Source organism: Toxotes jaculatrix, chromosome 13 (assembly GCF_017976425.1).
Source record: "Toxotes jaculatrix isolate fToxJac2 chromosome 13, fToxJac2.pri, whole genome shotgun sequence".
Taxonomy (NCBI): Eukaryota; Metazoa; Chordata; class Actinopteri; family Toxotidae; genus Toxotes; species Toxotes jaculatrix.
Genome location: NC_054406.1, coordinates 16,062,147 through 16,131,778, shown reverse-complemented (window position 1 = coordinate 16,131,778; position 69,632 = coordinate 16,062,147). Strand labels below are relative to the sequence as shown.

General features: G+C 42.1%; 1 protein-coding gene across 5 annotated transcripts; it reads left to right on the top strand.

Annotated features, from left to right (window-relative positions):
- The first annotated feature begins 19,228 nt into the window (after nt 1-19,228).
- On the top strand, nt 19,229-69,431 carry fhod3a (formin homology 2 domain containing 3a). Of its 5 annotated transcripts, none has more exons than XM_041052991.1 (28): nt 19,229-19,776; nt 24,763-24,872; nt 27,967-28,034; nt 43,267-43,334; nt 44,328-44,433; nt 50,434-50,528; nt 51,316-51,427; nt 51,603-51,697; nt 51,792-51,935; nt 52,172-52,407; nt 54,257-54,676; nt 55,646-55,705; nt 56,223-56,357; nt 56,859-56,909; nt 59,478-59,695; nt 61,061-61,378; nt 61,651-62,354; nt 62,829-62,969; nt 65,121-65,279; nt 65,404-65,586; nt 66,438-66,557; nt 66,755-66,916; nt 67,221-67,411; nt 67,530-67,734; nt 67,896-67,919; nt 68,190-68,397; nt 68,495-68,659; nt 69,022-69,431. In XM_041052991.1, the coding sequence occupies exons 1-28, from the start codon at nt 19,612-19,614 to the stop codon at nt 69,102-69,104; spliced, it is 4,746 nt and encodes a 1,581-aa protein (XP_040908925.1). In that variant the 5' UTR covers nt 19,229-19,611; the 3' UTR covers nt 69,105-69,431. The 5 variants fall into 5 exon arrangements, with proteins under 5 accessions (XP_040908925.1, XP_040908924.1, XP_040908928.1 ...); XM_041052990.1 differs by having other exon boundaries at nt 68,187-68,397; XM_041052994.1 differs by lacking the exon at nt 54,257-54,676 and having other exon boundaries at nt 68,187-68,397.
- The last annotated feature ends 201 nt before the right edge of the window (nt 69,432-69,632 follow it).

Below are 69,632 nucleotides of genomic sequence, written 5' to 3'. Positions count from 1 at the left end.
GTGGAGTAGGCTCAGGGCTGAAAGTTCACTGTACTGTCAGGACTTTTTTAGATAGCAGAGGTCTCAAATCAGCTGATATGGAAAAAGATGAGTCACATCAAATTCTGATTCTCATAAATTAAAAAGTGGGTAGAGGCATGCTGTGGCCTGTACTGAGAGGTGGCTATCAAATTCAACTTCCAGTTGCTCATGTCACTGAACCTTTCAGTAGTAATATAAGCTAAATGTTAACCACTTGAGATTATATAGAGACACTTCTGAACAGCAGCGCATGCTTTACCTTGACACCTATGCCACAGAGGTTGTCAGGAAATCAGATTTCCACTTATGAGATGTTTTCAACTGAAGTAGTTACAGGAGGCTACATAATTTCTAGGTCTTCTGTTGGGAGGAAACTTGGGAGAAAACAGCTTTTTAGTACCTTACCCATTAATATATGTTCAATTATGAAATGAAATGAATGTTTTTTCCTCAACTCAAGCAGAGCGAAACTTAACTTCCCAGTAATCACTCATCAAACAGCTGGTCCTCTGGGTCATTGTGACATCTGTCTCTGTGGATTTTCTGGTAGGTGAGTTTTTAGTTTCGGTCAGAGGTGCTCTTTTATCTTCCTGCTTGGCAAGGTTGGGTAATGCTACTCATGCGAAGAACCTGGTTCCATATCTATATATTCCAAATAAATCAGAGTAGTAAAGATTATTAAATCTTGAACCCACAAGGGATGTTCTCTGGGAAATGGGGATTGGGTAACGCTTCAGATTACAGCCTCTCTACTAATAGAGAATAATCAAATACTCTTTGACTGTAGTCTTGTTTTAATTAGCTGATATACAGAAATTTGGCTTTCTGAAAATGTTGCATATTATTTATTCTAAGTGCCAACATAATAAAATATAACTGTTTCATTTAATGTACTGTCATCTGAGGATATAAATGCTAAGTACTTGAAGTGCCTGTTTGTCTGATAAGTGATGGTGATGTATGAGCACCTCTCAGGCAACGCCTGAGCATAAGGCCATGTTTATATTTACATGTGATGGAGCCCATCACAGTCAAGAGGTAAAGTTCAAGGAATCAGTGGAACCACTCCTTATACAGTTCATAAACCCAGTATTTATCATTTCTTCACTCGCGTTACATCAATCTCTGAGATCATCCTGTCACCAATCAGTTCAAATTAAACAAGTGCGGCAGCCAAATACAATATGAAACAAGACAAAACTTCCTAGCTCAAAAATTGTGTGTACTGTGGTTTAATGCATCAGTGGTGTTTTGCTGTCAAGTGGATATTTAAGCTTATGCAGCAATGTACATTCACCTGTAAGAGTTAATATTTAACTTAAACCTCTTTAGGTGCAGACATTAAGGTCAAATGATGCATCATGGTTTTATGGTATCATCAAGTGTGTTTGCTTAATACATATATTTTTAGAGTTTTATACTGAAGCGCATGTCTTCATGTACGTCCACCCCAAAAAGTTGTGATAAATTAGGTAAAAGCAAGGCAAAAGTAATGCTAACAAAGTTTCTTGCACTGTTTACATTTGAGGGTTAATTAGCTAGATATGACACTGCCATACTAACCCTTACAGCTGGTCTAGTCACCACACAAAATGTAAAAGAATCATTTATCATGAATGATACTGAGCAATTGTATTTTTAAAATTTTAATGTATTAACAGGCACTTGCATTTTAATTGAGGTCATGTTTTAGATAATGACAGCAGTGGTTTACTTCCAAACACAATACATCGCTTTCCTTAAGGTGCAATTTTCAATATTTCCCAAGAGTCCATATTCAAAGTTCTTAATTCCTTTCAGTTTTCCTTTTTCCACAATGGGGACTCGCTCATGTCACATTTTGGTCACAGAAAAGAAAAGCTTACCTCCTCCATGACATCAAGTGCAGGGGTCAGGAAAAATCTATCTCATGGTGTCTGTGGGCTTAATGCAGTCTACAGATCCCAAATATCAGGTAGGCGTCTTCAGGTTGAGGCTGGGAGATTGTCAGTGCTGCTGGCTACAGCACAAGCACGAGCGCTGATGGAGCGTGTGTTAGTGTGTTTTGCACATTTCACTTTAGAGATTATCTGTCCATCTCATCTACCCCCCTGGAGACACAAAGCAGACAGGGATATCACCATCATAAAATATCCCTGCCAAGAGGAGAATTTGATGAGGCATAAATAAAAGTGCAATGTGCACCTATTCACACACATGGGCTTGTTTCATATCATTTATTAACCATGTGCCAATCTGCTTTCATATGTAGGCAAAGTACCTCTAAAACCCTGCTGTAGAATACACAAAGTCTTAGTTATAGATATTAAATGAAAAGTCACCAGTTCAGACGTCAATCATTCTATCCTTTTTTCATGTGTCCAAAAGTTATTGTTAATTTATCCAAACTTCAGAATCAATGTACAAACTGTTAATTCGAAAACTACAGATACGTTTTAAGACCCTTCAATAAATGTGTAACAGACAGGGGAATAGTAGAATAATTTACTCTGCAAACTATAAACTTTATTCAAAACTAAAATGTCCCGTCATAATAAGGGCTAAGGCAGCCAAAGTGACCAGAAATTTGATCTGGTGCTTTCCATCATCACAAAAGTGATTACAGACCAAGTACAGTAAAAACAGAAAGACACCATTTCACACACACAATAGCAACAGTAAAAACATAGTGTTTCAGAGAAATGATCAACAGAGCTCACTGACAGGAAAAGATTGAAAGTCTACAATGTCCCTCTCAGATAAGGGGGAATAACACAGGGTAAGGTTCCCTGGAAGGTCATTTGAGGTGTCTAAAGGTTGCTATAGAAGCTGCGGACTAAAATGAATCTGTACATCCTGGCTGCACTGCGGGGGCAGCTGGTTACTGCAACATCCTCAGGATGCAGTATGTTTGCAGTGAAGCCACTGCGACTTTGCAAAAGGAGCAGATAACCAACGCACCTTACTCTTTGTCCTCACCCCTCCTGTTGTCTGTTTGATATCACTGAAAGCCAGTCATAATGAAACAGATCATACATAGTTTGAAGAGCTGAGTTTTTCTTTTATTTTTGTGATTTTAGAGTTGGTAAATTGTCCTGTTGGGTTTCTTGAATATCCCCTCACACTTTGTGTACATGACACCACTTCCTGTTTATCTTGTTGATATACTGATATGATGTTTTGATTTAATGTACCTGTATATCAGTGTTTGAACATGTCTCTATACAACAACCAGCCACAACATTAAAACCAGCTACCAGCTTTAATGTTGTAGCTGATCAGTGTATGTGTATATACATGTGTGTATTCACACGTGTGCATGTGTACATACTGTATGAATTCATGTGTATGAATATGTATGTAAAGTACACAACTACCTTATTTAATATCTGGAATGTGTAGCTAGTGTATATTGCACATGTACCTTTTTTGCCATTGCTTTTTTACATTTACTCATTATTTTGTTGTTTAAACAGTTTAGACACTTAGTCTGTTTTTTTTTTTGGTAACTTAAATAACTGATTTAAACTTCAGGGAAACACATTTGGATCAGGATCAGCTCATTGTCTGGTAACCTTTAGGTAATAATAACATGCTCAAGAAATTCATTGTCAGCCATCACAGCTACAAGTTTCAGTTACGGTTATGGTTTAAGTTCTGATCGCAAACAATGGTAAATACCAACTCTGCCATTTCATAGACATCCTGCAGCTGATGTACTAAAATATACAGCAAATGAATATATTCAAGATGATGACTTCCAGCAGCGTACTAAGGTATGACTGAGGATTATCAGCCTGAGTTTAGACAAACACAGGCTGATCATCTATAACCGTGCTGGAGAGCGAGATAAGAGAACATGCAGTGAGTGGTTGTCAGGGTGTGTGAGGAAATCTTTGCACTTTAAGCCTTAAGTCAACAACCAGCTACTGACTTAAGATGCATGTTGTACTGTGCATTGGTTTATTAGTGGTAACACTTAGTGGCTTTCTGCCCTCCAGTGGTAACAAAGAGGTGCTCTCCACAGACTTCATTTGATGTTACACAGTAGGTTTTGCTCATATATACAGATGAGGTTTGGGGGCAGGCACACGTCTGGCCCAAGTGACATGGTGAAAAGTTAACAGGCTGCATTTATATGGCGCTTTTATCTAAAGTGCTTGACAATTTGCCTTTCATTTACCCGTTCACACACACACACACACTCACACACTGATGGCAGCAAGCCACGTGGCAAGGCACTGGCCTAACCCTTAGGGGCTGTAGGGGTTCAGTGTCTCACGTAATCATGTAACTTTGTTGTTGTCTGAACATGAAATGACCTTTTGACCCAAATATGATAACCTTTGCTTATTCATAATCACTATATAATTTCACAATTTCCTTGTAGCTGCCTCAGACTACAGTGTGATAATCATTGAACTAGACAATTCCCCGTGCGGTGTGCTATGCTATGCTGTCCCATCTTGGGAGATCTTAAGAGGAGTTAGGGAGGATAAAGGATGGAAGAATGTCAATAGTAGTGTGTGTGTCTGTATGTCTTTTAAATAAAATTCAATAAAATATGAACAAATTACTTAGGGTCTGTAATTACTACACATTCAGTTATATCATGAACATAGTTCAACAGTTCAACACAAACTGACCAGAGACTGGAAATGACACAGAGCATCAGCTAACAATCAGGACAGAGCACAATAAACAGCTAATACCAAACTCACAGTACAAACTGAGAATGGTAACCTTAGAAACAGCAGAATATCCCATATCATAAGAACCTAAAGTTAAAACAATAATTTGCTATAGTTTCTTCTGTTAAACATACACATAATTCAGATGCCAATACAGATTTGAAATTCATTCATAAAATCACTCACTTGGTAAAAATACAGCTTTAAGACAGAGTCAGCAACAGTCTAAATGAACAACCACACAACAGCACTATGTCAGATGAATCGACTCAGTTTGACGTCATTCACTATATAAAGGAGAAGTTCTGGCTAATTGAATCCTGTTAATGACACCAAATTATTGCCAAAATGTGAGCACTAAATAAAAATGGTATCTTTTTTAAGGATACCATTTCTTTAAAAAAAAAAACACAGATACCAACAAGTGTTCAGATAGTTTCTCCAGGGTTTGGATTCAGATGTTCAACTTCAAGTATATCAATAGTACATAACTCAGAAGAAGCAAATTAATCATTACTGTTAGGTTTTCACAGTGGTCACTGCGTTCATCATCATCACTAGATGGAAAATGAAGCAAATATACCCAAAACTGGGTGTATCTTTACAGTCGTCTGAGCTATCTGGGTCGTCTCTCTGCCAGGCTTCCTTCCCTTACCCTGTCCACCACGCAATAAGAAAAAAGAGGTACAAACCCACCTAGACTTAAACCTGACCCAAATAACCCCACATCGTTTGATACTGCAGTGAATCTTGTCCACGATTGACCGTACGTATCGCTTTACAGGGGCGGGAAAAATTCCCCTGTCGGGAGGCCTCCCTATGTGCCGACGCCAAAAAACGTAAGAATCGCAAAACTTTTCCTCACTGCATCTACATCAACCCAGACAGGTCCTACTCCTGTCTCCCCTTGGAACGAAACTTGGCAGAGTGAGACGAGCCAGTGTTTGACATCAAAGTCCAACTCACCCTCCCTGTATAATAAAGCTTCTATCAAAATTTGGGTGGTGATGATGGACAGCAGTGCAACTATGCTCAGGACACAGGCTGACCAATCGATCTACACCAGACCTGCCTGTGTAACTAAACCATTTAATGATGAAAAACTTAACTTACTGAGCTAATAATGATTTTACTCAATATCAAAAAATGTTATCACAAATGTATCTCAGATGCCAATACAGATTTTAAATGCATTCAGAAAACATCATCCATGGGCTGATTAACTGCTTGAGAAAGCCAACATCACAGATCCAGCTGTGTTTTGTTAGCACTTTCCTGAGACCGTGTCCTCTTGAGGAATCACAAGTGAAGAGCTGGTAAAACTTCAGTTCCAACAACAGAGTTGATAAATGGTCACAGTCTGTGCTTAATCAGCACTTGAGCTTCAGTAGACAGAAAATCAGTCCATCCACCTCCTAGATGCAGCAGACTCACTTCCTGGTCATGTCCTGTAGTTTGAAGAGCAGCTTGCAGACTTGTGCGATGTGACTGCAAGAGTCTTTCAGAGATGAGGTCGGGAGATCTAGGCGATGTCCTTCCAGCCTTCCTTAAGGTTGGACATATGAGTCAAACAGAGAAAAACAATCATTAGTAATAAGTAAAAAGCAAACAGACTAAACTAAACCTTCAACATGACCTCAGATCTCACCTTTGGTTGCTGCTCTCTCACTTCTCCTGACTCTGGTGTCTGCTGCTTTCACAGACTGTTGTGGAACAGTCCAGTGTATCCATCCCTGCAGTTTGGAAAGTCTGCTGGCAGTCTCCAAACTCATCCATCCATCAGTCCATTAACTTGAAATTTCATCAAATTCCAGTTCTGTATTGCCTGTGGAACTCCTCTTCAGCATGTTCTGCCGTGGTCGTGTGATCTTTGCAAACCCTTCCTCAGAGGCTCAGCAGTAATTAGCAAGTCCAATGTCCTGATGTACATGGAGACAGTCTGAACAGACGCTATTGTCTCCTACTGCACTTAACATGTTTTGCAGACTAACATTAACAGGTTGACAGCTCCATGTCTTGGGCTCAGAGACAGAAAAGCCCAAATGTAAAGTAAGAAATTTAAAAAAGACAAAACAAACAAAAAAAAAAAACAACAACAACACACAAATGATCAAGCACTACAGAGTACAAGGTTTTTTTTCATCCAAATGACAAAGAAATTTAAGAAAAAGGATAACTATGAAAACAAAATAATAAAAATAAAAAAAATCACATAAATATGTAAAGTCAAACCAAAGTAAATAACATGATAAGTTTATGAAAAAGGTGCTAAAAGACAGACAACTGACAAGGGAGCAATGTGTGCAACAGACCATGTAAAAGTAAACAGCATGGATAAAGAGAGTAATGCCATCACTGGAGGTTCAGCCACAGAATAAAGCCTCAGTTCACTCATAATCAAGCTACAGCAGCTACAGAATCATTTAAGCAGAACTTATGCTCTGTCCAAACTTCAACATGTCTTTCTCACTCTGTTCCTTCAAGCACTGGAACGAGTCCTTAACTGTGTCTTCCCCTCTAGTGTCTTTGACATGGTTTTTAAAACATAGTGAAAGGTTTCTCTACCATCTGTAAACATCTTTTCAGGTTTGCCTTCTGAAATGGCTGTCACTCTGTTCATATTTGTTTATAAAGATTAGCAGTTCTACTTCAAGGCAAAGCCTGTTATCCTTTAGACCTTCTCTTCAATTCAGCCCATGACAATGTCTCATTTCAAGTATGTCAACAGCACGTAGCTCAGTCGGAGCAAAATTTCATTATTGTTCAACCTGGTAGACTTGACACATTTATTAGGTTTTCACAGTGATCACTGCGTTCATCATCATCACTAGATGGAAAATGAAGCAAATATACCCAAACTGGGTGCATCTTTACAGTCGTCTGAGCTATCTGAGTCGTCTCTCTGCCAGGCTTCCTTCCCTTACCCTGTCCACCACGCAATAAGAAAAAAAAGGTACAAACCCACCTAGACTTAAACCTGACCCAAATAACCCCACATCGTTTGATACTGCAGTGAATCTTGTCCACGATTGACCGTATGTAGCGCTTTACAGGGGCGGGAAAAATTCCCCTGTCGGGAGGCCTCCCTATGTGCCGACGCCAAAAAACGTAAGAATCGCAAAACTTTTCCTCACTGCATCTACATCAACCCAGACAGGTCCTACTCCTGTCTCCCCTTGGAACGAAACTTGGCAGAGTGAGACGAGCCAGTGTTTGACATCAAAGTCCAACTCACCCTCCCTGTACAATAAAGCTTCTATCAAAATTTGGGTGGTGATGATGGACAGCAGTGCAACTATGCTCAGGACACAGGCTGACCAATCGATCTACACCAGACCTGCCTGTGTAACTAAACCATTTAATGATGAAAAACTTAACTTACTGAGCTAACAATGATTTTACTCAATATCAAAAAATGTTATCACAAATGTATCTCAGATGCCAATACAGATTTTAAATGCATTCAGAAAACATCATCCATGGGCTGAATAACTGCTTGAGAAAGCCAACATCACAGATCCAGCTGTGTTTTGTTAGCACTTTCCTGAGACCGTGTCCTCTTGAGGAATCACAAGTGAAGAGCTGGTAAAACTTCAGTTCCAACAACAGAGTTGATAAATGGTCACAGTCTGTGCTTAATCAGCACTTGAGCTTCAGTAGACAGAAAATCAGTCCATCCACCTCCTAGATGCAGCAGACTCACTTCCTGGTCGTGTCCTGTACTTTGAAGAGCAGCTTGCAGACTTGTGCGATGTGACTGCAAGAGTCCTTCAGAGGTGAGGTCCGGATATCTAGGCTGTGTCCTTCCAGCCTTCCTTAAGGTTGGACATATGAGTCAAACAGAGAAAAGCAATCATTAGTAATAAGTAAAAAGCAAACAGACTAAACTAAACCTTCAACATGACCTCAGATCTCACCTTTGGTTGCTGCTCTCTCACTTCTCCTGACTCTGGTGTCTGCTGCTTTCACAGACTGTTGTGGAACAGTCCAGTGCATCCATCCCTGCAGTTTGGAAAGTCTGCTGGGAGTCTCCAAACTCATCCATTCATCAGTCCATTAACTTGAAACTTCAATACATTCCAGTTCTGTATTGCCTGTGGAACTCCTCTTCAGCATGTTCTGCCGTGGTCTTATGATCTTTGCAAACCCTTCCACAGAGGCTCAGCAGTAATTAGCAAGTCCAATGTCCTGACGTACATGGAGACAGTCTGAACAGACGCTATTGTCTCCTACTGCACTTTACATGTTTTGCAGACTAACATTAACAGGTTGACAGCTCCATGTCTTGGGCTCAGAGACAGAAAAGTCCAAATGTAAAGTAAGAAATTTAAAAAAGACAAAAAAAAAAACACACAAATGATCAAGCACTACAGAGTACAAGGTTTTTTTCATCCAAATGACAAAGAAATTTAAGAAAAAGGATAACTATGAAAACAAAATAATAAAAAAAAATCACATAAATATGTAAAGTCAAACCAAAATAAATAACATGATAAGTTTATGAAAAAGGTACTAAAAGACAGACAACTGACAACAAGGGAGCAATGTGTGCAACAGACCGTGTAAAAGTAAACAGCATGGATAAAGAGAGTAATGCCATCACTGGAGGTTCAGCCACAGAATAAAGTCTCAGTTCACTCATAATCAAGCTACAGAATCATTTAAGCAGAACTCATGCTCTGTCCAAACTTCAACATGTCTTTCTCACTCTGTTCCTTCAAGCACTGGAACTGTGTCTTCCCCTCTAGTGTCTTTGACATGGTTTTTAAAACATAGTGAAAGGTTTCTCTACCATCTGTAAACATCTTTTCAGGTTTGCCTTCTGAAATGGCTGTCACTCTGTGCATATTTGTTTATAAAGATTAGCAGTTCTACTTCAAGACAAAGCCTGTTATCCTTTAGACCTCTTCAATTCAGCCCATGACAATGTCTCATTTCAAGTATGTCAACAGCACGTAGCTCAGTCGGAGCAAAATTTCATTATTGTTCAACCTGGTAGACTTGACACATTTATTAGGTTTTCACAGTGATCACTGCATTCATCATCATCACTAGATGGAAAATGAAGCAAATATACCCAAACTGGGTGCATCTTTACAGTCGTCTGAGCTATCTGAGTCGTCTCTCTGCCAGGCTTCCTTCCCTTACCCTGTCCACCACGCAATAAGAAAAAAAAGGTACAAACCCACCTAGACTTAAACCTGACCCAAATAACCCCACATCGTTTGATACTGCAGTGAATCTTGTCCACGATTGACCGTATGTAGCGCTTTACAGGGGCGGGAAAAATTCCCCTGTCGGGAGGCCTCCCTATGTGCCGACGCCAAAAAAACGTAAGAATCGCAAAACTTTTCCTCACTGCATCTACATCAACCCAGACAGGTCCTACTCCTGTCTCCCCTTGGAACGAAACTTGGCAGAGTGAGACGAGCCAGTGTTTGACATCAAAGTCCAACTCACCCTCCCTGTACAATAAAGCTTCTATCAAAATTTGGGTGGTGATGATGGACAGCAATGCAACTATGCTCAGGACACAGGCTGAATCCTATTAAAAAACAACTCTTATTTTGGAGGATCCCCAATCGATCTGCATCAGACCTGCCTGTGTACCTAAACAATTTAATGATCAATGATTTTACTCAATATCAAAAATATGATCAAAAATGTATCGCAGATGCCAATAGATTTTAAATGCATTCAGAAAACATCATCCATGGGCTGAATAACTGTTTGAGAAAGCCAACATCAGAAACACATTTACAACAAATTCATCAGATCAGAACAGCAATGTTGTATCAATAATTCCATTTAAACCAGTCGGTCTCCTTGCTCACACTCTGCCTTTTTACCTCAACAGTAATCACTTCTATAAACAGTAGACCTATGATGTACATATGTAAACATAAATATGAAGACGTGTTTATTTTTTCTGATACTGGGGTATATGTATATTCTAAGGGGTGGGTATTGTAGTTTTTTTTTTTCTATTTGTTATTTATAATTTAAATTTATCTAAAAAAATGTTCATATCTTCTGCCTGTCGACTCTTCTGCAAACTACGTTGCCTTTTCTTCATGTTCTATTGGGAGTTTGATTGTAACTGAATATTTCCCTCCCGGGATTAATAAGGTTTCTCTGATTCTGACAGACATACAAAGAAAATTGTGTTTGTTTCTGAATATAACAAAAAACACAGCTGGAAAATTCATTCATAACATGTGATCTATGAGCTTCAGGCATCACAAGAGCTGGTAAAACTTGAGTTCCAACAACAGAGATAATAAATGGTCACAGTCTGTGCTTAATCAGCACTTGAGCTTCACTACACAGAAAATCAGCCCATCCACCTCCTAGATGCAGCAGACTCACTTCCTGGCCGTGTCCTGTACTTTGAAGAGCAGCTTGCTGACTTGTGTGATGTGGCTGCAACAGTCCTTCAGAGGTGAGGTCCGGAGATCTAGGTGGTGTCCAGGGCTTGGTGGATCAGGTCAGGCCACAACATTCCCCTTCCAGCCTTCCTTAAGGTTGGAAATATGAGTCAAACAGAGAAAAACAATCATTAGTAAGTAAAAAGCAAACAGACTAAAGTAAACCTTCAACGTGACCTCAGATCTCACCTTTGGTTGCTGCTCTCTCACTTCCTCTGACTAATTTCCCCTGACTCTGGTGTCTGCTGCTTTCACAGATTGTGGTGGAACAGTCCAGTGCATCCATCCCTACAGGGTGGAAAGTCTGCTGGGAGTCTCCAAAGTCATCCATCAGTCGATTAACTCAAAACTTAAAGATCGAGGCGGCGTCCAGGGCTTGGTGGAGGAGGTCAGGCCACAACATTCCCCTTCCAGCCTTCCTTGAGGTTGGATATATGATTTGAACAAAGAAAAAAAAATCATTAGCCATCAGGGCAAGGTTTTCTTCAGCTGGGAAAAGTTTGGTTCCAACAACAGAGATAATAAATGGTCACAGTCTGTGCTTAATCAGCACTTGAGCTTCACTACACAGAAAATCAGCCCATCCACCTCCTAGATGCAGCAGACTCACTTCCTGGCCGTGTCCTGTACTTTGAAGAGCAGCTTGCTGACTTGTGTGATGTGGCTGCAACAGTCCTTCAGAGGTGAGGTCCGGAGATCTAGGTGGTGTCCAGGGCTTGGTGGATCAGGTCAGGCCACAACATTCCCCTTCCAGCCTTCCTTAAGGTTGGAAATATGAGTCAAACAGAGAAAAACAATCATTAGTAAGTAAAAAGCAAACAGACTAAAGTAAACCTTCAACGTGACCTCAGATCTCACCTTTGGTTGCTGCTCTCTCACTTCCTCTGACTAATTTCCCCTGACTCTGGTGTCTGCTGCTTTCACAGATTGTGGTGGAACAGTCCAGTGCATCCATCCCTACAGGGTGGAAAGTCTGCTGGGAGTCTCCAAAGTCATCCATCAGTCGATTAACTCAAAACTTAAAGATCGAGGCGGTGTCCAGGGCTTGGTGGAGGAGGTCAGGCCACAACATTCCCCTTCCAGCCTTCCTTGAGGTTGGATATATGATTTGAACAAAGAAAAAAAAATCATTAGCCATCAGGGCAAGGTTTTCTTCAGCTGGGAAAAGTTTGGTTCCAACAACAGAGATAATAAATGGTCACAGTCTGTGCTTAATCAGCACTTGAGCTTCACTACACAGAAAATCAATCCATCCACCTCCTAGATGCAGCAGACTCACTTCCCGGTCGTGTCCTGTACTTTGAAGAGCAGCTTGCAGACTTGTGCGATGTGGGGTCCAACAGTACTTCAGAGATGAGGTCCGGAGATCTAGGCGGTGTCCAGGGCTTGGTGGATCAGGTCAGGCCACAGCATTCCCCTTCCAGCCTTCCTTAAGGTTGGACATATAACTCAGAGGAAAAAAAAAAAACAATCATTAGCAATAAGTAAAAAGCAAACAGACTAAACTAAACCTTCAACATGACCTCAGATCTCACCTTTGGTTGCTGCTCTCTCACTTCTCCTGACTCTGGTGTCTGCTGCTTTCACAGACTGTTGTGGAACAGTCCAGTGCATCCATCCCTGGAGTTTGGAAAGTCTGCTGGGAGTCTCCAAACTCATCCATCCATCAGTCCATTAACTTGAAACTTCAATACATTCCAGTTCTGTATTGCCTGTGGAACTCCTCTTCAGCATGTTCTGCCGTGGTCTTATGATCTTTGCAAACCCTTCCACAGAGGCTCAGCAGTAATTAGCAAGTCCAATGTCCTGACGTACATGGAGACAGTCTGAACAGACGCTATTGTCTCCTACTGCACTTTACATGTTTTGCAGACTAACATTAACAGGTTGACAGCTCCATGTCTTGGGCTCAGAGACAGAAAAGTCCAAATGTAAAGTATTTAAAAAAAAAAAACAAACAACCAACAAGACAAAAAAAAAAAAAAACAACCAACAAGACAAAAAAAAAAAAAAAAAACAACCAACAAGACAAAAAAAAAACAACCAACCAACAAGACAAAAAAAAAAAAAAAAACAACCAACAAGACAAAAAAAAAACAACCAAGACAAAACAAATGATCAATCACTACAGAGTACAAGGTTTTTTCATCCAAGTGACAAAGAATTTTAAGAAAAAGGATAACTATGAAAACAAAATAATAAAAAAAACCCATACACATAAATATGTAAAGTCAAACTAAAATAAAAAACATAAGTATATGAAAAAAGTGCTAAAAGACAGACAACTGACAACAAGGGAGCAATGTGTGCAACAGACCATGTAAAAGTAAATAGCATGGATAAAGAGAGTAATGCCATCACTGGAGGTTCAGCCACAGAATAAAGCCTCAGTTCACTCATAATCAAGCTACAGCAGCTACAGAATCATTTAAGCAGAACTTATGCTCTGTCCAAACTTCAACATGTCTTTCTCACTCTGTTCCTTCAAGCATTGGAACAAGGCCTTAACTGTGTCTTCCCCTCTAGTGTCTTTGACATGGTTTTTAAAACATAGTGAAAGGTTTCTCTACCATCTGTAAGCATCTTTTCAGGTCTGCCTTCTGAAATGGCTGTCACTCTGTTCACATTTGTTTATAAAGATTAGCAATTCCACAACAAGACAAAGCCTGTTATTCTTTAGACCTTCTCTTCAATTCAGCCCATGACAATGTCTCATTTCAAGTATGTCAACAGCACGTAGCTCAGTCAGAGCAAAATTTCATTATTGTTCAACCTGGTAGACTTGACACATCTGGTTTTCACAGTGATCACTGCGTTCATCATCACCACTAGATGGAAAATGAAGCAAATATACCCAAACTGGGTGCATCTTTACAGTTGTCTGAGCTATCTGAGTCGTCTCTCTGCCAGGCTTCCTTCCCTTACCCTGTCCACCACGCAATAAGAAAAAAAAAAGGTACGAACCCTCAACACTTAAGCCTGACTCAAATAACCCCACACCACTTGATATTGCAGTGAATCTTGTCTGCGAATTACCGTGCATCGAGCTTTACAGGGGCTGGAAAAATTCCCCTGTCGGGAGGCCTCCCTATGTGCCGACGCCAAAAAAACCTGCACCTACATCAACCCAGACAGGTCCTACTCCTGTCTCCCCTTGGAACGAAACTTAGCAGAGTGAGACGAGCCAGTGTTTGACATCAAAGTCCAACTCACCCTCCCTGTACAATAAAGCTTCTATCAAAATTTGGGTGGTTATGATGGACAGCAGTGCAACTATGCTCAGGACACAGGCTGAATACTAAAAAAACAAGTCTTACTTTGGAGGATCCCCAATCGATCAACACCAGACCTGCCTGTGTAACTAAATCATTTAATGATGGAAAACTTAACAACTTACTGACCTAACAATGATTTTACTCAATATCAAAAAATGTGATCACAAATGTATCTCAGATGCCAATAGATTTTAAAAGCATTCACAAAACATCAATCATGGGCTGAAAAACTGCTTGAGAAAGCCAAAAACAAAAACACATTTACAACCCGATCAGAACAGCAATGTTTTATCAATAATTCCATTTAGACCAGTCAAGATACAGGCAAATCATTATCAAAATCTTGGTCCTAATGACTTATGATGATCTTAGAGACGTTATCACTAGTAAATAACAAGGTTAATCGCCAGATTAAAAGAATTTACAGGGAAGCACATGGGGAGACAGTGTAAAAAAAAAAAAAAAAGGTAAATAAATAAATAAAAAATTAAAATTAAAAAGTTAATTCATTCAGATTGTCTTATTTCAAGCATTTTGTCATGTGACATAACTGCTGAAATAAATCACTGTATATTCTGCCAATCATATATCTGCTTTGGAAATTTGTTGTTTAGGTTGATCTGATCTGCCAGTAAAGCTAATGGGGGTTGGAAGGCAGGCCAAAATTAGACCCAACACAGGGTCCCCAAATCTGCCCACATAAAGCTAATGGGGAGGGGCGAGGCCAAAATCGACCATATTAGAGCGAGACAGGCCCTAAACAGCCCCAATGGTGGGCCCCCAGATCAACCCCTAGCAGGCTGATTAGAGGAAGGGAGAGAGACAGAGGTGTGAGTGTGAGTCTTTGTGTACATGTGTGTGAGAAAGAGAGAGACAGAGACTGACACAGCAGCCGAGACAATGTAAAGTGATGGCACGGTGGCCGAGCAAACACCTAATACCTCATACCTCTTGAAGACTGGACAGACGATGGACGGACAGCAGCCAGGTTGGAAGGATGGACAGGAACAAATTCTCTAGGAGGAAAAGTTATGGCACGGCGGCCAGACATCCCAGCAGCAAGAAATGGAACTTATACCTCGTATAGCCTCTTCATCCCACGTGGTCAAAATCGACGAGCAAAGAATAATCAAACAAACAAACAATAATCAAACAAACAACCGCCCGACCAACAAACCGATAGGGAGACAACCGATGGCAGTCATCTTGGATGGACAGGAACAAATTCTCTAGGAGGAAAAGTTATGGCACGGCGGCCAGACATCCCAGCATCAAAGGAATGGAACTTATACCTCGTATAGCCTCTTCATCCAACGTAGTCAAAATCGACGCTACAATGCTGCAAAAGGGTTAGGGTTAGAGTGCAAGTGAGTGTGCAAGGGAGAGAGAGTGACACACGGGCAAATGGTCGGGCGGACAAATAATTATGCATGGTGGCAGTGTGTGAGACAGAACGAAAAAGAGGGTGAGACAGATTGGCACAATGGCCATGTGTGTGTGTGTGTGTGTGTGTGTGTCTGTCTGTCTGTCTGTCTGTCTGTCTGTCTGTGTGTGTGTGTGTGTGAGTGTGAGTGTGTGCGTGTGAAAGAGACACACACACAAACACACCCCAGTAGCAGAATAAAAACTTCGCTTACAATTAGTTGATTTCTTCTCATGCTGATCTGCTTGTGGACCTGAAAGAAGAAGAAGAAACAGCTCAGTCTGAGTCTGCAGAGTCCATATTGGAGACTGATGTGTGAGTGAGGATGACTGCGGTGAAGCTGAAAGATGAAGATTTTCAGGCTGACTGCAGGTGGTTTAGAGATCGGCAGTATGTTCTCTTCACTGAGCAGCGTTTCCCAATCTTTAAATCTTGTTTATTGATTAAATTCTACTCGAGTAAAACGGAAATTCAAAATTCAAATCAAATTGATGACGGTATTTTACCGTCCGAGCTTCACTCAGAGCAAACAACCGCCCTCAGGTCACCTTCACCCAGGCTGCTGCTGCACCTGTGAGCCAAAGCAGCAGGTGTGCCCCAGACAGCCACAGTCCACGCACTGACCTGCAGAGCTGGACTCTAATATAACTAATAAATGTTTATGTGGGTAAAAACTCTGAGGACTTACAGGCCTGTCTCCACATACCCCTGATAACCTGAGCATGTGGGAGGTGAACTGAGAGTTTACGTGAAGTGAGGAGGCCGCTGAGGCCTAATTATCTCTGTGCGGCTGCGCTGTCCCGCGTGTCATATTCAGCCTTTATCTTTACCACATGAACCACATCATGGTCCAGAATTTAAATATGTCAAACCACCAAGCCTTAAGAAATATTTACTACAGACCCAGGTGAGCTCCACCTTAAAACATAACCCCAAGTAAGACCAGCGCAACATGGCACCGTAAACTGTGACTGTTTAAGGAACCATGTCGCCGCTTGTTGGAGCTCGTCTGAAATCGTGGATTGAAATGTTGTGTGTACTCACTTTTCGTAGAAAGTCCAGAAAGCCGTTTCCAAACCGCCTGTCCAAGGTGAGCGGTGCGATGGAAACGCGCACTGAGGCTGTGTGCGCGAGCGTGTGCGCAGGCATGAGCACAAAGTGGCGTCTGTGGCTCACGAGGTGGAAAGGCCTCTGTTGCAGCATCTGAAGAACAGAGATTCACAGGTTGATACACTTGGTCTGTTTCCCTCAGTGCGCTCACATTGTCTCCATACTCACTCGGAAACTCGGTGGAAGTTTGCGTTCCGCGCACACGCGCTCTCCTCTCCTCCAAACCGGCGCAGTAATGGCTGACTCAGTGGACCGTGTGGTGGTCTCAGTGGTACCGTGGTTTAGCTGAACTACGAGCTGAAACCAGCTCCAACACACGGCTCGGCGTCCGGTTTTATCAGGTTATGCTTTGACTCAAAGTCCCGGGTCTTGATAAGGTCCTGATGAACAACAGTATCTCACAGATTTGAATGAACTCACAACCAGCGTCTCCGCGTCCACTTCTATAAGGCATTCTCGCGGCCTGTACCTGTCCCTTTTAAGTCCCACCCTCTAACAACCAGGTGGGTCGTCATCTCTGATTGGCTAATGATTGGCCAGTGACAATTGAGCCAGACCATAATATCACAGGTCATGTGTTACGAAACAAAACATAGAAACCAATAGGGATGTGCGATGCTGCAAAACTTGGTATGATCCAATACCAAGTAAATAAAGGGCCAGTACTGCTGATACGCATACCAATATCAATACTTTTATACTCAGAAAAGCAGCTTATCTACTTTTGTGTAGTTCGGAGCATAGCGTCATAATTTATGAAGTGAATGCAATATGCAATTGAATTTTCATTTTCATTGAATGGTTTGATTTTGTGATTTTTACATTTTCAAGTAGTTGATCATGATTATATCATAATAAAACACAGGATAAAGATTTTAGGCAAATAAAAATACTTTTTAAATCAAAATTAAAATTTTACCTTTTCATTTAAGATTTTTGTTCAGTTTTTTGTTCAGAAACAATATATAAATACAATATAACAAAATAATATCAACACTATAAAAAAATAAAAAATTGCTTGCATTACACACAGTTGTTTGTGAAAAATAAAATCAATAGTGCAAATAAGGAAAGTGCAAATAACTAAACAAAAGCAAAAGCTACTATTGGCTGTCATTCACAACCTTTGACTAAGGTTCCTGTCCCCATGTTTAGAGCCACAGATTTATAGGTTTTTGTTCAGAAACAATAACATGTTTACATTTTTCCCTTTTATTGCACTTGCTGCAATTGCAATTGCTGACCACTAAATCTGTTACTGTTACTATTTTTATCTATTTTATATTTGACTTTTACTGCAGTTATTATGACTGCTGTTATCACTGCTAATCACAGTAATAATCTGTCTGATCCTATGAATGGATCTAATGTGCCTGCACCATGTCAGGACACTGGAATCCTCACAGGACTTTGTTTTCTCTTGCTTTTCTCCAAAAATCCCCTTCTCGATTTACATTGGAGTAAATGGAGCAGTTGAGAGCGACTCATGTCTGTAAAAGGCAGACTATACAAAAACCGTAAATCCTACAGATAAAGTAAACACATTGTGAGAAAGAAGACAAGTGTGTCTACTAAGTTGGAGAATATCACTGTTGTTGGTCACAACCTTAACATGCTGCAGCTGCAGTCAGCTAACTGTATCTCACTAAATATTTCAGTATTTCTTTATAGGAAGTGACAGTGCATCTGTAGTAATAAACAAACTGTTTAATATATTGTGGAAAAGGACCCAAGTTTTTCCAGGTTTGTTTGGTGGAACTAAGATGAACATTGTACTTGCATTTATAGGTTTTGGCCACAAGAGGGCGGCATTGGTTAAGCTTGCGCTTTAACTTGCTGTAAAACTCTTGCTAAGAAAAACTACTCCCTGTGTTACTCTTGTGAGTAAATAAGACCAGAAGTGTGTTTGTTGTAGTGGATAGTGAACATATCATTTTATAGCATATTTCACCTCATTATTTTAGAATAATTATCTCAGTGGTAATTCAGTGGTAATTCAGCCTGATGAATATAGTTTAATTACCATATTCATTACCTTAAGGCAAATTGAGCTTATGATTTAGCCCAATATTTCATATTTGAGCGCAACTTTAGCTCTTTTCTCAAATGTATATATTTATATCTAAATAAATTTGTCATGGGATTAGTGCAGTTCATTTTCATATGGGAAGCCATTGCTAAGCTGCTGCCGGCGATCTGAGGGGGGGTGGGGGGTGAGGCAGAAGGGAAAATAGATATGGGAGGGGGGTGAGTATGGGGGGGGGTGGATTTACTGGGACTCAGACAGACAGCAGACCGGCTGTCCCAAGCTGCGCTGATCCTTCACTCTCCGGCACCGAGCTGCAGTCCGCCTGCTGCCTACCCTTTATCATCGCCCACCTGCCTCTCCGAGAATAACAGCGGCACCAAAAAAAAAAAAAAAAAAGCTCAGGGCGAGCACAACGAAAGTAAGGAGGCGAGACAAGATACTGATCGGGGGCTTCCCATCCCGTTCTTTTCGGCATCCAAACCCCCCTCCACCACTGTCCTGCGGGAGGACAGGCTGCGCGCAGGGCGCACTTGGCGACCCAGGGTTTGTTGTCGTTACCAGGAGCTAGGAGCGCTCGGCGAGTGGAGCCACAGCTGGTACAGCTCTCTGTGAACCGGGCTGCCCCCCTCGGAGGAGCCACTTGCATGGATGCACCATGGCCACGTTTGTCTGCAGGGTTCAGTTTTTAGATGACACCGATCCGTTCAACAGCACTAATTTCCCGGAGCCGACAAGACCACCGCTGTACACCTTCAGGGAGGACATTCCGCTCATCAACCAGTTAGCAGGCGTCCACCGGCTCCTTAAAGCTCCACACAAGGTATGGTAAACAACCGATCTCAGAATTACTTACGTAGCTTTATTAAAATAGGTGATATAGATTCATTAGAGGAATTTTAAAGTAACATATCCCACCATAAAGCCATATAAGATCATTAGAGACTCAAGGACAAATACCAAGTTTAACAGAAATAAGTTAGGCTTAATCTTTAGATTCAAACGCACATTCTTGTGAATACATAGGTTTAAATCCAGGCAGCATGGTGTCGTTTTGCGACCTTTATGACTGCTGTTTTTCACTTCAAGCCTAGTGCAAATAAACTTCCATACCCACCATTCACAGGCTATTTTGAGAACACATGCAAGCACAAGTGACTGGCTCTCCAGACCCAGGACTGAAACAAGGTTGCAAATGTTTGCCTCAAAGCCCACAGCAACATCAGACACACTTGTTTTTGACTAAACACCCATGCTTGGCATACACTGGCTGTGCTGAAGTGCCATTGAGCAAGATGCTGGATCTGGAGGACACGCTAGAAATATTTGGGGATCTCCAAAGTGCTACATTTCCTTGCAATTAAAGTGAATAAACCTGCCTCGTCACTTTGCATCTAACAGTGACAGGTGGTTGCAAAGGCATTACTGCAGCTAGTTATATTCTCAGCTGCCTCAGTCATACACAGTACTACACAATAATAAAGCTCGGGAACCCGGCAAAGCTGAGAAACAGATGATCAGATTTGGTGGGAAGTGTCAGATTAGGATGGGTGTGTGAATGAGAAAAAAAGTGTGCGATGGAGAGGAACAGATTCCATTTTCAGTGATTTTCAGTGTTTACAGCAATCCAGAAAAAAAGCAGCCACACATTCCTCACTGACAAGATTGACTCAGACACACACAGACACATGAACACACCCACAGAGGCCTTGTGAGTAGAATAGATACTAAAAATGACCTTATTATTTTGTGAGTAGATTCTGTACAATTCAAGCAGCTGGAGATGTAGATTTGAGAGTTGAAAAATAAAAGTGAGACAGAAGGAAAGACAGAGAGAGCGAGAGAGAGAGAGAGTTCAGCTGCTGGCTCACATCTCTGACAGCAAACCAGCGTTCAACAGCAGAGTGGTTTTCCAGACCGAGTAGATCTTTTGCTGCCCCATCTTTAAAAGCCACAAAACAAATGAAAAATGGCCCACAGCACAGGAAAGCTTATGATTACAACCTATACAAGGACAGATGGCACAGCTTGCGTTTGTGTTTGCAATTTTGTTCACATCAGGAGGAGGACTGCGCTCAATGGCGACTAGATATTGCGCTTAGATTATAGGGATGAAGCTCAACTGTAGCAAATTTGCCCAGCAGACTGCCCAGATCTAAAAGGTGGTGTCTAAAAGGCTCGAGTGTTATTATATTATTGGAAAATGTCGAAACGGCTCAGTTTTGGACCATTCTCTGATTATTTTCAGCTGCTTCTTGGTCTTTCTTTGTTAAAAACACTCTCTCTCCCTTTTTGTCTTAACCTTCTGTGCTCTTCTCTCAGAAAAGCCTACTGTATTATTATGTTGTGATGGTAGAGCTCTGTGTATGGCTGGCTGGGCTGCATGTAAAGTATAGGTCACTTGTCCCAGAATTCCTGTGGCCGGGGCCTGGATCCCTGCGACACTTTGTTCTCCTCACTTTGGGTGCTGTGGTTTTCCTGACCTCTTCCTCCACCTCCTCTTCCACCTCTCTGACCATGCACCAGTTTGTACACTCAAACACATTCACTCATAAACACACACACACACACACACACACACACACACACACGGTTAGAATGGTTTGCCAAGGCTAAATCGGTGTACATGGGATGTGTCATTTTGTCCAAAATGCTTAACAAAGAAGTTTCCTTTAGATTCTCACAGACGAGATAACATCTTTCCTCCTCAGTCTTTCAAGAAATTAACATAAAATGATAAAAGAAGGAGTTTAACATCTACCCTAAAATGTAGAGACTGGGGAGTTTAATTAAGCGCTTAGACAAGTTACACTCTCAAAATGATTTATCTCCTGTTCAGCTCAGTGCAGAAGCTTCATCATCAGTCAAACAGCTATAGTTTTGCAAAGAAAAACTCCCAATCCCCCTTGAAAAACAACAAAACCCAGACTCCACAGCTTAACTTTTATTTCATTACCAAAGGGTTCCCATTAAAGCAACACTGGGAGATTTAATAGCTGTGTAGAACACGCCTTCCCCCACGCTCTTCAAAGAGCCTGATCCTCTGCAGCTCTGATTCTGACACAAAAAAGTTCTTAAAAACTCATTGTCTAAGTTACGTAAGGGTGTCGTTAACTGTCGACCCACCGTGATCGCCAGCAGGCTCGGTGTTGTTTTAACGTGTATGTAATTACTCCCCCTACACCCCCACCTTTTTTTTCCCCTTTCCCTTGCTCTTCTGGGAGAATTTGATTAAATATGTGTAAAGTATACAAGCCACTAAGTGTTTCCCTGGCCCGTCCTGGAGCCTTGAGTGTGAAGAGTCTGCGGTTCCTTCTGGAGGCACCTCTGTCCCGGCTTCGTCCAGTATGATGTGTTTTGTTATGTTGTTATTCCTATTACCCAAAGGCAAGTGTTTAAGGAAACAGACACCCTTTGGAGGGTGAGCTGTTAACATATTGGGTTTCAAATTGGTCCGGGGGATCACTTCTCGCTGTCCAAGCAGTAATTAAATGATTGAGTAATGTGCGAAGATAAAATGGAGCAACATAAGAAAGCAAGAAGCTGAAAGTGAAGTTGGCAGTGAGGCTCTGTCTTGGGAAATGTGTGTGAGAATGGGGGATTTTCAAAGAGATAAGAACAGCTCCACTGTCAAAGGGTAAAACACGCTGTTACAGACGGGTGGAACACAAATGAGAATGCTGAATAATGCTGAAATGTTTTTGTCTTATTCCTGCATAGGATTCAGGGCAGTGGGACAAGGCATGATTAACTCCACCCACTGTTTCCACCCCCCTCCTCTACTTGGTCATTTGGATTTACCAAATCTCACAGGCTGTATTGGCACGAGAAGCGTAAATAACAATGGCATTGTACTGGGGTTCAGTAGCTGATGAAAGCCATGCTGCTGTCTACTGTCATTTCCATGAGCTCAGCTGTACTTTATATTTAGTGCTGATTAGGTACACAGTATATTATAGTTGGTCTACATGGGAAAAGATGGCTATGACAGCATTTTATTTGGCCTGACTGACTAAAATTTCAAGTATGTGTAAGCTAAGTGTGTGTTTTGGTTTGCGGATTAGCAGTTTGGCGCAGGTGGATTAATGTTGCTGTGCAGGGGTGACGGGAAACTGGAGCAGAACCCAAAGTCACCTTAACGTAGTGCTGCAAAACTCATTTGCAGTACAGAGCTTTGATTCTCCTTTGTAACACTTTGACCTGTTCACTGCCCCCCCCCATAAACTCCAAGCCCCCTGCGGACACACCCACGTTTGAGCTCCCATGTGCATGCTGCCTCAGAGCAGGGTAAATATAGCCAGGTTATATTTATGCTGTGAGTCCACCCGACAGTCCGTCTCTCTGTTTCCGAGTGAAAGGGAGGGACAGACAGAGTGCAGCAGCATGTCTTGTGATCTGAGGGCTCCGTTGGTCAGTGTGTGTCGTCATGCAACTAGACTTGGCAGTTGGGGGGGGGGGGGGGGCCTTTGGCAATACACCAGAGGCCAGGCTAGGTTAAACCCACGGGTACCATCGAGGTGCTAAATGAGTGAGTCCACCCGACAGTCCGTCTCTCTGTTTCCGAGTGAAAGGGAGGGACAGACAGAGTGCAGCAGCATGTCTTGTGATCTGAGGGCTCCGTTGGTCAGTGTGTGTCGTCATGCAACTAGACTTGGCAGTTGGGGGGGGGGGGGGGGGGGGGGGGGGCGTTTGGCAATACACCAGAGGCCAGGCTAGGTTAAACCCACGGGTACCATCGAGGTGCTAAATGCTAATTCAACTCATGACTCTGATCTCATTCACCTATTCATACAACAGCAGCTTTAACGCTAAGTTGCCAAGCTCATAGCTGGTTGTTGCAACATAATGATGTATGTTACTTTTTATGAGATGTCTCTGGGATGGCAACTTGCACCTGCTATCAACTTGTGACTGTACCCATAAACATCATTGCCAGTGGAGTGCAGATATATTACTGTGCACCTGGTCTTAAGCTCAGCAGGGTTTCTCATTACACAGCACAGTGGGTCAATTCTGACATACGCCACTCTGAAGTGTTACCTTAGATCATGCAGTCGCAGATGGGCTGGTTCTTGAGAAGTGAAAATCAGGAACATGGCACAATCTGTCATATGCATTAATGTACATATGTAAATTATGTATGTGGGAATGGCTGTGATTGCTCCTTTCAAAAACATGCAGACCTAAATGTGCTGTAGCTTCATATCATACACGATTTGAACAATATTTAAGTGTCATATTCCTCACAGCTGGTATTTAAATGCTCTAAAGTCTCTCTTTCTTTTTCTGCTGTCCTCTCTGGTTTTAGTTTCATGTTCTGCAGCCTTTACGGCTATGTCTCTACTAGTTAATTCCCTTAACAGCTTTGAAATGTTGAAAGCAAAGCCACACCACATATGGCTCTCCCCCCTTTCATGGACCACGGTACACTCTCGTGTTCAAACCCCTGCCCTGTAAACTGGCTTCATTTTACAGGCTCAAATTGTTTTTAAAAAGGGTGTGAAATGTGGAGAGACATGGTGAGGGAACATTAAAAAAGTTAGCCCAGAGACCAGTGTCATTCTTGTGAGTGGTTCATATGTAAGTATATCACTGCCAGGGAGGTTTCACATGCCACCATGTATATCCAAGTTCTCAATCATATTTTCCATCGCTAATATAGGTTAGCCAATTTTTTTAAGTGGGGACTACTTTAGCTGTAGTATTTCCCTCTTAGTTTAAAGTTAAATCTAGTCCAGTATCTTAGTTCAGGTCCGTTTCATTCATTAAAACTGTGGTATTAAAAAGATTTCTGTCCTCCTTTCCACAGCTTGATGACTGCGCGCTTCAGCTCTCCCACAATGGCACCTATCTGGATCTGGAGTCCTCTCTGGCTGAGCAGAGGGACGAGCTAGAAGGCTTTCAGCAGGACGACACAGGGTGAGAGTGACTCATGCTTATACGCTCAGTCACAACCACACTCTGTAACACACATACACTTTCACTCTTCTCCATCAAAATATCTTTAATCATTTGAGCCAAAGTGTTGAGTCCCCTTGCCTTTTCTTTCCCTCTCTCTCTCTCTCTCTCTCTCTCTCTCTCTCACACACACACACACACACACACACACACACATTTTTCTGAGTTTCTCCATTCTTATAAAATGGGAAGAATCACAAGCTGCTGGATACGGACTTCTTGGAAGTGCAAGTTCACGGAAAGTATGAAGCGCTCTGGAAAGTGAGACAGATGTGCCCTCGCTTCCACAGCAACAGCTCTTCTCTCACTGTACTTTTATAACGGTTTGTTATTCTGGTCTTCTTTGTGAAAAGATTTCACAGTTCACAAACCTGTCAATTCTGGATGCGGGAGGAAACAACATAACCACTTTGTTACAGTACTGCCGTGAATGATCACTTTTTGGGTCAACAGGAGAAATGGAAAATGGAAATCTGCTTCTATGGCTCAGAATTTTATATAGCAGAAAACTATAAAGCAGAAGTTCTAATCCACCTAGACCCTGACACATCTTGTCATGTGACCAGTTTAGTACATACAATAGCCACACTAATAAATATTTGGCGTTTGCTGTGTGAAATAGCACTTCTAAAAGACCCATAATAACTCTGAGCTGCTGTTGCTGCTTTGATGCCCAGGTGTTGTAACTTCAGCTAATTAGCTGTATAACAAACAGTTGAATATAATCTGCTTTCGAACGATGTACAGCAGCATCATTAGTGGTCAGTTATTAAGTTCAACAGGCTTTGCTGTTGAGGCTGAGTCACAACTTGAGAGGTGTACATTGTTTTCAGCTGTTGCCTCCAACATGGGCATTATTGTGTCACCTAAAAGCCCTTTATATACACAGAGCATTGTCATGCTGAGCTCTGGGAAATACACAGAGAAGGCAGCTGTTAAGTGGCTGCATATGTAAGTGTGTGACAGTGTGCGTTTGTGGAGCGTTGTGGTATGTTGATCTGTTTGGGGACTGTGGGGCGGCAGCATGCTAAGTGATGGCAGACCCACAGAGCCGGGTTGTTCTCTGTGTCTGTTTGCGTGTGCTTGTTTCCATGTGTACATTTATTTGTTTGTCTGTGTGTGTGTGTGTGTGTGTGTGTGTGTGTGTGTGTGTGTGTCTTTGTTGTGTTCCCGATGAGCCATTTGACAGATGATGGACAGGTGAATAAAGGCATGTGTGTGGGTTTCTGAAGTGGCTGAGATCTTGCAGAACTGGTTGGATTGGACGGGCCTGTCTGTGTCATCCTATCAGACTGAGGCTTTACCAACGTCCCACTGCACTGACAGTAGGAAGTGAATCACACGTTGGATTGGGTTTGACCCCTTCATGGCGAAAAAAATCACAAAGGCTGAGGATGGATGCTTCTTACTAAGCCTGTCCTGTCCTCCCTGTTTATGAACACTGTTTATATAGTGTCAAAGATGAATAAAGTAATCACACTCAATATCTCAGCCTCACACTGCATCTTTTACTTGTGCTTTAGAGTCAGGCAGGTTTTGACAGCTGCTGTAGCACCTTAAAGACATACTTAATGCCATACCAAACGTCAAGTAGTGACTGTAAATTTAGAGACTGAGTAGATGTGTCCAGCTGTTATGGTACTTTGCTGTATTTATAGCTGTTAGCCACATTAACTGTTTTTGCCTACTGAATCTAAGGCCTCTCTAATTTCACAATAATAACAACAACAGCTTAGCCTTTTGAGTGTCTTGGAATCACAGTGATTACCTTTTGTTTACTGGTGTTATACATATGTAAATAAAATTCTATTTTCACTAGTTTTTTACAAACCTCAACTCAAATGCTGAAACTTGCCTTTCAGGGAAAAATGGGCAGAGTTTTATAAAGAGCACTTTGGTGTCAACTAATTTTCCCTCAGAATTTATGTTCCCACGCATCAAAATTGTGTTGAGATTCCAGCTGTGGCAGGACACTGCTCACCACAGTTGACAGTAAACAAAGTCCTCTGGTGACAGGACAGCTGAGAATATGCTTCCACTGGAGGAATGTGAAGAGGAAAAGGGGATGAAAACTGCTGTAGATTATGATGGAGGCATTTAAAGAGACCCCCACCCTTATTTTCTTTTTTATCCCCACAGATATAAATAAAAAATGTTAAATCCTCTAGAGTACTCTCACACCCAGTGCTCACCAGTTTGAGTCACTTTTTTTCCCTGCTTTGACTGTCACTTCTCACGCAGCAGATTATCAGAAAGGTACGAAAGATGAATTTGTTGTATCAGCATCTCAACAGATCGTGTTAACATTTTGCTCTATTTCCGAGCAAAACTGATAAACAGAGCTAAACAGAGGGATAGGAGGCCAGCTGCTCTCTTGTTTGGGTGTATGTTATTCTTACCGCATGTTATGCCAAACGAGTGTCTTCCAGCAGCGTGTGTTATCAGAGCAGCTTGGCTTGGATGCTATCGGCATGTTAGTGATGGACGTCAGTGATCAGCTCCCACAGATTGGAGGATAAGGGCTAAGGTTGGGAGAGAGAGTACTTTCATGTTTACGTGTACTCATTTTGTTTTCCCGCTGGAAATATGCCATGTATGAATGTGTGCTCATTGGCACAAGGGTATGTGGAGGCGTATAGGTGTGTTCATGTGTGTTGTGTCTGGTCCTGCAGTTCTGCTGTCTGTCCTCAAGGCTCAGATGTGTATCAGTATAAGGGTACTAATCTAATGCAGGCCGCCATTTGTCTTTACCATTCCCATCATGCCAACAGGTTTGCACCATAAAATGGTCTATCATAACAAATCCTTAAATCATATTATATCATAAAATGGGATTTTTTTTTTTTTTTGTGGCTTAAGTAACAAAAATACTTTAAACAAGACAAATCATTTGGCTGGTGCCAAGAAAATTAGACTTTATTCCAGAAATGAAACATTAGCTTTGGCCGTTAGTCAAATTGTTGTTTAATTTACTCTGCAGCTTTTCATGAAAATATTTTTGAATCAATAATAATTCAGTTTGCTTATCTCTTTCTTGCTCCGCTCTCTTTTTTAGGTCCAGAGGGAAGAAGCACAGTGTTATTTTACGGACCCAGCTGACCGTCCGCGTACATGCCTGCATCGGTGAGTGCTGTGTGACATGTTTATATGTGTGTTTAACACGTGTTTCTCCCTGGGCACGCACACACACACACACATCAGCAAGCATGAGAACACATTGTACCAAATGTTTAGGTGGCTGTGCAGGGGTTTACATGCGGTACAGGCCGGGGTCAGAAGTGAGACCTCCAGCTAAAAGATTCAAGATAGAAGAAAGGATTAAAAAAAATTTAAAATGTAGCTGCACAAAAGGGAAATATGTCATGATAGGAAGAATGAACTGAATGATGGAAGAAGGGAATGATGGGAAATGTATTTGAGAGGGTGACTTGCTGTCAAGCAACACAGAACCAACAAATCTTTTTAAACATTATACTACAGCATGTTTTTATCTCTAATATCAGGCCGTGTTGGATAAACAACTAGCGTGCTTCATGGTGAGAGCACAGACAACAAACTCATCCAAGTGAATCTTTAGTTTTGTTTATGTACACATAAGTTTTCACATCTTTCAGTCTTTCAGTCAGTTGGTCCAGACTGTATACTAAATTTGGTACAAACATTCATGTCCCCATCAGGATCAGTTGTAATAATTGTAATAATCGTTTGCGTTGTCATTAAAATGAGTCAGAATTTATCCTCACAGCTGTGACAATATTTCATTTTCTCACTCTGAGATAATTTTACTTGTCAGCTTGGCCTGTCACTTAATATCTGCTACCATGGGTCTATATTAATGATCTAGAAAACACATGGATGATTGATTACGGCCTCTGTGCTCTTATTACTTTAAAGTGGCTCTGATTGGCAAGAGCACAGTCATATAACAAGCAATGTTTTCCTTTTACTTCTTTCTTGTCTTATGCGAGTCTTTATCGGCCATGTTCACTCCAATCATCCCACTCTCTCTTTCCTCTGGGTCTCCGCTCCTCAATCCTTTCCTCCATGCCTTGTCTACGTGGCCAACATTCTCCATGCCAGTGATAGTGGTGCTAATTCTGGATCCTAGAATCAGTGACTCTGATTGGTTGAGAATGGGATGAGGTGAAAAGTCACTCGGAGTGGAGCTGAGTGTTGATGAAAGAAAATGTGCACTTATAGAAAAAAAAAAGTTTGATTAGAAACTATTAACTACTATCAAACAAGTAGATTTGCTTTGGTAAAAAGCAAAAGGATCTCATTCCACTGGTGGATTTCATTACATTACTTGCTGTAAATAACAATAGCATTTACCCAGTCCTAGATCTTATCTTGTCCAGTTCTACACACATACACCCATATATGTATATGCATTTAATCCCTAATCACACATGCACAAGGGAAAGCATGCATGCATGAATGCACCTCATTTCTTTCCCCATCCTCCATGGGCCTGAGTGAATGGAGTGTGAAGTGGTTTTAGCTAGATCTTTCTCTCACGCCTGCGAACATGTAATACACACACCCTCTGACACACACAAGGGCTTGTATGAGGGATCTTCCCATGGCTCATCTTGGCTTGAAGAAAACCAGTGCTGGGCTATATTTGCTTGTCTCTTTGAGGCTAATTTGAACAGCTTCTTATTAGAACACATCTTTTTATTGGAGAAAAGGCTGCATCATCACCATATGCAGCGCATTTCCTTTTGAATGGCATGAGTGAATTTTGCCCAGTGCCAGTACCAGTACCCTTAATGATAGAGTTTGGTCACTATATTGACCACAATCCAGACTTCATTCAGCATGGCACACATGGTTGGGCAGCAACCAGATCCTGACTGCAGCTGATTTTCTGGAGTGGCAGGTTGTAATTCGGCTGCATTAAACAGACGTATAATCAGATAGCTTGAGTGAGTCAGAGCAATCCATTCACTTTAGAGATCTACTGACCATTTTCCACCCCCTCTCCAGGGTGCTGCTTCAATGAGTCGGTTCAGCTGTCCACTCATTTTGCCGTTTAGAGCTCTGTAATCCTTCGGGGCCTTGACCTTCAAATCGCTGTGAGTGGTGGTCAGCATACTATTGACTAAATGAAACAAAATCAGGGGCACAGATTGCTTGTAGGACCAAGTATCTGTGTGTCACAAGCAGTTGTCAGCGTGGTAGGATTGCGTGTTTGAATTAAGTGGACGCTTCATGTTTAGGTTCTGTGATTAAAATGTAGGAAAGGATCAATTCCTTACAGACTCTCCTAATCTTACTGACTTCATCAGCTGTGAGTTTTGATCACTAAAGATCAGGATTTGATTGTATTAAGGTCAAATATTAGGGAGACCTCTGGGTTTTTGACCTTCTTCAGTCATTCATTGATCCTCTTTCGAAGTCACAGGGTTGAGAAAATGAGCAGAAGTGTATGAGAAACACAGCTCTCCTTGGCATTTCTTGGCACCACCGCTAACGGAAAGAGCACATTACATGCAGGCTTTCCAACCTGGGATTAAAGATGGGCTGTGATGTGTGTATGTGTGAGAGAGGGTGTGATGATGTGTGTGAGTTTTTCTGGTATATATGAAAAGGAGGACACATTGGCATAGTCAGCAAAATAGTGACTTTGTCTGCTTATGTAAGCATTACTCTGCAGTGGAGATGCCTCCCTGGCACTTTAATGATCCAGCTCTTCTCAGCGCTCACTACATGACCCTTACGGGGAAATTGGGGGCAATTTTACAGGAATCTATCATTTCTTTATGTCCTAACTGTCCTCAGCTTCAGGTTGAATAAAGTTTGAGCTGAACCTCATCATTTTCATTTGTTCTTTTGTCTCTGCTTGTGTGCCCTCTCTCCCCCCCTCTCTTAGTTGATCCCGTGCTCCGTGCTCCTGTCCGAGTGCCAATCAGAGCCCCTTGTTTAAGGGTTAATTTTAGCCGCCTCTGTCACAGCAGAGCTGTTGTGGACCATGACTGACGGGTGCAAAGAGGTGGCTCAGGGATGGGGGTGAAGTGGAGGTGTTATCTTTAGAAAGTGTTGACAGAAACATGTGAGGAAGGCAGCACAGTGCTGCAACTCCACGCACTAGATGCGAGAGTTACAGGAAGCAAGAGGTGCGAAAAGGGGTTGATTGAGGAAGAAAGAGGAGAATTGAAAGGAGTAATGCATGAAAGGATTTGTACTTTAACTTTTAGGGACTACCTATTAATAAATTCAAGGCCAAAATAAGAAAAACATTTACAATAAATGACAGAACCACACATAACTGGCTGAGTACAAACTACACCGAATGTTTTCAGAATCCCAAAGCTTAGCTTCTCATGTGGCCTCATTTCCCAGCCTCTCCTGAAGTGAAAGGATATGCAGTAATTAAATACAGTTTAAGTGATCAAATATAGAGAGTGTATGCTCTCTGACAGGTAAAGCTCTCTGTAATGAGTGGTACAGCAGGTGAAACAAAAGAACTGGAGAGCAGAACAAAAGACCTTGCATGTGTTTTGGAGCCTGTTCAATCCCTTGGCACTGAGCTCTGGAATTTAGCCTTTTTTCAAAAACTTTGGCTTCTATACTGTTGGATTTCTGTGCCCCAATTATCCGTCCCTAATCACCCCCTGCAGGATTGTAAAGGAGAGGCAGGGGCCAGAGGTTGAGGTGGAGTAAAGGTTGACTTTCTTTGATTTTCTCTGGTTTTGTTGTTACATAACAAAGACGCATCTCTTCAAAAATGTTGCATCGGTTTTTCCTGCGTGTCTGTCTTACTTATCCTCAACTTCAACGTTCCCGTTTAGCACAAGATTCCTAGTTCCCAGAATACACCTGTCCTCACACCACTTTTATTCCACTCACTTCAGTTCACACACAGGTTTATAGGAGCTGTATTTAAACACTGTAAAGAGATATTTGGAGGATTTGATGGCATCAGGGAGAGTTGCACACATCAAAATCTCTGTAAATATGAGCTTACTGACATGGTGGTCTCCAGTGAAAAAAGCAGTAGTCACCACTTGATGTTGCTTTCTCAGCGGGGGTGCAGTGGTAGTGACAGCAGTCTGGCCTTAAGATGCTGCTGAAAGAGGAGACTACAGCTGTGTCTAACAGTGATTTACTGTTCTGGTGTCCCCCTGCTGTGGGAGATAAGGCCTGGTAATGGCATGGTGTGACAGGGAGATCATGCTTAATGGGCAATGGGTAAGCTGGGGATGGGGGGGTGCAGTGGTGTATAGTTGGACATCTGTGACTGTGCAGTCATAAAAGACGCAGACACATCATAAGCTTTGCTGACACGCTTCGCTGTAATATCTGTGCTACCCTTGGTCAACTGTTTTTCAATCCATGCATTTTAATCATTTCCCTTTCAACCTCTTTTGTTTTACTTTTGTCCATATTCTCCATTTGTCCCCATTTCTGTTTCCCGACATCAACTAACATTCTCTGCTCCTGTTGTTTAACCCCTGCATTTCTTTCTTTTCCTGGCCTGCATGCTTTACTCTCTAAATCTATATTTACTCCTCTCAGCTTCACTTACTGTTGGCAACTCTTTGTTCTCATAGGCACCTGTGGCTTTGGCTCAAGGAGTTTACGATCTCCCTGTGTGCACGTGTGTGAGTCAACAAGGCTATTTTGCTATGCTTATGCTTATTATTGTTTACATGGTCTTTGACAACTTTCAACCTGTCACCCATTGTTTTTTAACTGTGCGTAGCCATGATATCTTGTGTGTGCATGTGCGTCCGTATTTTCTTTTCACTATCTTGGCATTACCTAAAGTCAGCAGTTGTGGATTCAGAATACAGGACAGCCCTCTCCCTTTTCATCTGTGTGAGAGAGAGAAGGAATGAGAAATCATTCAAATAGTTTTCCCTCTACCCTCACCAGCAGCTGGGACCCTGAGGAGCGACTGAGAGCGTTGCGCCCACATGAGTCATGCCTTACTTACTGCTGTGGGAGATGGAGAGATGGGCTGATGAGGCATTAGGGTTGAAGGTGTAGAGAAGTAGAAGTGGTGGAATAACATGCCCCTAACATGCATCTATCCTGCAGCTGTTCTTGCGGTGTTCTTCAAATTGTGTCTTCACTGTAAATAACTTGCTGTCGTCCTTTCTTATAGTTAAGTAGTAGATCATGTTGCAGACGGGGGCCCTGGGCTAAACAGAGTTGTTCTGGTTCCTGTTGCAGTAAGCACATCAGCAGATAGCAATAACAGTTATGCATATTGGACATTATGCTCTGCACTGTCAGGCTCCACAAGGCCACCTCACTTACAGTGTGATTTTTTTGTGGATTTTGTGGTTTTAATCCTGTTCTGTGTTGTAGCTCTGTGTCTTTGTTGTCACTGTGATCAGTTGCTGTGGTGTGATGGTCCGGTCTATATGTTCCAGTGTTGTGCTTTATGTGGACGTCGTGCTGTGGCACAGAATACTGCAGTTTGGATTTCTTTTCTCCCAAGCTTGCTGGAAGAAAGTAAGACATATATTACTACACGTACGTGTGTGTGTGTGTGTGTGTGTGTGTGTGTGTGTGTGTGTGTGTGTGTGTGTGTGTGCGTGTGTGTGTGTGTGTGTGTGTGTGTGGCTGTGTGTGTGGCTGTGTGTGTGGGGCTGTGCATGCATCTGAGTGTTGTGTCTGGGCTTGTTCATATATGCACCCTAATGTGCCTGCACAAACCTCTGGCTGGTCTGTTTTAATCATTTGGAGCTATTACATAATGTAATAAAACATTACAAGTACCACAAGCTAAACATCCAGAACACTCACTGGAGAATCTGCGGGCTTGGCATCTTATCCAGCCATGGGGTTTTAGAGATGATGGGTTTAGGGAATGTGTGGAGAGAGATGGGGAGAGGGATGATTTCCAGGGAAATGGTAAATCACTTAGGGAAGGAAACACAAGGGAAAAACAAAGCAAGGAGGAAATGCACCTGCCAGACAGAGCAGTAGCAGTTGGCAAGTAGCTCCACAAGAGATGTAATAGCTCTGTGGTCTGCTGAGTTACAGGTGAGGAGAGGGAGGAAGGAGAGAAAGTTATGCCGAGGTGGAACAATTACTGTTTTCTGTTAACAAAAACATGCACCGTGTACTATAATATGCTAGTTCCCAACATATATTACTCTGGCAGTGGAATATAGAAATTAATTTGGCTGCACTGACAAAAATGTTAACTTTGCTTCTTACCCCCAGCCATGCCTTTATAATACACTTATGCATTCAGTAGTATGATATGGTAAGGTTACCTTTTCTTTTCCCATTTGGTTGCTTAGTAAACTAATTCTCTCTCTCTCTCTCTCTCACACACACACACACACACACATACACACATACACACACTGAATTGATGGGCTGTCTATTAGCATCTGTACCATTAGGAGCCTCCAGTATCCAAACGCCAACAGAGAGAAACTTGTCACATGAACTGAATAAGGTCTGATATGGTCTCTTCTCTCTCTGTAAATACACCTAGCTACGTTATAACCCCTTTATACAGCCGTCTATGTCATACGTCATTGTGTCTATAGGGACATACACAGACAGACAGACACACACACACACACACACACATACAAACAAGGGAGGAGTATAATATCAGGCAAGTGTGGTATGAGTCAGAGCAAGATTTTACTCAGCTAATCCACTCAGCAAGCAGCACATATCCTCCAATATCCTCTCTGTTTGCTCGCTCTGGCTGCTGTTAGTCTTGCTCTGGTTTCTCTGTCTAATTCTGCTGTGTTTGTCTTTCTCACTCTTTCTGTCTTTTCTCTCTTTTATGCCTCTCTTCCTCTGTCTTATTTGTTAGGCTCTCTTTTTCTATGTACTCAATCCAGTCAATTTATTTGGATGACTGTTTATAAAGAGCCAAAGCAGTTTTTTTTAAAACCCACAAATTAGTGGTTTAGACATTGAAATCTGCTTCAGATTATTATTTGATTTGTCAGCATCATTACATAGTATTATATCAGTATTATAAGAGACAACACTTCCAAAATGGAGACTGAATAGGTACATAAAGCCTTTGCAAAATGCAAATATGTGTCTGTGCCTTTAAAACATGCACACTCTCCCAAAATATAATTCCCTTCCCTTGTATATATCTCTCACTCTTTGTTTTTTTCTTTCTGTCTCAGTCATCTATATCTATGATCCCCTCTCAGATCTTTTCAGTCTCTCATCTCTCTTCATGTCTCTGTTTGCTTTTTAATTTTTCGGTCTTACTTCTGTCACGCTCTGTCGCTGTCCAGTGAATCCAGTCAATTAACAATGACACAAACATCGAGCGTGAGAAGTGAGAGCGACAGAGAGCGAATGAGTGGGACAGAATGACAAAGGGTGGGGGGGGATGAGCAAAGAAAAACAGTGAGCGCTTGTTTCACACGTGCACAGTTGAATGTGGGACTGAACACCACAGTATTTCCCACAATCAACTTTTGTTTGCGGATGCACACTGCAGAAAATCAGGTCACACTTTTATGAGAATGCACTATCACAGGTGAAATGCCATTACAGAGCAACTGTGATGTGCCGAACATAATGTCAGCATTTCTGCTGTCAAGGGAAAAGAGTGACATTTTTATAAATACATTGAATTGCTTTCTTTACAAGACTTAGATTGGAAGATGATATATTTTAAATACCTTATATATTATACACATTATATATTATTTGTTTAATTTGTCCAAAGTATTAACATGACTTGTGGTTTTAATTGGAGTTCTGTGCCAGGCTATTTCTTGGTTTGTGAGCATTGAAGTCTTGCTGTCCGTGTCTGGTGAGACTCCAGGAAATATAATGTATTATTTAGTGAGCTTTAGAGGTGCTCTGAGGCAGTTTGTCTGCTTCCATCTGTCTTTATGCCAAGCTAAGCTAAGTGGCTGCTTATACTTTATAATATTGTATAATATATTGAAATATTGATGTGAGTATATGATGCATCTTCCCTGTCTCTGTGGATACAGTGTAGTAACCAAAGAAGTTTGTGTCTTTTTACGAGTGTGAGAAAATAGAGCAGTACTGTAAGTGCCTACAGGGTTCAGGCCTGTCATCACCGTGGTAACACAGGGTGCCTGTAAGAAAAGCTGGATATGTTTATGTTTGTGTTGTGGGTGAATATTCTTGTGTGTATGTGTGTGTGTGTGTGTTTCTGTTTGTGGACTAGTTCTGAGGTGCCAGGGCCATGTGAAGGGTACAGAGCACGTTTTGGTCTCAGGGTGTGTGTGAGGGGTCGGGGCATACTGTATTTGTGAGCGTGTGTGTGTGTGTTTATTTATATGTTTGCATGTGTTTATGTGCCAGTAAGTTCCCTTCCTGAAGATATCTGCTCCTGAGCTTCCTTCATAGATGATGTCCTTCAGGGTTCAAGGTTACAGTCTGGAGATTTTTAAGTGTGTGTGTATGTGTGTGTATGTAGGTATGTTGTATGTATTGTATATTGGTGCATTAATTGTAAAATACAGCAGCCATTTGTTTCTGCAGGGGTGGATTTATGGGAATCATACAAAAGTTTGTTTTAATTTGCCCCCAAGTGTTTCCATTTACAGTTCATTTGCCTTTAGGCCTGGAATTGTATTGTATCTGCCTGTGGGGTGTGTGTATGTCCTTCTGTTTGTGTGTGTGTGTCACTGCTGAGCCTAGTGTAATCTCTGTCTAGGTCCGTCGCCATTCTTTAAATCTCATGAATCCCACAGTAAAACCTTGGAGGTCTCACTCTCCCTTTTACCTCCCTCTCTCTCTCTCACACACACACATGTTCACACACAAATACACACATACTGAGGTCATGGGGCCTCTATCGTCATCTGTACCATCAGCAGCCTCCAGTACTCATACTGTAGGCCAAGACCAACAGACAAAAAATAGACAGTCGCAAAATAACCGAGTTGTCCTCAGCAGTCTGGCCTTTTCTGCCTGCCAACTTCTCCTTTTCACTTCACTTGACATGAGACTGAAATCATGCGTTATTGTCCAAACTATATCAGCCTATGACAGATTGATAGAGTATTTATTCTTTTAACTACAGATTAATGGACATGGCACTCCACAGATGTGTGCACACATGAAGGAAATACCACCCAACGATACCTTTGCACATGTTTACATGAAATGCAAACCTTTAACAAATTTTATCCTGACACAGGTGAAATTGCATTGGAAATGACTGAAACTGTCTCACCCAGGTGATTCATTTTTCCTTGATTGAATGTAAAGTCTACAGGGCAGCACACACACACAGTGCACTGCATGACCTGTACAAAGACTGAACCCAGTGTCTACAGGTTTTTACAGTATGCTTGATACCCAATCCTCCTATATTTAGCATGATACCAGCACAGAGAGGGAAAGACTTCCTAGGATTAAACCAAGCTCTCCAGCGTGCCGTTACACCTCATGCTCCTCTCACTTCTTAATTTTAGATCCCACTGAAGACCCCGGTTTGAAAGCCAACTGACTGATTGGCCCAGACAGCCGCGTGGGGGCTTTTTTAGAGGGGTGCAATGAAATCCTCCAGAAACGCGAGTCAGCGGTTATAACAGGGCTTAAATACAGGACCACCAGCTGTGACCCGCCCCCTCTCTCGCCTGACCCACATGTACCACGCTGAAAAATATTACCCTTGGTTGACCTCAGTGTATGCTTATCTGTAAATATCCTGCGGCCTAATAAAGATGTGTCACACTAAAATAATTCCCATCTAATCAAAGCACATAGAGTACAAAAGGTTTGCATACTGTGGGTGGAGAGGTTGAGCCTTTTTATCTGTAGTCAAAACCAATTCATCTGCGCTGTTTGCGCAGTTGACATCAGTGTGATATTTGAGGACAGCTGTTAGCTGGCATTAGCTACCCAGCAGGTACAGACTGGATAAAGTAGAATCCACAAGTCGTTCAGTCAACTTCCACGGCTTCACATCTTGTCACCAGCGATAATATTTCCTCAACAAACACAGAGAACTCATCAGTGTTTAGGCTTTCTGGATCGGTTCATGACAGTTCAAGAAACTGCAGTGGGTCCACATAGACTGTAACTATTTATGTAATAGGTTAGAGGAAGAGTGGACCATGCTGTGACTGACAGCTGTTAGCTTCCACCCCTGACTTTGGCCTTCTCTGGTTGGTTAGAAGTGCGAGGTTTGCTCAGAAATTTTAGTAGGGAATATCCCTTTCCTGCTGCCAGGCTGTTCAGTGAATCTAGCCTTTGACATGACATATTCTGATATATTTTAGAGCAACTAACAAATATTAGAAAAAAGTTCCATAATGTAGCTTTGAGAATCAGTATTGGATCATTCATTTTTCCAGCCCCCAGAACAGTAAAGTTGAGACATACAGCGAGCTGAAAGACACTGAAAGGCTCTGTAGAGCTGAGAGGAAGATAGAGCTGAAAGGCAGAGTTGTGTCACAACTGAGCAAGGACTAGAACCCAAAAGCACGACTCCAATATGTAGAATCAAAATAAAGTTTTTATTGACAAAGTAGCAAATAATAATCACCCTAATGGGGAAAAAGGCAAGGAAACAAAAAACACAAAAGATGAACCAAAAATCACTCAAACCAGGAAAACACAAAATCTCTCTTAAAGAGAAAAACTAACAAACTAAACCAAAGTCCACAATCAGCAAGGCAGCAAAGGCACAGGGAAAGAACAAAAGAACAAAATACAAAATAATATAAGACCTGACTTAGATGTGCATGGATGAAAGCAAAAACACTGGTTCATATGACAAGAGACAAGACAAACTGGCATGAAACAAAGGGAGACACAGACAATATATAGACACAGGGTAAGGGGAAACAGGTGGAAACAATCAGGGCGGGGAAAACAATCAGACCCGCTGGAAACATGAAGGAAGGGCAAGCAACCTGAAACGAGAGGAGATCAGATTTCAAAATAAAAGAGGAAACCACAAGACAGCATAGACACAAGACAAAAACATAACAATTTACGGACTATGACAAGTTGGGTGATAATTCTCAGTGGATTCATTACTACGAGTGTCCGCTTTCATACACAAGTAGTGTTGTGATCTATAGTTCATTTAGAAATATTGATTATTGCTCCTTTAAGGACACAGAAGAGTCACCGATAGAGATTGGTAATGCTCATAAATTACTTTAATCAGTCATTACTCATGTGCAGAATGGTAATGGAAAGATTTCTGTGATTCTCAAGGTTTGTCGTTGCATTGTTTTCTTCCTTTTCTTATCAGTCTACAAATTCTCATCTTCACACCAATGTTTCTTTAACTAGGTCACCTTTAAGAAACATCTGCTGGAGCTGGGTGGCTATTGTTAAGACTGAGGATTAAGCATAGCAGTAGTAGATTGTTGCTGCCCTTTGTGAAGGCCAGCTAAGCAGAATGAGACTACCCTCAGTTGGGTACTTTGAGTTTGCACCTAAGAGTACAACAAACTATAGTGCAGTTCCGAGTATTATTGCTGTGGATTAGAACTAGTGTAGCCTGAGCTGGCCTGAGTGTTTTTCTGTTTGGAGATGTGTAGATGATGCAGTAAATGTTGAGGGATTAGTCAAAGCTGAAGGGTCACAGCACTAATCTCATTATGGCAGGAGGAGAAGGAGGGATCTGACCACTCCTGAACGACTTAGCAGACAGGCTCAGCACTGGGGGAATCCCTGTTTCACCGCAGAGGACACTCCCACACACACACATGCATATGTGCTCTAATGCACATCTTTCTCTACCATTGCATTTTTCTGTTTCTATATCCTGACACAAGTGCATAGGGTTTCTTTACACTGTATGAAGCTGCTTCAACATTTTTAAGCATTAGAATTATATTTCTCTGGAGGGATTTTAAATACTAATCAAGCGATAAACGAAAAGACGAACTGTGGACGGTACACACTGCATGTCACTTGTGGTATTTAGGGTGTGATGAACCCAGTGAGAGTGCAAACTCAGCTCACATCTTAGCAGGTTATAGGTTTTGTGTGTTGTATAACATCATTTAAAGCATATGGACTCAAGAGTTTTGTTTCAATCACATTAAATTAGATCAGAAAGTTATAAGCAGAAATGACTACATCAGGAACAAGTGGAAAAAAGCCTCTCTGCTGGCAGATTTTTTTCCCCCCTGCTTTAAGAAAATTAAGAGCTTAAGATGGAATATAAGGCTAAATGACTCGTTAAGGTTGACACATTGCAGTGCATGTGAGGTCATGGTCAAACAGTGTGGACAAGAACTGCGAGTCCTCCAAAACAAAACAGTAAAACTCCATGCAAACCTATAAATGAAATGTGCCTTTCTGTCTTTCCTTCATCTGTCTGCACTCACCAAACACAGGCACTGGCTTACACATGGGCGCGTGCACACGCTCGCACACATGCATGCGCTCACACACACACATACACACTGTATACAAGCACACGCACAAGCCACAATGACACATCCCAGTCAGTGTTTCAGCTTTTCTTGTGACAATAATAAATCCCAGCGCCAGGAAAAAAGGAGAATGACCAGCAAAAGACACGTAGACAGACAAAAGCTCCCTTCAGAAACCATCATCTTGCTATTTTCCTTTCCTTCCTCTTCAATTGTTCCCACGTCAGCTCTGGGATGGCGTCTAATTAAGATACGTTATCTTCCTAGATTGTGTTTTGCTGTTATTTTTCATTTTCTATCTAGAGAGATGCAGGAACTGAAGCAGTGTTGTTAAGCCAAGCAGTTTGGCCCAGAGGTTGAAGGTGAAAGTGATTTGTTTGAAGTATTTCCAGCTTGAATGCACCATCACTCTAGACATGCAGTGTTAGGACAGCTGGAGCGCTTTGTGCCAATGGGAAAATGGCCGATTGATTATTTAGCATGTCAAACTCTGTTTATGGTGGATCGGAGGGCTAATTATGTTGACAGGACTTCATTAGCAACTATAAGGTGATCACAGAGTATTGTTGGCACAACTGTGAGGCTGCTGGTTCAACTCTGCACTTCAAGAAAACATCTTGGAAAGTTTAACTAATTTAATACTGAATATAACTCCAAAAAAAAAAAAAAAAAAAAAAAAAGAAACAAACAAGTGAGTAATTGTATCACTGTTTATGTATCAAGAAATAAAAGTTATTTCATTCAAGAAAATCTGTGAAACCAAGGGATCTTCTTTTCAAAGATCATATATGTTAGATATATGGTAGTGTTAAGTTAACAGAGGCTGCTTATCGCTCATTGCTCTTGTCTTCCCTTGTCTACCTATGTCCTGACAGTCTGTGGCATAGTGTGGATCATCTGTCTCCAGCGAGTTCAGTGAATCAGTTACAGCAACACTAACATTAGCCTACATGAATGGGCCCTATGCAACCAAGCAGTTTCTAGATACTTTCATTTTGAGTCCATTGCTTAAATAAACAGAAAGGAGACCATGTAAGAATTAAATTCATACATCTTTGTATGTGTTTGGGGAGGCACCACAGTCACTTAAATTCAATTTGAAATTATCAATTTTTTTTTAAACAAGAACGGTAACTGTAAGAATTAGAGTCTGGTACACCAGAGAGAATCGAGCCAAGTTTAAGCCTTATCGCTGCTGCTGACATGCTCCTGACGCACAGGAGACGTTTTGGTAAAGGTTACCCTGACAGCCCCACTCGTGGCCTGATGAAGAACATGAGCGTTACACGTGGTCGTCCGAATCAGACATTGACACTCAAGGGCCAGACGGAGTGTTCCCTGCTTCGTTAAGTGGCCACTTGATTTCCAGGGAAACCTTAGAAAAACAAGAACAAGGAAATGAGTCTGAACTGGATATAGTTATTTTCAAATGAGATGCAGGTCATGGCACCTGCTAGCTAGAAATGTTCAAGAAGGTTGAAGGTTAGTTTCAGACAGAATTTAAAATATAAAACATTTTCTATCTAAACTCTGCTTGTTTGTTCCCTACAGCTGTCAGGCCCGTTCCATAAACTATCTATATGAGTGATACTGATAGTGGCACATTTGTTCTTTCCTCTCTCACCCACCCACCGTATTCTCTGCCTTTTTGGTGACATGTTTTTATGTTGCCTCTTAGCTCTAATGATTTAGATGATTATCTCTGCTGTAAACTATCACAGCTGAATTTCCTAAATGCTGTTGCCGATCTCACAGAAAGGGTCCTGCAGATGGAGAGAGAGACAGACCTCTAATTCTTTGTCTGTGTGGGGAATGATAATGACTTTGACCCTGACCTTGGGTTAGCCCTTGCCTAGCTTTGTGACGGTTACCACTGAGCTCAAGACAGCAGGACAGACTGGCCGGCTCCGTAACCAGGCTACACCATGTCTGGGTCCACATTAGGAGGTGTGTTTGTCCTACCCTGGCCTCACCTCCGTACTCTTTTAACCAGCCTCCTCCCTCATGATGGACTGAAGGATTTGTCATCAGCATGCAAATGTGGGATTTACACACACAGGTTCTCAAACCCCCTGCTGACACACAGCTGAATGCACAACTGTTCATACACACAAATGGACAATATGGGTACCCAACTACAGACTTCGAGCTTAAAGCAGAGCACTTAGGAAAATTATTTCTGTTGTCTGATCATTTTAGCCATCTGTACATACAATTACAAGAGAGGAAGTTGTAGTATAAGAGTAATACAAAATTTAGTAACAGAGAAACACATTTAAAAAAAAGGGTTATTATAGTGATACCACTGTGTAGGAGATGTTAAACAGTGTGTCAAATGTAGTTCACACTGCCACAAAAAACATTTTAAGGCATTGTTGGAAGACTATAAAAGTATATTAATGATGTCTTTGTGTTAAAGGATAGAAGTAATAAGACTAAATATCAGTGTGATGGTATAAGAGCTGCTGGTTCTGAGCACTTTCCGTGTCGTGACCTGAATACCTCACTGTTGAAGCCTGGCCAGCAGCTCATTAACATTCCAATACAGCTCTAATCACTACTGCTAGGAGTGTGTGTGTGTGTTTGCACACACGTGCGTGTGTGTGTGTGTCTGTGCATGTGTTGGTGTGCGTGTGTGAGAGATGCACGTGTTGCTCTGCAAAGTGAGGACGCCGTGAAAAGTGTGTGATGAAGCGCCTGCCTCAGGTGATCAGAGCCGAGCGGTGCGATTGGTTCCGTTGAATTCCCAGTGTTCCTCTGTCGTCTCAAACTGTTGTGTAACTTCTGCACAGCTGAGACTCATTTTTACTAACAAGTTTTATTGATCTAGTCATCAGAGTGAAACATATGAAGCCTGGTAAGACATGAAAGACGTGCAGCAGAAGCAGATTGTGTCCAAAAGATTTCCCTGTGGAAACACATTTTTATAACCTTTCAAACTTGGTTGTGTCATCCTAATGTGCCTAGTTGCTGCTTGTTGAATTACACACAAATAACCACTTCTATCTCTGTCTTTGCAGAAAGACTGTATAACTCCAATGGACGTGACTTAAGAAGGGCACTGTTCTCTCTAAAGCAAATTTTTCAGGTAATACACACACACACACACACACACACACACACACACACACACACACACACACACACACACATGCACATTTTTCACATGCAATTACAGTCAGTCTGTTGTTGCAGAATATAGTTGGTTATTGTGGCCACTGTGCACTTCTATGATGACAGGGATCTCCATCAACGTGGCATTTCTCTCCCTGTGTGTATAGCTGTGTGATTGTGTGTGTGTGTGTGTTGGAGGGAGTGTTTGGATTTGTGTGTGAATCTTTATTTTAAGATGAGAGGAGTTGGCCACTCAAAACACCGGTGGAGCACACACACACACACAGACAAAAGCACTCAGATAACACAACACGTTGTTCAGCAAAATAAACAGTGATGTGAGAACGTTCAAACTGTTTAAACTGCTGCAGCCTCCAAGTGCTATTCAAATTTCACACACACTGATTTCCCCAAAAAGCTGTGCCAGTGCCTAAGGACAAGCACAGCGACCTCTGGGTAACATTCATCTCTGACATACATCTCCTCCTTATTCCATCGGCCTTTTTCTACAAAAACCACAACAGCTACTGTACCAATGAGATGGTCTTCTCCCAGGTCTCAGGCTTATTTCCCAGTAACAGCTCTTGAATGAGCAAACAGACACGCACAAGATGTCTGAATCTGAACTTGGAACTTGGGAGAGTTCACCTGAAGGCAGCATTAGTTTAGGAGACCTTAGTTTTCATCATCTTTTTGTTTTTGTTATAAGAGATGTTGTGTAAAAAGCAGCAAACTGCAAAACACCTGGTTTTTGACATGTGGAGTGTGTGTATCAGTTGGCCTGAAAGGGAGGTTCTGTCAATTTGTCAATTTAAATTCTAATCCTGCACATTACTGCCACCAAGTGGTAAGAGAAGGAACATTTATTTCATTTTCTTGTGGTTGGTGTGTGCTGTATGCAGTCCGTGTATACTGTATTTATTTATTCGTGTATCAATTATTATTAATAACTGACTCTATGCTTCAGGATGACAAAGATCTGGTCCATGAGTTTGTGATGGCTGAAGGTCTGACGTGTCTCATCAAGGTGGGAGCAGAAGCTGACCAGAACTACCAGAACTACATATTAAGAGGTACAGTCTCCCTCTCTTTCTGATGACCATTATCAGATACCTTAAGTATGAATATCAAATGGAACAGAATTTTTATATGAGTGTGTGAGTTACAAATAAGTGCAATTAATACTATAACTGCTGATAATAGAACCAATAAATAAACATTTTTGTCTTTCACTGTCTGAGCAGTGACTAAACTTTTTTGTTAAATGTGAGAAATGCTTTTCTCAGACAGAGCCTCTCTGTCTCTGCAGCAGCTCCACCATGCTGTAGCCACTGCTCCTTCTCTCTCTCTCTCTCTGACACTCATTTTTAGTCCTTCTTGCACACTTCCTTCCTGTCTCTGCCCACCTTAGGCCTCTGTGTCGCTGCACTCTAGTGTGCACTGCAGTTAGTCAGTGAGCTTTTTAAAGTGACATACTGCTAAAGTGTTTGAACACCCACATTCATGATGATATCATTAAAATAGAAAGTTAGGATATGATCATAACAGTAGAGATGTAACACTGAATAAAAAAAGAGTCCACAACAGTGTAGGCATTTTTGAACTTATGTCACATGCTGTCACATATTGAGAGTTACACACATGCTTTACACCAGCAGTAAACACACTCTTGCTTTCTTATTTTTTCCACATTTAAACATACACACACACTCATTACTTTCCAGTCTTTTCTGTAATTTCTTCGCCCCAAACATGTGTCACAGATAATCATTTCATCAGGGGCGTAATTATGGAGTGATTTTGTGTGCTTTTAATTTTCTAATGATTAGGTATTTGCAGCCATAAATCTTATAGAGGCAGCCCTGGGCAGGTAGGGTAGTTGTCACAGAGGATCTCTGGTCCCTGAACAAAACCTCTCAGTGAACCTTGATAAATCTCGCAACAGCCCCCCCACCTGTAAAAACACACTGTAGCGAAGGGAATTTTATTGTTCTTTATTTATATAATAACGTATTTGAACGCTTCACAAGCATGTTTGTCAGGTTTAAGACCAAGCTAACGTGAATGATTGTATGTGGACGTGACACAAGCTTTCAAAAATGCACTAATTTGTCAAAGTGTGTGTCTCAACACAGCTGGTTTTCAACAAATCTGAAGAAAGAATCACAGTGCTGGTGTTTTGAAACAACAAGTAATTAGATTGTGATTGCTATAAAAGTTAAAAAGTACAGACAAAGGAAACAGCATGTTTCCAACAAGTCCCTTAAACAAGAAAAAGATTCCTAATTACATCCATTATGGTTTAAGAATTGTTTCACACTTCCTTAATCAGAACGCCGTAGGGTCGAATGGAGCTCTCCACTATTGCTTTCTCTGCCATTTCAGATGTCCCTTCATTCACACGAATGAGCCAGTAGTCTGATCTTTGGCAGATCTCTCTCTTTGTAGGATGGATGCGATTTTGCAGGACCACTTTGTAACTCTTCCCTGTCGTCTTCGACGTGAAGGTCTTGGCATAGTTCTCTCTCTCTGCAACCTGTATATCTGGTGTTGAGTAGATTCCTCTTCCATATGCACTTCCACTTCCTGCTTTGTAGTGGCTCCTGATGATGCCTTTGGCTCCGTTTAAACTTGTTCCGTGATAAGAAACAGGCCATTCTCCAGGTACAGAGTAACTCCTCCATCCGTTGGGGCCCAGCCAGGTGTCTCCATCTGGATATTTACCTCGGACCTTTAAAGCCATGCGGTACCACCCGTTTGGACGTTTATAAACCTCATCACCTCTCCTGCACTCAGTCGAGTCAGAGAGATTAGTGAAGTCGTAGTCATACTGTGGGTCAAAAAAATTTGCCTCGTCGATGAAAAATTCCTTCACATAATCCTGTCTTTTGCCAAAGATGGTGCTAAAGAAAAAGTCACCAACAGACAAAAGGTCGACTGTTTTCCCACGTGTGTGGTCATAAAGTTGTAGGGCTTCTCCAAAAATTGAAGATAAAACTTCAATTTTCAAATTTGAGTCCAAATACATGGTTGAAGAAGATACAAAAAAAGTTGCTGTCTTTGCAAAGCTTCTCTTTTCTTCTTCTCCTCTGCTTTGTTTCTTGACACTGTGTTCGCTCCGGAAATGTTCCTTCAGTATATGATGTACGGTGTATACTTCCCCTTCTTTACTTTCGTTACCATAACTGTACTGCAAACTGACATACAGTAGCAGATGACAACTACAACAGAAACGTCTTTAAATGACCTGTACAAATGTTGCCTCGCTGACTTTAAAGTGGATAATGTAAGTGAAAGTACATGTAAGAGCATTTCTGTGCAGTGTCATAAGGGTTGGCTTGTGATCAACAACAGGAAACATGCCCGTAAATCAAGGAGGGCGTGAACCTGATACTGAGACTGCTTCAAATCTCCTACATTGAGAGGGAAACCATATCTCAACTGCTTCACTTGTAAAACTGATAACATGCCTCTTTTTGTGGTAGAAAATACAATCGAGATTAATACCATATGAGGCTTGTAAAGAAAGGTAGACCACTTCTATTATGTGCCTGATTTTAATCTTTTGTCTGACACAAGGACTCAACATGCACCGGTTCAATTTGGTGTTTTAAATCATAATTCTCTGTACAGACATGTCAAATCACATAGCCCAGTACTTGCACAGGAAACCTCGTGATCAGTTTCAACACTGCTGCTCCTGTCGGAAATCCCCTACGAACCACTGAAACGGTGTACAACTCTTAATTTACTGACACTTACAAATATGTTTTTTGTTGCAGCAAGAAAACTGGATTGTGTAAAGTTGAATGCAAAATAAGTTACTATAGAGATAAAAGCAATAGATCACTGATGCTTTGATACAGTAAATCCTCAGATAGTGATTTTTCCACTGCTACTTAGCCACAAGATTATATGAGTAATCAGTTTTTGAAATTAGCAGCTGGTGCATCTTAAAGAACCTGACAACGACATTACTCTGTGGCAGTAAATACTCCTTAAAATAACAAAAATTAGTATAAAAGTCAGGAAAGAAAGCATCCTTGGTTATTATTTATGAAGAGTATAACACTCAAGAACTCAGATTCTACATTCGAATAATTTTGGACTCAGCTTTGTTAATTGCTTTGAAATGTACTGAAAAGTTTACACCGTGAGGACAGTGTCGGTCATGCCGTTTGCAGTTTGTGATCGTGTGGTTGTGTGAGGTTCTGCTGGAAAAACCCTGCCCAGAAGGAAGAAAACACTTAAGATAATTTACGACTCTTTATTGATGTACAGTAAAACATGAAGAATCCAAACATGTTTTTCAGGTAGAAGGGTAAAGTGTAAAGTTCAGTGAGTGCTAAAGCTTTGATACAGTAAAAAATCAGACTTTCTTAATTGCACAATTATGTAAATTAATTAATGTAAATAATATTTTTATGCTTATAACTGGGATTCAAGTCAATGTTTCTCAATAACATGAACAATCATGACTGAATAAGAAATGATTAAAAATAAAATTTAGAAAAGACATATATCATTTACTACACTTCATCCAGACTGTGTGGATAAGTTTGACTGACATTTCATAACCTTTTTCCATTGGTTTCAAATCTATGAGAAGAACAAAAAAATATATATCAAATACAGAAATCTCTCATTTGAAACAACAGAATTGCTCTAACAACAGAAAATTTTGTGTTCATTTACAGTCCCATCACTCATAATAAAAAGCTTATTCAGGAAATGTTTTCAGGACCTTTAAATAATTTTTATGTTTTGGTCCTTCATTTTTCATCATAATCCTGTTTCCTAGAAATGTCATAATGCAACTCATTTGCAAAAGCAAATATGTTTTGAAGGAAATGTAATGCCAGCTGTTTTTTACTGACACAATGAGGAAATTGTTGTCAACATATCTCACAAGTCTCAAAAATGTTCACAGACAACTTGTGTAATTTGTTTCCTGCCAAAATATGTTTTCTAACAATACAACAACCGCATATAACAAGCATTGTTAAAGTTTTTGATGGTTAGGCTTAAGCACTGGACGTAAATGGTCTGGTTTAATGCAGGAAAAAGTCTGCAGTGACTTAAAGCATAAAAGACACAAAGTGTGTATTAACGTGCAACATTGATTCATACAGTTTATCGAAAATCAATGGAAACTTAAGTATAACAACAGATTAAATTGCCATAGGCCTTGGATAACATTACTGAAAGCCCCATGACCAACAGAGAATCAGACACTCTCTAGCTCTAATGAAACATCTTGTGGACTGCAGAGGCTAAAGAACGAAAACCACTGCCATTTCCACCTACACGACCGCCATCGTCACCTCCATCATCATCGCCGTCATCATCAACACCATCATAACCAAGGTCATCATTGCTGTTTATTTCCTTAATCAGAATGCCGTAAGGTCGAATAGCGCTCTCCACTATCGCTTTCTCCTCCATTTCAGATGTTCCTGCTTTGACAGGAATTAGCCAGTAGTCTGGTCTTCCGCAGATTTGTCTCTTTGCAGGGTTGATGCGATTCTGCAGGATCACTTTGTACCGTTTCCCGGTCTTCGACGTGAAGATCTTGGCATACTGCCTTTGCTCGGCAACATGTATATTTGGGGTTGAGTAGATTCCTCTTCCATATGCATTTCTACTTCCTGCTTTGTAGTGGCTCTTGATGATGCCTTTGGCTCCATCTAAACTTGTTCCGTGATAAGAAACAGGCCATTCTCCAGGTGCAGAGTAGCTCCTCCACCCGTTGGGGCCCAGCCAGGTGTCTCCATCTGGATATTTACCTCGGACCTTTAAAGCCATGCGGTACCAGCCTTTTGGACGTGTGTAAGCCTCATCGCCTCTCCTGCACTCAGCCGAGTCAGAGAGATTAGTGAAGTCAAAGTCATACCGTGGGTCAAAAAACTTTTCCTCGTCAATGAAAAATTCCTTCACATAAGCCTGTCTCTTCCCAGTCACAACGCTGAGGAGAAAGTCATCAACAGACAAAATATCTGCTCTTTTCCCACAACTTTTCTCTTTGTAGGGTTGAACGAGTTGTCCAAGAAGTGAAGAGATAACTTCAATTTTCAAATTTGAGTCCAAATACATGGTTGAGGAGGATGGAATCAAAGTTGTTCTCTTCTTGACTTGTTAAGCGTGTGTGTGAGCAGAGTTGCTTCTTTGCAGGAACTTCCCTTCAGCATGTATGTCAAGATCTCTTTCACTTTCCTTTTGACTTATCTTGAGCAGATAACAGCCACACCTCTTCACTTTTTCAATTACTTTCTCAAATGTTGCTTTACTGACTTTAAAATGTTTTGTTTTTATTTGTAATATTACTTAACTAAAGGAATTCTGTAAACAAAAGTGAAATACCAGCAGAGTAACATAACAACATAACAAATGTTACTGCACACTGTGCTACATATCAGGGGAAACCCACACAAACTGGAACAGGGCCAAGATCAAATGCCAAAAAAAAAAAAAAAAAAAAAAAACCACATTAATTTTAACATGGGACAAAAAGTTCTTCCTTCTGCATATGCCAAGAAGGAAATAATGCACAAGATCACATGTATCGGTCGAATGCAATAAAGAAATTAAAAAAGGTCTAGGTCCAGGTGAAAGTCCAGGGAATTACGGGTTTGAAAGCATATATATATAACTGTGTAGGAACAGCAGAGATGGATGGCTGTAAAAGTTTTATCTGCTTTGCTACCTAGCGCAAAGTTCATTCAGCACAGTTTCACTTTATCTTAAATAAATACTCAGCAGCGGCCTTTCTGCAATGGGGAAACACAGTATGATCCAGTACCACTGAAGCTTGAAGACAGGAATATTTACAAATCATTTCCACTCTCTGCTCTATTTTGTGTTTTTGTCTGTGGTGAAGAGCTAAAACATGAATAAGGAAACCAGTGGTCCCTCATGACCCAGTTGTTTATAGCTACTGTTGAAGGAAACATGTGCTGCACACAGTTGTGTTGTTTACAGTAAGCGTAGACTCTTCTTTCTAAAGTACGTTTGTTCTGCCTCTTTAACTTTTTCTTCCTCTCCTCCCTCCCCCTCTGCCTCTCCCCCACTCTCAGCTCTGGGGCAGATCATGCTGTATGTAGACGGGATGAACGGTGTCATTGGTCACGCTGAGACAATCCAGTGGTTGTACACTCTTGTTGGCTCAAAGGTATAGTTTTGATTCCCACAAGTATAGTGGGCTCCCAGTTTTCAGGCCCCATGAATACAGTAAAATAAGTACACACACACACACACACACAGAGAGACTGCCTTCCGCTCTGAGCTACCCATCCTTTGTTTGGTTGGCATTATTTTTAGCCTTTATATGCAGTAACACACACACACAAACACATCTGGTACTGATTGTATTCTCTGTCCTGCCCTGAGGGTGGTGTCTTCAGTTGGTTTTGTGGTATTTTCATTATTTCTAAATTTCTAAACTTCTTTGCACCAAAAGTATCTGTCTGTCTTGATTCCAGTCCCTAAATCCTGACATTGCTTTGTTTCTGTTTATTTATTTATTTACTTATTTTTATTTATTTTTTTATGTGGACATAAAATATACAACAAACACCCTCCCTACCTGTCCTTATAGGTAGAGAGCGTGGGAATTACATCCACATTGAGCCCTCTGAATAACAGCATACATAACATGGACTGCAATGTACATGATTTAACAAAGGGAACCCACTGTTTGGAAACAAAGACGATATATTATTCACAGATATACACATGCACACATGCACATACACAAACAAATAAATAAATAAATAAATAAGGTTAATATATTTTCCTACTTTCCAGTACTGCTAAATCTATCTGGTCTAGACGCACCTTTTAAAAATATATCATGATGAATGCAAGGATGATATACCAGTTATAGATTTCCAGCCACAGGGGACAAAATATATCAATCACTTGTGTAAGTGTAAGTGTTTGTATCCCCCCCCCCCCAGTTCCGCCTGGTGGTGAAAACAGCTCTGAAGCTGTTGCTGGTGTTTGTGGAGTACTCTGAGTCCAACGCTCCGCTGCTGATAGAAGCCATCGCCTCTGTGGACACCAAGAGAGGTGCGGAGGAATTAACTCGCTCTCATTCATTGTTATGCTTGCTCGTCTAATGGCTTGGTTGAATGCTCAGGTTGATAAGCAGTGGAGAGGAAGGTGTGTTTGGTCACGTAGTAACAACACAGCTCGTGTTTTAATTGGTGAACTGATTCGGGGATGTTAATGGGCTGATCTCCAGGCTGCAAACCATGGTCCAATGCTATGGAGATCTTACATGAGAAGGATGGCGTGGACACAGAGCTCCTGGTCTATGCCATGACCCTCATCAATAAGGTATCCATGCCTCTAGTTTCTATAAACTGCGTGTTTATACAGTTTTATTTAGTTACTGTTCCATTCATTTTGTTTGTCTCCTTTCTTTTTTTAGACACTTGCAGCACTGCCAGACCAGGATTCATTCTATGATATGGTGGATGGTCTGGAGGAACAGGGCATGGAGACAGTGTCCCAAAGACACCTGGGGCGGAAAGGCACCGATCTGGACTTGGTTGAGCAGCTCAACATCTATGAGGTTTGAGACATGTGCAAACACATTCAGTCATTAGATTACAAGGAAAATATTGCAAGCTGATAGTTGTTTTTTATTAAAGATCAGATTTCAGTTAGCAAGTTGTGTTCACGTCCAGTGAATATGATGCAGTTTGTCTCTGCGCAGTATTTATAGTACATTTGCTTAATACTAATATTCTCTGTGGGAAGCACATTTCAAAACTCCCACTTCACACCCAACTTTTTTTTACCCCCCAGATGACCCTACGGCATGAAGACGGTGACGATGACAGCCAGCCTCCACCTATGGGACGCTGGGACCGCAGACGAGCCAGCCTCGGGGCCGGCGACAAAAAGCGCGGCCTGGAGAGGAGGCGGAGCCGCAGGGCCTCTCTTGGTCGATCTGGCCACGCTTCCCCCTGCAGCCCTGCGTCCCCACAGAGAGCCGGATTCCAGCCTTTCAGTGGACAGAGAGCAGAGGATATGAGCGAGAGGTGAGAGGAGGGGAAGATGGAGGAGTGTCAGAAGTTAAAGGTTTATTTTTAAAAGAGGGGAAAAAGAGGTTGGTTTTCAGCAGCTATAAAGAATGACTGTGGTGCCAAGTATTCAGCCATCTCTTTAGAGATGCACATGTGGTGACTCAGCTCAGGAGAGAAGTTCTGACTGCCTTATAACACCATTTTTTACTCCAGGGCACTGTCAGGTTTCCTTCCATCCATGTAAGTTCAAAGGCCACTCAAACAAATGGTCAGCTGTTGACCTCTGTGGCCTTCTGTTTTCCCTCTGCTGCTCCTCACCTACATGCTGTAACAGCTATTAGTGTGGCTCATGTGACATAAAACACTATTGAGTGTTTTTTTTTTTCGTTCTCCAATGAAACACTGATGCAGACTTCTGCTCCACTAAAAGGGATGAAACAGCTCTCAGCAGCCGCTCTAGCCTTCAGGTTGTGCTTGTAATTCTAATACATGCGTACACATTATTAAACCAGCACAGGCTTACTTCATTGCTGTGTGTGTATGCACAAAAAAGGGAATTTGGAGCCACCTGTAGTTGTTTACCTCAGGTAAATTATGCACTGTAACTCTTTCACTTCTAAAATGTACCTCTTCCCTCCCTTCTCATCCTCTGGCAGTGTGTAACATGACAAAGAAGATTATGTCTCATACTTCAGCTAGTATTAGTGTGTGTGTGTACATGTGTGCATATCAGGACACCTGTTTATTTAAGTTAAAAAAAAGTGTATAACTGCGAGAACACGTTTTATATGTGGCTTTTTGAATGAGCTGATGGGTGAAAGTTGTTGATGTCAGAGCATGCACAGACAGAAAAACAAACACAGCTTTTACTGGCCGTCCCATTCGTCACACACACATGGCTCTGGTCTTGTGGAACAACACCTGGCACCACACGCCGGCTGAACTGCGGCAAGACTCATCTGGTTTGAGTAGGCAAACCAGTTTGGTGACACTGATCTCAAGTCAGTTGTTCAGCCACGGTATATTCTCCTCTCAGCATTCCTTTTCCTCTTCCCTGCCTTTTCATCTTCATGTGCATGTAAAACCAGCTAACTGGAGGCATGGAGAGTGTAATGAGGAACATTCTTCCTTTCTCCTATTTTGCTTTTGTGTATTGTCTTAATCCTTCTGTTTTTCTGTCACTGTATCTCCACGTGATAGCTGCCATGTCCTTGTTTGTTGTCTTTGAGTGTCATAAATGCTTGTGTGGTTTGGTAGTGCAGCTGCAAACGCTGTTTCCACTTGTCAGTCTTGTTTATCCCACCGTCTCTCCCTTTCCTTTGTTCCATCTCTTTATGTCTTCAGAAGTGTTGTGATTTCTATTTGCATGACATTTTTATGTATCGCATCATCTCTCCCTCAATCCTTCCCTTACATTTTCCACTCAACCAACCATTCATCCACCCCTCCACCCCACCTCCACAGAGAGGAGGAGTGTGAGGATGGAGTAGAGGAGGAGGAGGAGGAGGAAGAGGGGACTCCAGTGACTGAGTCTGATTCGGATGAGCAGGAGGGGGCTGATACAGTGTCTAATCAGACCACCCCCAGGTATTTTAGGACATGGTGGTAACATGGAAATGGAATAGTGTTCTGTGGTCTTCTTATGTATCTAGGGGCTCGATAAGTAAAGCCGCAGAGCTGTTAAATGTTTCCTTTGTCACTGTTTTCTGTTGTACATCTGTTCTCCTTATGTTCTATGTACGTAGTAATTATTAGTATCAGTTCAATACTCTGTAGCCCTTAAACCTGTTAAAGGGCTTCTCTTTTATTTGCCCAGTTATACTTTCATCCACTTATTCCTCTCAATCTATTCCTCTGCTCCTAGCCCGGCTAGACATCTTCCATCCATTGTTCATAGAACAACCATCCAGTCCATCACCATCACTTCCAGAAAGGAGGATATAAAAGAAGACGAGCAGAGGAATCGGACTGAACCACCTCCAGCATCCACCCTCCACTCCCCCTCTACTCCCACTTCCTCTCCTCCCATATCTTCCCCTCTCAGCCCCCCAGCCCAGTCCTCGCTTCTGGCCTCCCTGCTGGCCAGGAAGAGGTCTACTGTCACCGTCCCTGCCACTAAAGAGGTCAGCCCACCACTGCGAGGCAGTTGTCGTCCCTCCACTGACCGCCTGCCCTACCTGCCCCACTCGCCCTTCCACCTCTTTTCCTACGACCTCGATGAGGAGCCGTCGCCCCCGGCTTCGGCCAAATCCAGGGAGGAGTCCCCCAAAACAGCATCTCCCAGGTCAGAGGGACAGCAGAATTCAGTCTCCCATGAGAAGCACCCAAAGCTTTCCTTTTATCTCTTTGACGTTTCACTTTTCCTTTTTCCCGTTTCCACTTCTATTTCTGGCTTATTTCCTGGCACCAGCTTGGATCTCTTTGCACCACTTTTGTTGTTCATCACCTTCTCTTTTCACCAGTTCTTTTCACTTCTTTGACTGCACGACTTCTCACCTTCAGTCTGTCAATGCACTTATTATCACCTTCACATCTTTTCTTCTCAGTTCTGCCACTGCGTCGATAGTCCTCCGCACTTTGCAGTCCTCACTTTGTTTCCCAGTGCAACTGCATCTTCCTTCTTTTAAAGAAATTTGCATTTTCTCATCTTTACTTTCTCTGTTCACTGTTTTCTTTGACATTATAATTCTATAGCATTGTTGTGTTTGTTTTTTTCTCTCTCTCGTGGATAGGACTGTATTTCCATATGACCAACACCTCACATTTGTGTAGCTTGTTATGATAATCCTACATTCAGATGCTCCAATTTACAGTTCTGTTCAAGAATCATTGTGCATACAGAAATGGAGCTCCAATATACCAATATACTTAAAACACACATTTCACTTCTTTTTATTTTACATGTGGTACCAGAATTTCACATAATATACCAGTAGCTTAAAAAAGAAAGTTGTTTCTAGCTAAGCCTGGCTAAATAAGTTGACAAGGTAAATATGTTTTATTAGTGGAGTGTGAGTGAGGAGAGACACCTTCCCCGGAATTTCCCAGAAACATATGTGAATAAACACCACAGCAGTTACTAATTAGGGTCACTCTTGTGTTGCACCAGCAGCATTCCCGTTATGTAACAAGGTGTCACATTTGTTTCTCGCCGCCAGTTTCTAACTGATCAGTTAGCTTGGTGTCGGGTAAACTGGACGACTGGAGAGGTCACTCACTGTCACCCATTTTCTCACCCCCTCTTTGCACCTAGGAATGGAGGCTACACGTCCTACTCCTCTCTCAGCAGTCCGAGCACGCCCACCAGCTCCAGGTGAGAGGACTCTGTGCCAACATGTGCCTGCACACGCACATGAAAACATCCCTAAAATACACAGAACTCCTGTACTGAGAACATGTTCACATGCGAGCAGGTGTAACAAAAATAGACTGTGTGCAGCCCCATGGTGCAGTCATGGTGCTGACATACTGAGGTGAATGTGATCTCAGCTTTCTGGTTCCTTAGTTAGAAAGCTGCTCATATTTCCTCCATGGAGAATACAGACATTAAAACATCATGTATGGTGTGTAATACACATACTTGCACACATGGTTTGCGTATGCAGTGAGCACATTGTGAAGTGCAGTGAAATGTTCATTGTGGAACATTATCTAAATCTTTTGTGCATGGCGAGATAATAAATAATAAAGAAGAAAATGTCTTGGAAGGAATTTTTATCATCTTACTGTTCTCAAGTGCAGTGTTTTACAAACTCGACTTGTGCTTGAGGATAACAGCATTACACTGACACTGCAGGGGTGTAATCAAACTTTTTATTTCTTCTCTTCAGGCCTGCCCTGGGAGGTCTCCTGTCCTCCTCCTACCGACAGCACCAGGAATCTCTGGCAGCTGAGCGAGAGCGCCGCCGTGTGGAGAGAGAGGAGAGACTGCTGAGGATAGAGAGAGAGGAGCGGAACAAGCACAGGTGAGGCACTGCCTGGATTTGTTTTTGAAACATCTCTGAGCAGGCAATTTTTACACATTAAACAAACAAGACCTGTTAATTAGTGAGCTTTAGAGGTGTTGGTAGGCAGATTTACCTTTATTTTTAGACCCCCTGTCTTTATGCTAAGCTAGACTAACCGGTGTCAGGGATTAAAGAGAGCCCAAACAGCAATTAATACATATCAAGGGGAGAATAAGCATGATTGTGTAAATGAAAGCATTCAAAATAATTCCAATATGTAAAATAAATGCAAAAGTATTTGTTTGTTTTTTGGTTTGTTGCTTTTTTTTTTAAGGCTTTGATTAACAGTCTATGATTTTATCATCAGGAACATATGGGAATGATGGATTATACCAGTACTGGTACTGCTTGTGTGCATGATGCACAAATGTGTTACATATGGAAGGTCTACAGAGGACCAAACAGAGGTATGGTATGATTATTATGCTTTAAAATTCTCTGTTTATGTGTCTCTCTCAGCCGCGACTATGTGGATAAAATGGAAGAGGCCAGGCTTGCTCGGGAGGAGAGGTAAGTGTGTGCACTAAATCAAACCAACACACGCTCAGAACAGCTGAACCCAGGGGGGAACATGTTTGAGCCTGTGGTTTGAGAAGCTCAGTAATAGTGTAATTGTTTTCAGGTTAAAAAGGTGCCCATTGCTGCCAGAGGCCGGGGGGTGAAGTGTGGAGGGGGGGGGGGGGGGGGTACTCAACCGATTTTCTTTGCCCTGTCCGCCTGTTTTCTTCTCTCTCAAGGATCCGTATTTTAACTGCCGCGTTCTGCCAGGGGGCCCTGATTGCTTTGGCTGCATGCTGTGAGAAAATCAGATTCCAGGATTCATCAAGCTTTTCACACTGAATACACGTGCACAAACACAGTCACACTTTTGACTAAAACACATGTACTCTTGAACAGATACACAAGAACAGAAGAAGAATTTTCATGAGGCTTATAAATCTATGTTTGTGTGCAGATGGAAATGAGAGGAAGGAAGAGATTTACTCAAGAGGGTGTGTGAGGTCAGATAAGATTTAGGACTGACCGTACTCCATGCAGCAGTATGTTAGTAAGGATTTATGACAGCTGTATAAAAGTCATCTCCAATATGCTGATAATCACAATATTTCAGAACATAACGCTTCTTCTTCTTCTCATTCTGCTCTCTTTTCTCTTCCTGCTTCTTTTTCTTCCATTGACACTCTACGCTGCATGTACTGTACCAAGTGCTGCCACTTTTTCTGTTGGCTCAGACAACAGTCACCCTCAATTCTAAGCACCAGTGATACAATAAAAGTTGAAAGAGAGAGAAAAACAGAGAATAAAGAGAGAGAGAGATGGAGAGAGCAAAAAACAAACTAAGAGCAGATGGGGGAAGCAAGCATGAGACAGACAGAAAGCCAGAGAGGGAGATGAGCAGCTGAGTGAGCATGTGGGAGATGTATCCAAAGGATAATGCTGATGTATTTATGGTGTGTTTGAGCGTCATGGTTATTAGAAAAACATGAGTTTTCACCCCGGCTCACCTCCCCGAGGGACGCGCCTGTTTGACAGTGTACAACACAGTAACACCTGGACAAAAAGGACTTGCATGAAATATGATGCCACCTAAATGATGGACAGCTGAGTCCAAAAATGAATGGTGTAGCTAATTGCTAGGAATGGACTGAACCAAGGTTCCCTAAATGTGATGCAAAGATTTTTGGTTTGTTAAAGCCTCTGAAATAACACCTACAGCACAGAACACAGAGCTGCAAGCGTCGCTGTAAAATCTGGGTCTTGTTTCTGCAGAATCTAAGTTTAGAATCTAATGAAAATCCAATTTTACTTATTAAATCCTGATATTCTATATCATCATGATTCGTGATATCAATCACTCACTCATCCCTGACTGACTTTTATCCAGTGGTGAAAGAAGTATTCAGAGCTTTTTCTCTCTTCCCAAAAGTAGTAATGCTCCAAAAATGAAATAAAATAAAATAAAAAATAAAAAAGTACTCCATGACTAGAAACAGTCCTGCAATGAAAATGTCACCGAAGTGAAAGTATGTAAGTGTTGTGAGCAAAATATCATTAGAGTGTTACTACCATTATATAATATTATTCAAACTATCGCTCAGCACATTTTATTTGTTAAGTGTGTAAGGACATACAGCATACTGAAGCTTGGTCCACGCTCAAACACACAATACACAGTTGGCTCACTCACTCCATTTCACTCTTGAGCACATGCACACACACACAAACACACTCATATATTAGTATCCAGTTTCTTCAGCCCTCTGAAGTGGCCTGATGCTAATGAACTCTGAACAGAAGCTGCACACATTCATGGTGCGGTGGGAAAGAGGAGGAGTTAGAGAAAGAAAGAAAGAGAGTGAGAGAGGGTTGATTCAGTGCCCTAAATCTCTGTTCTAGCCAGCAGGTTGAATGGTAAGGTTTGGTAGAGGGAGAAAAGAAGAAAGACAGAAAAAGGGAGGATGGAAAAGGACAAAGGAGGAGAGCTGATGGAGACACATCTTGAACAGGTTTACTCTGATTCACTTCTGATGTTTGGCCTTTCAGCAGCCAAACTAACATTAGCTTCTCCCCATCTCTCCCATTCTTCTCCCCTGTCGTTCTCCTTTCCTCTCCTCCCTAACACTGCTGCTTCTTCTCTAAACTCCCTCTTGTTTCATATTTACCCTGCTGGAAATAGCTGAGCTCTTGGCTAGACTGAAGAGGAGAGGAGAGCAGCATGGTGAACCTCTTGACTACAGGAAATCAGTGATGAAGGCATTGAATTCTTTGTGGACAATTAATGGGGCAAAGTAGAGGACTGAGGTGGGCTTATACTTTTAATGTGTTGAAGTGGCATGGCAGCTGCATAGGAGAAAACACTGAGAAATGGTCTGAGTGTTTTAAGGTAAACATAGCCATTGGAAATCTGTGATAAATTCAAGTAAATTGGCAAAGATTGGTAACTAGTGGTTTGGTCTGAGGCAATTTGGCGAGGACCAACACAGAGCAGCACTGCTGAGAAAGGCAGGACAGACAGTGCATTGTCTCAGACTCTGTTTTTACCTCTTTTGTCCTCTGCTCCTTCTCCTTCTCTCTCAGGTATAAGAACGTGGAGCGTCTGGCAGCAGAGGAGTACGAGAAGGGGCGCGTGCGGGTCTCGAGGACTCGCCCTGACCTCAACCTGACCTTAGCGCCCTCGGAGGCCTGGCCCTCGTCATCACGCAGCAGCACCCCGTCCTCCTTCGCGTCCCAAGAGGACGCAGAGGCTGACCTTGAAGCCGAGACCCCTGCCACCCCCAACACGCCCTCTGAGACTGGTAGGACAACTGAGAATACTTACTCTCATCATACTAATATAATAATATCAGATTTAATAACATATCTCCTGTTTGTTTAGAGGATTTAATGACGGTACTGTAGTCACATGACATCTTTTAGATTTTTGGGCTTGTTAGCACAAATAAGAATTTAAAGGGGGCAAGCTTATGCAATACTACACTGTGGGATAATTTATGGTCTCACAATGGGTGATGGAGGTAGAAACACTCAATTCAACACACTTAAAAATTGTAACCCTTAAGATTTCAGCCCTGGTTGATTTGGTGACACCCTGGTTACAGCAAGTGTGGGCTAGTACTATAGCAAACACTCACCTAGCAGCTAGGAAAAACAACAGAGAACCAACAATGACAATGACCATACATATTGAGGTGTGAATATATATATATATATATACAATGGATAGCCATTGCTGAAAATGTGTTGAACATAAACAGCTTCAAAAACAGGGTTTGACTTGATGAAAATCTTGAGGATTATAACTTTAAGGTTGTGTCTGTGTGTCAAAGGTGTGACTTTGAATTCTACTGGTTGATACTTCGGGGGAGTTATAATTAAAACCAGAGGGTCGCTAGTTCAGTTCCCAACAGTGCGCCCCAAAGCAATCATCCTTAACCTTAAATTGTGTCAGTTTGCAGCTCGCTCTTTAAATTAGCATGTGCAGGCGTGAGCAAAAGAGGGAGAGGAGGGGGGACACCATTGGTGGGGTAGAAAGAAAAAAAACACAGAGAGAGGATATGGGTGAAAGGGTCAAATGGGTTTTTGAAAGAGCTTTTTGAAAGTGTGATGCCAAAACATCTTGTGTAAGAAAACATTCTTGCTTTAGAGTGCACACGCTGCCATGAGCTGAGGTACTGTAGCTCAAACAGGCGAGTGTATGAGGCCTCAGAGCGTTGTGTTATTCTAACCCCGCCTGCATCACTGCATGGACTGTACTGCTGGGCTACGTGTGTGTGTGCACCGTGTACGTGAGTGTGTTTTGACGTAAACAGGAACTTAATTCTTCATTTCCTGTTCATATCCTGGTCCTGTGACAACCCAGCTTTGTGTAACTGCCATATTGTTTACATTAGTGAATGGGGGTGTGTTTCTGTTTTTCTTGTCAGTGTGTGTGTGTGTGACTGTGTGTTGATACAGGGGTGTCTCATGTGCAGCCTAAATAGAGGCACCTTTAAAATCAAAGACAGCCATGTCACAAGTTTCAAGCAGTATTTCATTGCAGATAAGTCATATACCTTACTGTATCTTTCTGTATGAAGGATTGTAGCTCCCTTGCAAGTTGAAAGATAAGGATAGTAAATCACAACCTTAGAGAAGAAAGTAACACTGACTTCTTCCGACAGGAGAGGCTGATGACTCCAGTGCCAGTGTAGAAACAGAGGAAAAAGAGGCGGAGGCCAACGCTGAAGAGGAGGAAGAACAGAAGGAAGAGGAAGAAGAGGAAGTGCAGGAGGAAGCAACTGCAGAAAAGGAGGAGGAAGTCGAGGATCGCGAGCAGGAACCGGAGAAGGAGAGAGAGGAGGCGGAGGAGGACAGCGGCATCCTGAGCGACAAGGAGCGACAGAATGAGGAAGTAAATGAGAAGGACAACTGCTCTGCCTCCAGCATCTCCTCTGCCAGCAGCACTCTGGAGAGAGAGGAGAGGGGGAGCACTGAGAATGGTGGGTCATTTTTTTTAACTGTGAAACATTTGATGCAAGTCAGTCTCACAGTTTTTCTTCGTTTCAAGGATTTCATTCAGTTGCAATATTTTTGAAACAAGGAGATTGATCTGCTGTATTGTGTTGTGGGAACAAATCAAAACAGTTATTTTCTAAGGAAGCAGGGATGATCTGATCACAGTTCTTGGTAAAATTATTAGTTTAATCATGTTACATTTCAAATTTGCTTCATCCTTTCTTCTCCTCTTAACCCCATCACCCATCTTTCTCAGGCTTTAAGGAGGCAGAGGTGAACGAGCAGTGCAGCAAACTCCTCAACAGCAAACTCTTCATGCTGGACATGCTGTACTCCCAGAACAAGAAGCCCAGCAATGAGGAGGAGGAAGAGGAGGATGCAGAAAAGGAGAAAGAGCGAGGAGAGGGGGAGGGGGAGGGCAAAGAAACCCAGGAGGATGCTCAGGGAGAGCTGGGCAACAATCAGGAGAGCAACAACGTGGCCAACAAATCAGAGCACCACGGGAGCATCCGCCCGTTCGCCGAGCGATTTGGAGACTTGATCAAGGACCTCGGTTCGTCCCATCCTCACCTGGATGGCTCAGCCAATGAACCCCCTCTGCCTCCACCCAAAAAGGAATCAGACACTATCTGGGACCAGCTCTTGGCCAGCCCTCGAGAGCTGCGCATCGGGGACATCAACTTCACCGACCTGACGGAGGACGATGACAAGGACATTCTGGATGCTGTTTTGATGGGAGGCTGTGGCGACCTCCCGCCCCCGCCTCCTCCTCCACCCTGCATCCTCCGCTTCCCTCCACCCCCACCCATGCTAGGCAGCTGCCCCCCACCTCCTCCCTTGATTGGGATTATGAGGCCTCCACCTCCTCCTTTCTTTAGTGCTCCAGTTCCAGTGCCTCCTCCCCCAGAGCCGCTTCTCTTCAACAAGAAGAAGAAGACAATCAGGCTCTTCTGGAGCGAGGTGAGCTAAGACACAAAGAGCATTTTCATTAACCAGGGACAACTGAGGCTTTTCAGAAAAATAAAAACAATTGCATCACTGTTTTTATTCAGATTTCACATACATTTATCCAGAAGATGTTAAGTGGAGGTAGGCTGCCACAGAACTGCTTAAATGACCAGCTTTATAATACAAAATTTGATTCCACTTTATAAACCATGAAATAGTCTCCATGTTTGTCAGAAGCGTTTGACCTATGTTGTTGGGTGGGCAGAAGATCCTGCAGATCAAGATGAAGAGTTCATTAAAGACTGCATGTGTCCATTAGCCGGTTACGATGAAGGAGTCAACAAAAACAATGACTCACTCAACATGTTCCTGTTGCTGCCATTATTTGTGGTTCTTTGTCTCTCATTTCCCTGTTTTATTATAGTGAAGTGGGAGTCTGACATGTCTCTACTTAATGTTGTCCATTCTTGCTGTGTTTGTGATCAGGTGCGCCCGACAGACTCTCAGTACAGGGACTACAAGAGGAGTGGAGACTCATTCTGGTCAAAACTGGAACCAATAAAGTTGGACACCGCTAAACTGGAGCACCTCTTTGAGTCAAAGTCAAAAGAAATACCAGTGACAAAGGTAAAGAGTCAGTACCCGGTCAGGGCTTAGAAAGGTTTTGTCACGACTAGAGCAAGGACTTGGACCCAAACGCACGACCCCACAGACAAAGTCAAAAGTAATTTTTATTTTAACAAAGTAGCAAAATAAGGATCACCCAAATGAGGAATAAAGCAAAGAAACAAAAATACAAAACGTGAACACAAAATCACTCTTAGCAAGGAGAAAGACTGAACAAGGAGCTAAAACCAAACAGAAAACAAAGTAACAAATAAACACAGAACCTGACTAGGGATACTATGACAAGAGGCAAGACGAGAGACAAAAGACAAGACGAAAGACATGAGCCAAGGGCAAGAGACAAAACGAACCAACAAGAACAAGGGGAGATGCAGACAATATATACACTCAAGGTAATGGGAAACAGGTGAAACCAATTAGGGCGGGGCAGACAATCTCAAAGGCGGGAAACAAGACAAAGACAGGAAGTAGAATAAGACAAGATACACAAGGGCTATGGTTTCAAAATAAAACAGTAACTACTAACAAAACTTAACAAACTAAACAAGACTCTGAAAATGTCCACAAAAGAGTTTCTAAACATAACAAAAAGGGTTCAGAAAAAAGTCATGACAGGTTTGAGACACTGGTTAATAGTCAACTTCATCAGAGCTGTTGAATCTAATATGTATGATGTTGGATTTATGTTAAATTCCAACATTGTCGTCTACAATGAAATCCAATGGTAGTGCTTTTAGTTCACTTATGTATTTATTTATTTTTTGTTCACTGTTCATCAGTCCCACACAACTGACTCATGTATGAGTGATTTGATGTTGACAAAACTAGTGTACGATGCATCTGTCTTCTATGGTGCAGCATTTTCAAAATAAAACGTCTTTCTTTCTCTGTTACAAGAGATCATTGACGCAGCCATGTGTTATGGTCATGTAGCATATACCTTCTATTTGGTCCTCATGATATTTCATGTACTTGATTGCAAACACCTCCCTGTTGCCACAGTCTTTAGGTTTGGGTTCCATCATCTCCAGTACTCGAAAGCTGAGGTTTTAAGGGTTAAGCAAGGTCATGTTTGTTCTGATCCTGATCAAACGTAGGAGTGTCGAATCCTTTGTAATTCTCACAAAGCCGTTAAATAAGAAAAGTATGGTCCACTAAGACAGAGGAGCTGAAGCCAGACATCTCACATTTTGAACTCCTGAGCCACTGCTTCAAACCACAGCTTCTGTTACAGCCTCAGCTCGGCTTCTGGTCCACACGTAACGTGACGGCATGAGGGTGGTCTCCAGCTACAGTACCAAGATCGAAACAGCTCAATCGAAGCTGTCAGTTAATGAGAGAATCCAAGTTTTAAAAGCACCTTCAGACACCACAGCCCAGAGGGAACTTTACTGATACTTTATACTGTTTATACAGTCTTCTTGCCTTATCCATTAGAGCACTGTGTGTTTGAGATGTTAAAGATTGCAAAGCTGAAACCTATTTTTCATGGTCGAGTGATATCAACCACAGTGCATGGTTGGTGGATGCTTTTTTTTTCCCTAAGATGTTTTTCCTAGATATAAAACCTACAAAGTATTCACAAGTTTTTAATCTTTTGACCTCTTGCCAGTCTGACTGGTTAATTTTTGGTTAACAGTAACAGAAATATTGTTCAGATACTCAGTGGGAAATGTGCCGAAAGTTGGTGAAAAGTTAAGTTAGTCCGTCTTATATATCATAATAGCATAACCCAACTTTGTAGTTGCAGCATTGTAGTGTAATGCAAGTCTACCAGTCTCCATACAGTACAATTTCCTAGAGGCAGGAACCAGGTCTTAGCACCTACTCCTTTACACTTTTATGTGGTGACATATTACGACTTCCTTCCCATGATGAACAGCCTGAAGTGCTTGTGAGGTCATCTCTACACACAGAGTCACAACGTGTCTGCAGACTTATGCAAACACCCACATAAACGCACAAACACATACTGTATAGGCCTAATCTGTAATGGTATTTCCTGCTGTTTAGTTCCTGCTGCAGTCAGTGTAACCTGAGTGATGATCCCTCTAATCCTTACAAGCCCATAAAGAGGACCACACTGAGGAAAGAGAGAGAGAGTCAGAGAGAGAGATCCAGCACTGACTGACCGATATTTTTATGTCCTAGAAAACGGCAGCAGACGGCAAGCGTCAGGAGATCATCGTTTTGGATTCCAAGAGGAGTAACGCCATCAACATTGGTTTGACGGTGCTACCCCCTCCCCGCACTATCAAGACAGCCATCCTTAACTTTGATGAGTATGCACTCAACAAGGAGGGCATAGAGGTGAGAGAGAAGGAGAGCTGAAAAGGGAGCAAGTGATGATTGAAACTCATAGCTGAATCTTTCATTTCATGTATGACACCTGTCGCCCACGTCTTCTCTCATCCCACTCTGTCTTTGCCATCAGAAAATCTTGACGATGATCCCCACGGAGGAGGAGAAGCAGAAGATCCAGGAGGCTCAGCTGGCCAACCCTGATGTCCCGCTGGGTTCAGCAGAGCAGTTCCTCCTCACTCTGTCCTCCATCAGCGAGCTCTCTGCCAGACTCCAACTCTGGGCCTTCAAGATGGACTACGAGGCAACTGAGAAGGTCTGGCTAAGCATGGGACAGTACTTTTAACAGTTAGAACTATACAAAGCCAAACCAAAGACATTGCCAAATGCACATTTGAAATCATACTATCATACATGGTAAGTGAATGTGGTTTTATCAAAGCAGAAACAGACACAGCCAAATGAACTTCGAACCATATAAGGGCTCAGTAAATGTGCACAGCATGTGTGGGTTTGTGTGTGTGTGCGTCTTGTGCCTGTGTCAGTAAGTATCCACATCCCTCTTAGCACAAAAACAACATCCGCAAAACATCAACATAGTTACATCATAACATCATATGCAAGCTTATTAGCAGCACCTCGTCTTCTTCTTCTTCTGGCACACCATGTTTTACTCAAGCAAAGAATGCATCCAGGAGAAGAAGTTCAAAGTCAAAACCCAGGGAACGTAAAACACGCCGCCCTTTCCGTTGCTGTCCTGTAAATTTTACGGTTTTCCACAGGATGCAGTTGTCTTTAATCTCTCCATGAAAGGCACGATTCCTGACCGCAAATTCGGCAGAGCCGCGTTCCTGACTCGGCTCTGTGGGACATTTTGGTTCGAGGGAGGCTTAATGGAGGGCATCATACCGTGCCGGCACACAAACACAGGCGCACAAGAAAACAAAGGGTTCATGCGGTCAGAAGCTCGTTTGATAGCAAAGGGCGACCGAGGCTGTGACCTTTAAACAACCTCTCATGACCTTAAACAAGAGCAGATGATTTGTGGTAGGAGTGGAGGTGCACCTGTTCACCACTTACATAACTGTTGACTAATGAAACACATGTTTTTGGGAGTCTTAATGGACTCACCTAATGATGTGTGTGTGTGTGTCTCCCTCCTCTCAGGAAGTAGCAGAGCCGCTGCAGGATCTGAAGGAGGGTATGGAGCAGCTGGAGAAGAACAAAACTCTACGCTACATCCTGTCCACGCTGCTCTCGATCGGAAACTTCCTCAATGGCACCAATGTGAGTCATGACCATTACAGCTATTTATGACAGAGATGGTCAGTGTGAATCAGCCAAGTGTATAATCTGTAGATTAAAAATTACATCACATATTAGCAGCTATAATTTGGTGCGGTCAGATGTACCTTAAACACTACCCCTTGTTCGCCGTAGGACCATGTTTTGCTTTTAAGTAATTGGTGTGTCCACGTGTCCAGGCTAAAGGCTTCGAGTTGACGTACTTGGAGAAGGTTCCAGAGGTGAAGGACACGGTCCATAAACAGTCCCTGCTGCATCATGCCTGCTCTGCGGTGGTGGAGAACTTCCCCCAGAGCACCGACCTCTACTCCGAGATCGGAGCCATCACGCGTTCTGCGAAAGTAATGCTCCACACTCACTATTACAGAGTCACTTCTTTAGAATTAGTTGAGTTTAGTGGATACTCAATTATACATTCAGTCAGTCATCATTTCAAATTAAAAGAATTCAAAGTTTTGAAATTTAAAAAAAACAAAATGTTAAGTTGAATTAACTTTAAATTTAAAACCTCATATATTCACATTAAGTATGGAAAGCTTTAAAAGAGAGATGCATTATGATCACTAAGAGGACTATATACATTTTATTGGTTAAAGTACTTTACCACTACAAGTCCCTTATATTCTTCAACATCTCTTCCATCAGGTGGATTTCGACCAGCTGCAGGAAAACCTGTGTCAGATGGAGCGCCGCTGCAAAGCCTCATGGGACCACCTAAAGGTGATCGCCAAGCATGAGATGAAGCCCCAGCTGAAGCAGAAGATGTCCGACTTCCTCAAAGACTGTGCCGAGAGGATCATCATCCTCAAGATTGTTCACCATAGGATCATCAACAGGTAGCTCCCCTCAGGACACTTATTAAGATACTGTCACTGTATTTTTTTACCAACTAGTTGTTGCGAAATAATGAAGTGAGATTCAGATGTATTCTGAAGAAAAACCTCTTTCTGTCAGGTTCCATTCCTTCCTGCTGTACCTCGGCCATCCAGCCTACAGTGTGAGGGAGATCAGCGTCCACAGGTTCAGTAAGATCCTCAGCGAGTTTGCGCTGGAGTACCGGACCACCAGAGACCGCGTGCTGCAGCAGAAGCAGAAGAGGGCCGACCATCGCGAGCGCAACAAGACCCGAGGAAAGATGATCATGGATGTCAATGCTCCGGTGAATATCACACAAAGGACAGAATCCCCTCTCACACAGACACTCAGACTTTCAGCTCTGTTTTTTGTCTCTTCTTTTTCCACACCTGGTCCTGCTTTTTCACTTTTTTCCTCCATTTTTTTGATCCGTTCTTTAACTTTAACTCTTTCTTTCTCCTGTAGTCTGATGATGAAGAGGAGAGTGAGGTATCAACATGTGTGCTGCCTGTCTGCATGTGTGTGTGTGTGTGTGCATGAAACCACTAACTGAAACTGGATCACTTTACCGCAAAGTTTAATTTTCACTTAATATCTGAGTGGATCAGTCAATAAAATACAGTAGGGACTGTGATCTAAACAGGTTGGATGTTTTTTTTTCGGGTGCTTCAGGTTTGACATTGGTGTGTCAACGCCCAAAATACTTTAAATACAAGCTGCCAAACTCTTATCCTCCTTCATTCTGTTTCTCCCCAGCAGTGTGGTCAGTATGGCTCCAGCAGCAACAACAGCGCCCCTTGTGGCAGCCAGGAGAGCGAGCAGCCTCAGGGCCTGGGCCATGCCGAGGACGCCGCAGAGCACGAGCACATGAAAGCGGTGCTGAGGACCAGCCTCAGCGGCAGCGACAAGGAGATCAGCGGAGTACCAGGGCTTCGGACACGGACAAGATCACGGCCTGGACGAGGGGGTGAGGGTGACAGGAAGACTCTCACAGGGTCACAGCTCTTTAAAGGCTCTTTTTCACTCATGCATAGGCATGTTTCTCTCTGCTCGATTTTATTCAGGTCGCACTATGCAAGCATGGACTCCAGCCGTGGAGGACGCTCAGATCTGTGGAGATGATGCAGCAGATGAGATCATGGAGCGCATCGTGAGGTCGGCCACTCAGGGTCCAGGAACCAGAGCTCAGCCCAGAGAGAGGAGGAGGTCCAGAGCAAACCGCAAGTCATGTACGACCTGAATGCTGAGTCCTAAACACAAACCACATTATATGAAGTTTTAGTACAAAGTGTTCTCAAAACAGTCAGGAACTATCCTGAAGAATCCCTGATTTTTGATCAACAGTGCCAGAGCAATGCAATATAAAAAAATTACAACAAACTGTGAAGTGTAGGCAGGCTGATACTCACAACTGACTCTGACAGTGCAAATATTGTATCATTTCCTGTTAGTAAAACAGTAGTGAGAACAGTACATACTGTATATATATGGAGTGTAGCATGGCAGTGGGATACAGCACCATTTTAAGAACAGCATATCACCGTATGATAACTAATCGTCTCTTGACTTTTCTTTGCTTGTCTTCCCGCAGTGAGGCGGACTCTGAAGAACGGCCTGACACCAGAAGAAGCTCTTGCTTTAGGACTAACTGATTCTCCAGATGCACAGATGTGATCGTCTGCCTGCTGCCTGTGCCCATCGCCGTGGAAACACAGCAAAACAGGGCAAACATTGATGCGACGCCTCCATCAGCCTGCCTGCCTTTGCCACACTTTCCACCAGCTATATGCCCCTTTAGGTTTTTTTTTTTTTTTTACCAGCTGCTAATCTTGCCTGACGTGTCCGAGTGATGAAACTGCAGCCACCATAGTGTTTTTAATGCACAAAGAAAAAAAATCTTCCTGAAGAAAAAGAGAATGTGTTGAATGAGGACTGATGAGTTTCAATTCAGCGATGCTGCCTCTGCTCTGAGCTGAAAGATTTTTTTTTTTTAATTTATATAAACTTTCTAAACATTGCAACAGTCCAAAGGGATAATTTGTGCTTGTAAGTTTCTGCAGCTGTCACCATGTTTCACTTATTTAAGCTGTGAATTTTGTTTGTGGAGATGAACGGGCTGAAGAGGAAGCTTCATTTGTTCTCTCATCCAGTTTTTAAGAGTCACAAGAGCTCAGCGCAAACAAAGAGGCTGACTAAGAATCA

Excerpts from the sequence above, each read along its gene's own strand:
- fhod3a (XM_041052990.1), top strand. The coding sequence starts at position 19,612 with ATGGCCACGTTTGTCTGCAGGGTTCAGTTTTTAGATGACACCGATCCG. Across the intron at positions 51,936-52,171 it reads AGCAGCTCAACATCTATGAG|ATGACCCTACGGCATGAAGA; the intron begins GTTTGAGACATG and ends TTTACCCCCCAG. Across the intron at positions 62,970-65,120 it reads AAGAAATACCAGTGACAAAG|AAAACGGCAGCAGACGGCAA; the intron begins GTAAAGAGTCAG and ends TTTATGTCCTAG.